This window comes from Manis javanica, chromosome 13 (assembly GCF_040802235.1).
Source record: "Manis javanica isolate MJ-LG chromosome 13, MJ_LKY, whole genome shotgun sequence".
Lineage (NCBI taxonomy): Eukaryota > Metazoa > Chordata > Mammalia > Pholidota > Manidae > Manis > Manis javanica.
This window is the reverse complement of record NC_133168.1, coordinates 83,833,767-83,905,644: the sequence shown is the minus strand read 5'-3', so window position 1 is coordinate 83,905,644 and position 71,878 is coordinate 83,833,767. Positions and strand designations below refer to the sequence as shown.

The 71,878-nt window shown below is 44.7% G+C and overlaps 1 protein-coding gene and 1 pseudogene across 1 annotated transcript; both read left to right on the top strand.

Annotated features, from left to right (window-relative positions):
• The first annotated feature begins 14,820 nt into the window (after positions 1–14,820).
• On the top strand, positions 14,821–70,128 carry LOC118971465 (uncharacterized). The gene is made up of 8 exons (XM_073219471.1): positions 14,821–15,001; positions 40,280–40,410; positions 61,995–62,124; positions 64,136–64,593; positions 67,083–67,265; positions 67,620–67,742; positions 68,195–68,365; positions 69,858–70,128. Exons 1-7 carry the CDS (start codon positions 14,821–14,823, stop codon positions 68,327–68,329), a joined length of 1,341 nt encoding a protein of 446 aa, XP_073075572.1. The 3' UTR covers positions 68,330–68,365; positions 69,858–70,128.
• LOC108389257 (girdin pseudogene) lies at positions 43,289–44,580 on the top strand (annotated as a pseudogene).
• Positions 70,129–71,878: the final 1,750 nt, after the last annotated feature.

The window sequence follows — 71,878 nt, the reverse complement described above, 5'->3', positions numbered from 1 at the left end:
ACCAACTGTTAAAGAGGATGTCATTTCCCCATTGTATGTCCATGGCTCCTTTATCATATATTAATTGACCATATATGCTTGGGTTTATATCAGGGCTCTTTCATTGGTCTATGGGTCTGATCTTGTGGCAGTACCAAATTGTGTTGATTACTGTGGCTTTGTAGTAGAGCTTGAAGTTGTGGAGTATAATACCCCCAGCTTTATTCTTCCTTCTCAGGATTGCTTTGGCTATTTGGGGTCTTTTGTGGTTCTATATGAATTTTAGAATGATTTGCTCTAGTTCATTGAGGAATGCTGTTGGTATTTTGATAGGAATTGCAATCTGTTGGTATTTGATAGGAATCTGTAGATTGCTTTAGGCAGGATGGCCATTTTGACAATATTAACTCTTCCTATCCATGAGCACGGGATGTGTTTCTATTTATTGGCATCTTGTTTAATTTTTCTCATGAGTGTCTTGTCGTTTTCAGAATATAGGTCTTTCACTTGCTTGGTTAGGTTTATTCCTAGTTATTTTATTCTTTTTGAATGCAACTGTTAATGAAATTGTTTTCCTGATTTTTCTGCTAGTTCATCATTAGTGTATAGGAATGCAACAGATTTCTGTGTATTAATTTTGTATCCTGCAACTTTGCTGAATTCAGATATTAGATCTAGTAGTTTTGGGGTGGATTCATTAGGGTTTTTTATGTACAATATCATGTCATCTGCAAACAGGGACAGTTTAATTTCTTCCTTGCCAATCTGGATGCCTTTTATTTCTTTGTGTTGTCTGATTGCTGTGGCTCGGACCTCCAGTACTATGTTGAATAGAAGTGGGGAGAGTGGGCATCCCTGTCTTGTTCCCTATCTTAAAGGAAAAGCTTTCAGCTTCTCACTGTTAACTATAATGTTGGCTGTGGGTTTGTAATATATGGCCTTTATTATATTGAGGTACTTGCCCTCTATACCCATTTTGTGGAGAGATTTTATCATGAATGGATGTTGAATTTTGTCGAATGCTTTTTCAGCATCTATGGAGATGATCATGTGGTTTTTGTCCTTTTTGTTGATGTGGTGGATGATGTGGATGGATTTTCAAATGTTGTACCATCCTTGCATCCCTGGAGTAAATCCTACTCGATCATGATGGATGATCTTTTTGATGTATTTCTGAATTGGGTTTGCTAATATTTTGTTGAGTATTTTTGCATCTATGTTCATTAGGGATATTGGTCTGTAGTTTTGTTTTTTTGTGGTGTCTTTGCCTGGTTTTGGTATTAGAGTGATGCCAAATATTAGAGTGATGCCTCATAGAATGAGTTTGGAAGTATTCCCTCTTCTTGTACTCTTTGGAAAACTTTAAAGAGGATGGGCATTAGGTCTTCACTAAATGTTTGATAAAATTCAGCGGTGAAGCCATCTGGTACAGGGATTTTGTTCTTAGGTATTTTGTTCTTAGGTATTTTTTTGATTCCCAATTCAACTTTGTTGCTGGTAACTAGTCTATTCAGGTTTTATGTTTCTTTCTGGGTCAGCCTTGGGAGGTTGTATTTTTATAGAAAGTTGTCCATTTCTTCTAGGTTATCCAGTTTGTTAGCATATAATTTTTCACAGTATTTTGTAATCATTCTTTGTATTTCTGTGATGTCCATAGTGATTTTTTTCCTTCCTCATTTCTGATTATGTTTATGTATGTAGACTCTCTTTTTTTCTTGATAAGTCTGGCTAGGGGTTTATCTATTTCATTTATTTTCTCAAAGAACCTGCTCCTGCCTTCATTGATTCTTTTTATTGCTTTATTCTTGTCAATTTTATTTACTTCTGCTCTAGTCTTTATTATATTCCTCCTACTGACTTTGGGCCTTAATCTTCTTTGTGTAGTTTCTTTAATTGTGAGTTTAGACTGTTCATGTGGGATTGTTCTTCTTTCCTGAGGTAGGTCTGTATTGCAATACACCTCCCTCTTAGCACGGCCTTCACTGCATCCCACAGATTATTGTTGTCATTTCTCTCCATATACTGCTTGGTCTCTGTTTTTATTTGGTTATTGATCCATTGGTTATTTAGAAGCATGTTGTGAAGCCTCCCTGTGATGGTTGGCTTTTTTATTTTCTTTAAATAATATATTTCTAATTTCATACCTTTGTGGTCTGAGAAGCTGGTTGGTACAATTTCAATCTTTTTGAATTTACTGAGGCTCCTTTTGTGGCCTAGTATATGATCTGTTCTTGAAAATGTTCCATGTGCACTTGAGAAGAATGTGCATCCTGCTGCTTTTGGGTGCAGAGTTCTGTAGATGTCTGTTAGGTCCATCTGTTCTAAAGTGTTGTTCAGTGCCTCTGTCTCCTTATATTCTGTCTGGTTGATCTGTCCTTCAGAGTGAGTGGAGTGTTGAAGTCTCCCAGAATGAATGCATTGCATTCTATTTGCCCTTTTAATTCTGTTAGTATTTTTTCACATATGTAGGTGCTCCTGTGTTGGATGCATAGATATTTATAATGGTTATGTCCTTTTGTTGGATTGACCCCTTTATCATTATGTAATGTCCTACTCTGTCTCGTGACTTTCTTTGTCTTGAAGTCTATTTTGTCAGATAGAAGTACTGCATCTCCTGCTTTTTTATCCCTAGTAGTTGCATGAAGTATCTTTTTCCATCCCTTTTTAGTCTGTGCTTGTATTTGGGTTTGAAGTGAGTCTTTTGTAGGCAACATATAAACGGGTCTTGTTTTTTTTAATCCATTCCGTGACTTTATGTCTTTTTATTGGTGAGTTCAGACCATTTATATTTAGAGTGATTATGGATAGGTATGTACTTATTGTTATTGGAGGCTTTAGGTTCATGGTTATCAGAGGTTCAAGGGTAACTACCTTGCTATCTAAGAGTCTAACATAACTTACTTAGCATGCTAATAAAAGAAACAATCTAAGGATTCTTTTTGTTTCCTCCTCTTTTTTCATCCTCCCCCATCCTTTATATATTAGGTATCATATTCTGTACTCTTTGTGTATCCCTTGACTGACTTTGGGGTTAGTTGATTTAATTTTGCATTTGCTTAGTAATTAACTGTTCTACTTTCTTTACTGTGGTTTTACTACCTCTGGTGACAGCTATTTAGCCTTAGGAACACTTCCATCTATAGCAGTCCCTCCAAAATAGACTGTAGAGATGGTTTGTGGGAGGTAAATTCTCTCAGCTTTTGCTTATCTGGCAATTGTTTAATCCCTCCTTCAAATTTAAATGATAGTTCGCTAGACAGAGTATTCTTGGTTCAAGGCCCTTCTGTTTCAGTGCAGTAAATACATCATGCCACTCACTTCTGGCCTGTAAGGTTTCTGCTTAGTCTGATGATATCCTGGTGGGTTTTCCTCTATATTTGATCTGTTTTCTCTCTCTGGCTGCTTTTAATAGTCTGTCCTTATCCTTGATCTTTGCCATTTTAATTATTATATGTCTTGTTGTGTAGTCCTCCTTGGATCCCTTCTGTTGGGAGATCTGTGCACCGCCATGGCCTGAGAGACTCTCCTTCCCCAGACTGGGGAAGTGTTCAGCAATAACTTTCTCAAAGACACTTTCTATCCCTTTCTCCCTATCTCCTTTTTCTTCTGGCACCCCTGTAATACGAATATTGTTCCGTTTGAATTGGTCACACAGTTCTCTCAGGATTCTTTCATTCCTAGAGATCATTTTTTCTCTCTGAGCCTCATCGTTGTATTCCTCTTCCCGATTTGCTATTTTCATTTATGGTCTCCTCCACTGAATCTAATCTGCTTTTAATACCCTCCATTGTGCTTGTCAATGATTACATCTCCATCCTAAATTCTTTCCTGAATTCTAGAATATTTTTCTGTACCTCCATGGGCATGTTTATGATTTTTAATTTGAAATCTCTTTCAGGAAGATATATTAATTCAGTCTCAGTCCTTTCTCTGGTGTTGAGATTTTGCTCTGAACCAGGTTCCTTTGATGTTTCATATTTGTATGTGGCTCCCTCTAGTGCCCAGAGCTCTCCTCTCTGCAGCTGCTTAGCCGCTGGAGCGATGTCTGGGGTTGCAGGGGAGTGGTGCTGGTGCCCTGTTTTGTGAGGTCTGCTGTTTTCTCCAGGTGTATGCAATCTGGTGCAGCCTCTCTCCTGGTGCTCTTTCAGGATTAGTTGTATTAATTATACTTTTGTATTATATGTGGTTTTACGAGGGGTTCTCTGTCTCACCTGTCATGCCACTGTCTTTAATCCAGTCTCAGTTGTTTTGATGCTCTGCCCAGAACTTGGAGTTCTGACTTGTCAACTGTGTATGGCTCTGTTGGGTGCAGTTAATTTACTGTCAGGAGAGGAGCTGCTGTGATATCTGGGATTTACCTTTCTGCTTCAGAATGAAGAAGTATTAAGATTCTTAACTTATTCTTTAGCAGACAGAGAACAACTCAGCCCACCTTGTGGGCTGGGCAGGTGGCCTTGTCTGATATGCTCACTGACCAAGACGCCGGTATCCCAGGGAGAAAACAGAGCAGTAAATTTCGTGTCTTAAGTTAATTTTAAATATTCAGGGACCACTTAACAAGTGCACACCATTAAGCCTTTATCCAGTTCGCAAAAATTCTTAACTGCCTATAAAACCCCTACACAATGCACAACTATGGTCTCTCTTGTCCCCTCCTGGCGTGATGAGCCAGGAGCTCTGGCCTCTTACTGTATCTCTCACTGAAAGCCTCTCTTACCTTGGGTGTTTGCTAACTTCATTCTTTTACTCCACAGACAAGAAGAACCCGAGGATCATTTTGTGGGGCTTGTCCAGGATAACTTTGGAGATGAGTTATCAGCATCCAAGCCTGCCTTTTCTTTCACAGTCCTTATAGGAGGAAGCTGTCTATGGCACAGAACATTGGGTGCTCGTCAGCCACTTAAATGGGACTAGCCTGGCTGCTGATCTCAAAGTCTCGAGTGACAGGTTCCCCTGTGTCTCCCTCAGTGGATCCCCCATCTACCTTGGGAGCCGGGAAAGTCACCTGAGTGGGGGCCAGGATTCCCCTTCAGAGGCATCTCCTTGGATGCGAGGGACTTAGGAAGACAGTGGGCACCTGCGAGAATCTAGGCCGAGAGTACACTTCAGCGGCTTCTCAAAGGCCCGCATGTCTGGAATCAGACCCCAACAGCCCGACTGGGTATCCATGAAGAGTGTCTCTCTTTCTGTCTCTCTTTCACTTCCAGCCTGCTTCTTCAGGCCGCTCTGGCCTCTGAGTGAGGCAGGGGGCATCTGTAACTCTTCTAACTTCATCAGCATTATGGAACCCGATGCTCACCACCGCAAGGTAGGAGATCTATGCTTCACTCTCATTCCTGATGAAATGCTGTACTTTTTGTCTCATAAAAATGTGTCTGGTTCGTTGAAGAATGCTGTTGGTATTTTGATGGGGATTGCATTGAATGTGTAGTTTGCTTTAGGCAGGATGGCCATTTTGACAATACTAATACTTCCTAGCCAAGAGCATGGGATGAGTTCCCATTTGTTAGTGTCCTCTTTAATTTCTCTTTAGAGTGTCTTGTAGTTTTCAGCATATAGTATTTCTTTCACTTCCTTGGTTAGTTTTATTCCTAGGTATTTTATTCTTGTTGATGTTGTTGTGAATGGAATTTTTTTCCTGATTTCTCTTTCTGCTAGTTCATCATTAGTGTCTAGGAAAGCAACATATTTCTGTGTATTAATTTTGTATCCTGCTGCATCTTTGCTGAATTCAGATACTAGTTGTAGCAGTTTTGGAGTGGAGTCTTTAGGGTTTTTTACATGTTGTCTGCATATAGTGACAGTTTGACTTGTTCTTTAGCAATCTGGATGCCTTGCATTTCTTTGTTTTGTCTGATTGCCGTGGCTAGGACCTCCAGTACTATGTTGAATAACAGTGGGGAGAGTGGGCATTCCTGTCTTTTTCCCGATCATAGAGGAAAACCTTTCAGCTTTTTGTTGTTAAGTATGATATTGGCTGTGGGCTTGTCATATATGGCCTTTAATATGTTGAGGTACTTGCCCTGTATACCCAATTTTTTGAGAGTTTTTATCATGAATGGATGTTGAATTATGTTGAATGTTTTTTCAGCATCTGTGGGCATGATCATGTGGTTTTTGTTCTCCTTTTTGTTGATGTGGTGGATATTGGTGGATTTTCTAATACTGTACCATCCTTGCTTCCCTGGAATAAGTCGTACCTGTTCATGATGGATGATCTTTTTGATGTATTTTTAGATTTGGTGTGCTAATATTTTGTTGAGTATTTTTTTCTCAGAACCACTTTCATTTTTTGTCTTTTCAATATACAAAGTGTTTTTCCCACTATACCTGCAGCACAGACACATATATATGCATAATGATAGAGTTTTCCTTTAGAGAACACATAAAATACAAAAAATTGCCATTGCAAATCTGAACTGTTAGCATCAGGAGCATATAAAATGTGTGTTTCCCTGCTTTTATTTTCACAAGGATCCTCTCAATGAAGTGGTCAATTGGAGTTTGTCTTCTCTTCTCTCTGGTCCATTGATTTCAGCCTGGACATACTGATTCTTGATTTTCTAGGTGGTTCACAATCAGCTCAGGTTAAATTAACTTGAGGACAGTGTTTGAAAATGCAGAATTACACTTTTTCGTGCCTGTTATTAAGCATTGTTTCCAGAAGATCAATCTTTTAATTACAGCGAGCTTCCCTATTGCTCTACGGTAGCTCTCAGTAACAAGAAGTGTATTGTGTGAGCTGACTGGAAAAATAAAGGGAAGGAAAAAAATTCTTTATAGCACATTGCCTTTGCAAAAGTAACATCTCCAGAGTATTGAATAGAGTCTGGTCTTCACCAGCCTATCTAAGGTTGGTCCTATAATCTCCATCAAAAATTTACCTTCATGAGTTCATGTTTGATAGGAAGATATTATAATAGATACATGCTAATACTTATTGTGTATTTGCTGTGCAATGGGAATTGTGCTAATCATGTTAAATTATATACTATGAGGCTGGCTCTGTTATCCTTCCGTATTTTAGAAGTGAAGAAACTAAGGCTATTCAACAGTTAATGTGTGGCCTTTTAACAATAAGTGGAGCACTATGTTAAATTTAGCTGTCTTACCACAAAGGTAATGGTATTAACTCTGATGCTCTTCTTTTATTTATTTATTTATTTATTTTTAATTTTTTAATATTTTATCATTGATCTACAATTACATGAAGAATATTATGTTTACTAGGCTCTCCCTTTCACCAAGTCCCCCCCACAAACCCCATTACAGTCACTGTCCATCAGCGTAGTAAAATGTTGTAGAATCACTACTTGTCTTCTCTGTGTTGCACAGCCCTTCCCATGCCACCCCCCCTTATTATACATGCTAATCGTAATGCCCCCTTTCATTTTCCCCCTTATCCCTCTCTTCCCACCCATCCTTCTCTGTCCATTTCCTTTGATAACCGTTAGTCCCTTCTTGGGTTCTGTGATTCTGCTGCTGTTCTTTTCCTTCAGTTTTTCATTGTTCTTATACTCCACATATGAGTGAAATCATTTGGTACTTGTCTTTCTCCACCTGGCTTATTTCACTGAGCATAATACCTCTAGCTCCATCCATGTTGTTGCAAATGGTAGGATTTGTTTTCTTCTTATGGCTGTATAATATTCCATTGTGTATATGTACCACATCTTCTTTATCCATTCATCTACTGATGGACACTTAGGTTGCTTCCATTTCTTGGCTATTGTAAATAGTGCTGAGATAAACATAGGGGTGCATCTGTCTTTCTCAAACTGGGCTGCTCTATTCTTAGGGTAAATTCCCAGAGGTGGATTGTTGTGCATTTTTGCATGTATGTTTGTCAGCGATATTGGTCTGTAATTTTCTTTTTTGTGGTGTCTGCCTGGTTTTGGTATTAAGGTGATGCTGGCCTCGTAGAATGAATTTGGAAGTATTCCTTCTTCTTCTACTTTTTGGAAAAGTTTAAGGAGGATGGTTATTAGGTCTTCAATACATGTTTTATTAAAGTCAGCGGTGAAGCCATCTGGTTCAGGTGTTTTGTTCTTTGGTAGTTTTTTGATTACCAGTTCAATTTTGTTTCTAGTAATTGGTCTGTTAAGATTTTCCTTTCTTTCTGGGTTAGCCTTGGAGGCTTGCATTTTTCTAGAAAGTTGTCCATTTCTTGTAGCTTATCCAGTTTGTTAGCATATAATTTTTCATAGTATTCTCTAATAATTCTTAGTATTTCTGTGGTTTCTGTAGTGATTTTTCCTTTCTAATTTCTGAATCTGTTTATGTGTGCAGGCTCTCTTTTTTTCTTGATTAGTCTGGCAATGGGTTTATCTATTTAGTTTATTTTCTCAAAGATTCAGCTTCTGCTTTCATTGATTCTTTGTATGGCTTTTTCTTCTCGATTTTCTTTATTTCTGCTCTAATCTTTATTATGTTCCTCCTTCTGCTGACTTTGGGCCTCATTTGTTCTTTTTTTTCTAGTTGTGATAATTGTGAGTTCAGCCTGTTCATATGGGATTGTTCTTTCTTGAGGTAGGCCTGTATTGCAATGTACTTCCCTCTTAGTACCGCTTTTTCTATGTCCCACAGGTTTTGCGTTGTTGAATTATTGGTGTCATTTGTCTCCATATATTGCTTGATCTCTGTTTTTATTTGGTCATTGATGAATTGGTTATTTCGGAGCATGTTGTTAAGCCTCCACATGATGGTAGGCTTTTTTGTTTTATTTGCATAATTTATTTCTAGTTTTATACCCTTGTGGTGTGAGAAGCTGCATCATTTTTGAGGGCTCGTCCAGGATAACTTTGGAGGTGTGTCATCAGCATCCAAGCCTGCCTTTTCTTTCACTGTCCTTATAGAAGGAACCTGTGTATGGCACAGAACATCGGGCGCTCTTCAGCCACTTAAATGGGACTAGCCCGGCTGCCGACCTCAAAGACTCGAGTGACAGGTTCCCCTGCGTCTCCCTCAGTGGATCCCCCATCTCCCTTGGGATCCAGGAAAGTCACCTGAGTGGAGGCCAGCATTCCCCTTCAAAGCATCTCCCTGGATGTGAGGTACTGAGGAAGGCCATGGGCAACTGCGAGAGTCTAGGATGAGGCTACACTTCATCAGCTCCTCAAAGGCCCGCATGTCTGGAATCAGACCCCGACAGATCGACTGTTTATCCATGAGGAATGTCTCTCTATCTCCCTTTTTACTTCCAGCCTGATTCTTTAGGCTTTCTGGCCTCTGAGTGAGGCAGAGGGCATCCCTAACTCTTCTAACTTCATCATCGTCATGGAACCCGATGTTCACCACCGCAAGGTAGGAGATCTACGCTTCGCTTTTATTTCTGACTAAATGCTCTTACGTTTATGTTATAAAAATGTGTGTGGGCAGCGATTAGCCACTTAAAATCAATTATCATCATCTACCAGTCTTAAGTCTTGTGTGAGAGACTTCCCAGTATCCACCGCTTCTTGATCCCCCACCTCCGGATGGACGGGAATGTTGGGGAGTGGCTGAGCAGATCTCCTACTTTCCTCTCCTGATCTGCGGACCACGAGGGCAGACCAGACTAGTAGACAGTGGTCCTTGGATCTTGGCTCCGGCTCATCAATCCAATGGCGCTGAGTGAACCTCAGCCAGGCTGCTGCCTATATGAGAGTTGCAGATGACCTCTGACCTCTTGTCTAGGAGGATGATTCCCAGGTAGTGGCAGAAACTGGTGTTTCAAGAGTATAGACCCCCTTACCCCCCATAAATGTCTGTGGCAGACTCTGAATTTTATCTCTGGCTTTGGAAAAAGTTCCCCTGCTCCTGATTCAAAGCAGTCCTCTTAGGCCTGCACCACTTTCTCCTGTATAATGTAAATGAAGTCTGTGCAGTAGTCAAGCTGGAACCTGAGTCCAACATGTAAATGGCTTTATTCTATTAACCTCCCCTCCTTAGAGGCAGCCACCCTGGGTCTGTGGCATTTCCTTACCTCCAGCCCCAGGGAAGTGAAACAGGCTTGTGACTCTGACCAAGGCTCTGGCAGTGAGAGGTCACACAGTCCGTCCACTTACCGGACAGACAGGAGGCTCTCAAGGAATGATCCTGAGTGTACTATGCTAAAGCTTGTGCAGAGAAAACTAGGATCTAGATTAGAACTCCCAAAAGGCATAAAGTAGGGGCACACTGGTAAGGTCCCACAAAAAATACAGAGCTCTAAGGTGACTCTTGCGTAGTGGGAAGGCAAGAGGGAAATCAAAGCAAGGTGCAGGCCATGGTGATAAGGAGTGGTGATGCCCATTAGGCCTGGCAGAGGAGGTGATTGACCACTGTCACCCAGGCTCCAAGGAGACAGGACGCCCTCACGGAGAGAGAGGCTGACCAGGTGCTGGATGTGAGGCCCCACACAGGGAGCACCCTGGCTGGCCTGCAGGAGCCGAGGTAGTTGCAGGCCCAGTAGGTCTTTGTGCCTGTGCAGTGATGTCACCCCCGTGGCCCTGCCTGGTGGCCCATATCCAGGGAACATGGGTAGTCACAGGTAAGGGAGCCACCTTTTGGGGACACCCAGGCCTGGTGTGGATTAGTGGCCCTTGGGCTTGCTGAGGTGGCAGGCCAGATAGCTTGCTGGGAAATTGCTCCCTTCTCTGCTGTCAAGGTGGAGGTAGCATTTCACTGCATTTAGGCATTTAGTTGTGAGTGAGTTCTATTTGAAATGGAATAGTAGCTTTTAGAGCTATGTTTATTTCTGTTCGTATGAAAAAGGTGCTGAGCCTAAAGAGTTGGGTGAAGGTGGCAGGAATTTTAAGAATATTTATGTCCTTGCATTTCTGTTTAGGGAAGTGATTGTGAAGTAATTTTTTACACATGTATGTAGGTTATGTGTAAAGTCACGTCATGTCAAGATGAAGTGATGTAGTAGAAATAAAGCCCCTACATCTTGGCCTGATACACAGGAGACACACCATTGACGCTCGTTGCTCTCCTGTCCTGGTTTATTACGTTAGCTACTTCATGGTTCAGAGTGGTCCCAACCACATTTCAAGCCAAATCTTTCTAAAACTGCATAGAAACACTTGGCAGGATATCACAGAGGCTAGTGGAAAAATTACTCTTTCTGGTCACTGTTTGTTTGCCATTTCTCTCTGTCCCACGTTCCTTTCCTATTTTTGCATTTCCTGTGATTGTAGACCGAGAGGGGCAGTGGTGTGTGCCTCTGCTAGACAAGCCTTTGGGGCTGTTCAGGGGCCATGCTTCTGTGGTGATGGCAGTCCTCTTACCTTAAACTTAGCTTGTCCTCTGATGTATTCATACGGGGTTACTTCTCTTATGCAGTCAAAAGTGTAGGAAAACCATTAGCTTTTTATGTTCTCAGTTGTATTTCAGATCTAACCCGGTTTCTTAGGCATGTTATATGTTCCTTTTGAATTGCAAGCATAAAGCAACAGATTACTTTTTATGTTCACCTACATCATTAACTATAAAGAATTACATCAGCATGTAAGTTGTATCAAATTGTGGAGCATACCAGTGTTCTAGCTTTGAATAATTCTGTGTGATCGCTTAAGAATCACTTTACGTCTTGCACACAGTGTATCAGCACCTACCATCATTTGCGGGAATGTCTACCAGTTCTAATTCTTTGATTTTTTTCACTGTTTGCTCACTTTCACCTAGGAACTGATGTTTGAATATGTTTTAGAAATTTTCTGATTAGAAAATATCGAGAGGAAACATTGAATCTCTTCATGGTCACACGTCTGTTCTCGTTATTGTAATCTGAGTATTTGAGTTACAGACAGTTGATTCTGTTTCATTACTACTGAAATATAGAGATGTTCTTGGAGTTTGTGAGCCAGTCACACTGGACCACTTTATTTTATGTTCTTTTAAGCAGTCTTTTGAATATGTTCAGCCATGAAGTGAAATACACACCCAGAGTATCTGAATCTCTGCATATATTTATGATGACATTTTTTCAGCCGGACCCCAGGACACAGCCATACCAGTGAAACTATGACTTAAAAAAGACCCTGTCAAATAAAATTATGTATAATAAGTAAATACACACATGCATTCTCCATTAAATGTGAAAACTGTACCATAGTTTGGAAATTATCTTCCTGTGTTAATTATTTCTCTGTGACATAAATAGTATCTTTAAAAAACAAAACAGAACTAGTTGACAATCAAAAATAATAGTAATTTCTAACAGATAGTTTAAAGGTAATAAGTGTTGAACTATGAAAAGCGTTTTAGTACATTTGTATTTTAAGATAGTTTCAGATTTACAGAAAATTTGCAAAGAAAGGGCCGGGTTTTGCAGTTTGCTCAGATCACCTCACCTCTTCCTACCATCATTACAGTTCTTTGTTACAGTCACAAACAGTGATGCTGCACTGTCACCAGCCACCATCCATTCTTTCCCTCAGATTTCCATAGTTGGACCCTTTCTCGAAGATCCAGTTCAGGACACCTCAGTACATCCAGTGACCTCGTCTCCTTCGGACACTCTTTGTTGTTGGCATTTCTGAGACATTCTTTGTTTTGGATGATCTTTTCCATTTCAAGATTCTTTGCCATGACTATTGTAGAATTTTTCCCCAATCGCAGTTAATATGACGTTTCTCTTGTGATTACTTGGAGTTGTGTTTTATGGGAAGAAGGTCACAGAGGGCAAGTCCAGTTCACAGCACCTCATGTCAAGGGCAAGTGCTCTGAAGGAGACTGATATTGTTACTGTTGTCCCAAATGACAGGGTTTTTTTTCTTTCTTAAAGCTGAGTAATATGCCACTGTGTGTGTGTGCGTGCATGTGTCTCACATGTTTACCCATTCGTGTATCTACGGACATTTAGGCTGCTTCCTTATCTTGTCTATTGTAAATAATGCTGCAGTGAACATTGAGATGCATATGTTTTTTCAAATTAGTATTTTCACTTTCTTGAGGTAAATACTAAAGCAGAATTGCTGGGATATATGGGAGTTTTATTTTTGAATTGTTTGAGGAGCCTTCATACTGTTCTTCGCATTGGATACAGCAATTCACATTCTGAACAATCAAGGGTTACTTTTTCTCCACATTCTTGTCTACTTACTTTTTATCTTAATTGTAACTTCCGTTCTAACAGATTTGAATTGAGATCTCATTGTGGTTTAGATTTGCATTTCCCTGATGGTTAGTGATACTGAGACTCTTCCCACCTGTCAGTTGGCCATCTACATTTCTTCCTTAGAAAGATGCCTGTCTAGGTCCTCTGCCCATGTTTTTTAATTGGATTGTCTTTTCAATAGTAGTTGTAGGAGTACTTTGTATGTTTTGTATGTTAACCTCAAATTGAATGTGTCATGTGCGAACATCTTCTACGATTCAGTACATTATTCTTCTGTATGGTTGATGGTGTCCTTCGCAGTACAGAGCGTTTTAGTTGGATGTGTGAGAAAAATGGCCAGCGGAGGAGGAAAATGGCCCTGGGACTCCTTTATACAGGAGCCCAATATTCTGTGATTCCCAAACCTGTTGGTGAAGTCTTAGCAGGGGCTAAGGTTAGATTGGGAGGATATGGAGATGCAGTGGCTGATGGTATTGAGGTGGAAGTTTGGATGAAAATTGGGTGTTTGAGCAGGTTTTTCTTGAGGTGGTTGCATCCCCTTTACCTGAAAGTATTATTGGGATGGATACTATGTCTGACTGGGGTTGGCTTCCCCTGCCTAATACAGTAACACAGAAGGCATGTAAGCCCGCCCTCAGGCCTGTTTAGTTGGACATGCTAAATTGGGAATGGCTGGAACTTGACAAACATATCACCATTCTTAGGAGTGACATGCTGGAAGCTGGAGTGCTGTTGTCCACAGATATGTTGTCCTATGTGGCCTGTGCAAAGGTGGATGGCACATAGAAACTATTCAAGCTTAGATAAAGTGGGTACCGCCCAAGGTCCCAGCAGTTCCAGGCATGGTCTCTGCCATACAGAAAGTACAGCAGGTTGGAGGAGGCTGGTACCCCTGGATGGACCTTGCAAATGCTTTCTTCTCCATCTCAGTTCCTGAAAAGAGCCAAGCCCAGTTTGTCTACAGGTGGGAAGGATCCCAGTTTGCCTGTGCTGTGCTAGGCGGGGATCTGAGCTCCCCGGCTGATTGTCACCATGTGATCAGGAGGGATTTGGACTTGTTACCATGCTCGAGTGTAATAATACACGACATTGGTGACATTATGGTAATACCAGAAACAGAGGAGCTGGCCGGGACTGATTTCAGTGCAACAAGGACATACGTGACCAACCAGGGCTGGTTAAAAAATCCAGTGAAGGTCCAAGGTCCTGCTCAGTGAAATTCATAGGAACAACGCAGGCAGGAGCCACCCAGGATATTCCACAAGTGTGACTATCAATGAACTGCTGTCACTCCCCCACCAGGTCCAAACAAGAAGCCCAGCACTTTTTCGGTTTATTTGGATTTTGGAGGACTCGTATTCCACACCGGGGACTATTTCTAGCTCCTGTGTGTAAGACTCCATGAAAGAAAGCTGCATCTGAGTGGGGTCCTGAACAGAAGCGGGCCACATCAGAAGTACACATGGCAGCTGTGCGCTTGACACCATCGGGGCCCTTGTGACCCCCACTCAGACATGATTTTGGAAGTGTCTGCCCCCCACACCCATGCAGACTGGAGCTTGTGGCAAACAAAGACAATGAGCACCTCCCAGCTATGACCCTTGGGATTTTGGACCAGAAAATTCCCACATGCTGCTGCCTGGTACACATCACTTGAGAGACAATTATTAACATGCTATTGGGAATTAATCAAGACTGCCTCAGTGACCGAAGTACATAAAATAATTTTGAAACCTGAGATGCCCATAACGTGTTGGGTGATGTCAGAGAAACACCCTAATGGGGAAGGCAGAGCCCAGAACAGTCCCATAATTAAGCGGATATGGTTCCTGCAGGAGCAGGCTTCCAGGGGGATTGCAGGGAGGCCCACAGGAATCCGTGAGCAGGCAGCCTCATCTCCTCTGGGACCGATGCTGGAGCCCCCAGGGAGCTGCATGGATGGTACCCTAGGAACAGCCCTGAACTGAATGACAGAACTGCTTAGTAACAGATGGCAGTTCCAGGAGGCATGGACAATATCGTGGTTGGAGAGCTGCTGAAGTAAGACCCGAGAATGGCAAGACTGGCTGGGAGGAAGGAGAACAAAATGATCTCAATGGGCTGAATTCCGTGCTCTTTTCTGGGCAGTGACGGGAGAATGGAGCAGTGAGGAAAGCCCCTCGTGCTGGGGTTCTTATGACCCGGGGCAGTGGCCACTGGCCTGGCTGTGTGGCCAGGTAGATGGGAAATGGGAAACTGGACTATGAAAGGAATGCCTGTGTGGGCGATGGCCATATGGATATTGCCCTGGGAATTTGAGCAGGCCATGTTGCTTTGCATCAGAAGAAGCCTTTCTAGGAGTGGGAGGTGATTGGAGCCACCAGGCAAGCCTGCTGGTGGTGCCCTTGGAGGCGGCCACCAGGGTCCATCCAAAGAGTGGCTGTGGGGAGCTGCAGCAGCGCACCCACAGGCTGAGTCTACACATATTCCTCTTGCACCCTGTGAGGCATGGAATGCCAGCAAGACCTGTTCTGACTGTCAGATAAAGAGAGAGAGACTGCATTTGGCTATGGGGAAAGTTCCCCTGTGGGTACGCCCTGTGCGTAGCTGGCCAGTGGGTTACAATGGACAACACTCGTACCTCTTGGAGGCTGTAAGTGGGTTGTTAGCAGAGTACACACTTCTTTTGGTGTTGGGAGCGGGTTGTGCCCTTCCCCCACTTGCCAATGTGGTGGGAATGGAGAACAAAGAACATTCTGTTTACACATTCCATGAGCAACTAACTGGAACCCTGGTGAGCCTACCTTTGCCTGGTAACCGCTGACATCAATACCATGCTTGATTGTCTATTGGATAATGCTCTGTCCTGGAGTCATGTAACCCCACTGCATTATATAAACCCTGGACCTTCAATAAAGTTTTGCTGGCGACGCATGGGAGCATCAGCCCTCCCAGTTCTTTCTGTCTTTCTTTCTTTTCTTTGCCCCCTTCTGCACGTCAGGACCTGCTCGACTCGGCACGGCTGGACCGCACCATTTTGGACTACACTTTCAATACCCAGTGATACATGCAAATGCTGAAGATACCATTTAAGGTTTGGAACTGAAGATTCTGTACCAGTTTGAACAGTCAAGTTACATCTGTGACCAGGGGACACTCTTAACCGACCATGGTGTTCCACGGAGGGCCAAGAAACATCCCATCAGATGGATGCACAGTGTTGCATGTCACTCTCAGAGCAATGGTTTATAGAAAATTGGAGCGGGCTGTGGGAACATTGGCTGTCTAAAATGGGAGATAAAGGCACGAGGGGCTGGCTTACATGCCTTCAAGAGTGGGTGCTCACACGCAATGGGAGGCGGGTAAGGGAGGGTAGATTCCTCTGCTTCTCCAGGGGATCTGGGGAAGGGGGTCTTTGGAGAGGTTGCTAGCACACTATTCTGTGCTTCCCCACATCAACACAACTTTGTTTTTTCCTAACCGATTCAATGGTTCCAGGAACAGAGCTGCTTCTGAGCGTGCCAGAAGCAGTGAACTTTACTAAGCAAGAAAATGTAACTACACCCCTAAATCTGTATGCCGTAATTCCTAAGCGCCTGCTGAGGTGAATGGTGCCTTGACCCCAGGTAGCTAGGTCAGACCTGATAGCACAGCGATCGCTTTGCTGTGAGGAATCCGCGTTTGAGACCAAGGAGCGCACTGCACGAAGATACCCTCCTGTTACTCTGCTCTCTTCCGCATGGACTGCCATCTGCCCTGAATTCTTGCTCCCCTGGGATCGTCCTCACCACTGCAGCAACAGCGCAGAAGGTGTTAAGCTCCGTCCTGCACCTGATCTGAGAGGCAGGCAAGGAGGCAGAGGGAGCTAGCACTGCTGTGGGGCTGGGTAGCTGAGGACTGGGCTTGGGAGGGGCTGGCTGGTCCTCTGGGGCCTGAAGGTGGGTCAGATACAAAAGGAACGGCAGGGGCAGGGCCAGAGCCTGGAGGAGTCCATGTGACTGCTGTGGAGGGGGCTTGGGCAGTGACCAGCTTCCCCTGCACCTGCGGCTGCCAGCACACCTCCGGGCCCCGTCATGTGGCCTCTCTGATGAGATGTTTTCAGAGGCTTTAAAAGAAATAAAGAAAATGCTATTGTAATTCTCTTCCTGATTTACTAAATAACCTGCATGTAAACCATAGAGTGTAACAAAGCAAACCCACTTCTCCTTCTTCCTGAATTGGGTGGGGACTTGGCCCACCCCCACTGCTGTGTAGTCACTGCTTGCTTTGAGGCTCCCCCATGCTCGGTGGGATAGATGAACTTCAGTCTAGGCTGTTCCCTCTCTCCTGCCTGGCTTCTGGGGGGGCCTGTGTGGCTGCCCTCCTGATCACAGCTGGGTTGGGCTGGGGCTCCTGCATACAGGGACAGGGATGTCTGTCCCCAGCCCTGGCCAGGACCCAGGCACGGCTCTCTTAACCTCACCTGCCAGGACTGTACAGCCCTGAGGTGACCCAGCTTCCAGTTCCACTGACCAGCTAGCAGGACAGCCTTTTAACGGGTTTATCCAGTTTTCCCAGCATAATTTGTCAAAGATTTCTATCCTTTCCCCATTCCTATTCACATTTGGTTCCTTAGTCGTTGGTTGTCTATGCTTATTTCTGGGCTCTCTCTCTTCTATTCTGCTGAGTTACACGTGCATCATTATGCCAGGACCACACTGATTTAATTACTGTAACTCGTACTATAGTTTGCAGTCAGGAAGTGTGATTCCCCCCATTTTGTTCTCTCTCAAGATTGGTTAGCGCATCTGGGTCTTTTGTGGTTCCATCTGAATGTTAGGGGTTTTTAAAAATATTTTCATAAAATAATCATTGTGATATTTAAGGGGACAACATTGAATCTGCTGATCACTTTAGGTGAGATACCCCAAAGCGCAAGTAACAAAGCAAAACAAACAAGAGGGGCTGGGGCTGCGTAAAACTAAAAAGCTCTGTACCACAAAAGAAATAATCAAATGGAAAGGCCACCTACAGATTGGGGAAAACACTTGAAAATCATCTAACTGATAAGGGGTTAATATCCAAAATATGTAAGTCATTTCTACAACCCAGGAGGGAAAATAATTGGAAAATGAGCCAAGAACTTGAATAGATACTTCTTGAAAGACAGAGAAATGGGAAAGATTCACATGAGGAGATGTTCAACATTTCTAATAATCAGAGAAATGTAAAGCAAAACCAAAATATAACACTCCTCATGTAGAATGGCTATTAAAAAAGAAGTGTTGGCAGGGATGTAGAAAAATCAGAATCCTTGTACATCCTTGGGCTGTGTCTGCATCTGTCTGTGTCTCAACAATTGATGTTGGAGATTCTTCCTCTGTCAGTAATTATTTGTAAATTCTGGTTGCTGTGTGGGGTTCTGTGGGGTGCAGAGAGCGCTGTGTATATCCATTCCCTGTTCATGAGCAGTTGGTCAGTTTCTAGAACAGTGGTTTTGGCTCTGGTAGTTGGGACCAGACAGGTGCACAATATTGGGGATATTTGTGTGCAGGGACCACTGCAGGCATGGATGCCAGCTGTTTTCCAAAGAGGTTCTACCAATTTAAATTCTCAGTAGCCCTACATGAATGATCTGATTGTTCGAGAACCTGGGAAGCATGTATTATTCCTGGTATTTTTTCATTCATCTAGCCTGATTTCTGTCTTAAAACAGGTCATTGCAGCTTTTATTAGCATTTCCCTGAGATTAAACATGGTAAAGCTTTTTAAAAACACTTCAGTTATTTGCTTATCCTTTTTATCTAATGTCTATTCTAGCTTTGGCCATATTTTTCTAGTGGGCTTTCAGTACTTTGTTTTATTGGATGAAATTATTTACCTAATGTGGCTTGATGTCCTTTACCAGATGCAGGTAATTTGAGTCTCTCCCACCCACGCTTTCCACTACTGTCTCTCACTGGTGAATTCTGATAGAAACCAGCCCATAATATGTCTTAATATGATCCAGATTGTCATTTTCTCCTTTCTGTGTTTCTCTGCATGAGAATGCAGAACCTGCATTTCTCCTCATTGTGAAATGAAAGAGCTCTGCTGTGTTCCAAATTAAGGCTATGTTTTGTGCTTATGTTAGAACTTAAATTAAGAAATTAAATTAAGAAGTGATTGATTCTAGCAAAGGCTGGATTCCTGAATGGCAAGACAGTTGAAGAACAAATATCTCAAGAAAAGTGCAGTGTGAACAAAATCGGAGGTGCCAGGACAGAGTGGAAGGAGAAGTGGGATGTGACTGAAAGAGGAGTGGAGGGAATGCGGGGTAAGGATTTGATACCACAGGTGAAAATACACAGCATGCTCCCCATTGATGAAGGACAGCAATCCACACATGCAGTTAACATTCCCTAAGCACAATATTTACACTGTATAAACCATAAGGGGTTACAGTATGATAGAAAAAACCAGAATTAACGTAACAGACTTCAGGGAAATCAGAGGCCAAATAAGCAAGAAGGCTGATAGGTGATGTCTAAGCATATATACATAAGGTAAATATCAAAAGACCACCATTTTTAAAATGCTAAGAGAAACTTTCATGTCAAACCAGAATTCTACACCCATCAGCAGCATTAACCACAAAGATGTTTTAAGGAAAAGTTAAAGTGAGACACTTCATAGTTGGCAGCCTGGAATTAGAAGAACTGCTAGAGTGAGTTCTTAAGTCCGATGGAAAGTAACCCCAAGTTGAAAACTGGCAATGCAGGGAGAAATGAAGAGGAAAGGACAAGGCAATTTATGAAGAGAGGTGAATGTTAGTCTGTGAGTTCTAGAGTGAGCTCTCCTGGAGATTAGACTATGTAGAATGAAAGTGCATGATAACAGTAATAAAAGTCAGGAAGGTTAGGAGAATTGAAAGTGTTCTAAGGTATTAATTAGCATTTGGGAAGTGGTAAAAGTAATTATTTTATTAGACTATACATTTTTTATTTCGGTATCATTAATGTACAGTTATTTGAACAACATTATGGTTACTAGACTCCCCCTATTATCAAGTTCCCACCACACACCTCATTACAGTCACTGTCCATCAGCGTACTAAAATGCCATAGAATCATTGCCTGTCCCATGTCCCTCCCCCTCCCACATTATACATGCTAATCATAATGCCCATTTCCCCCCTTATCCGTCCCTTCCCATACACATTCCCCAGTCCCTTTCCCGTTGGTAACTGTTAGTCCATTCTCGGGCTCTGTGAGTCTGCTACTGTTTTGTTCCTTCAGTTTTCCTTTGTTCTTCTACTCCATATATGAGTGAAATCATTTACTACTTGCCCTTCTGTGCCGGGCTTATGTCACTGAGCATAATACCCTCTAGCTCCATCCATGTTGTTGCGAATGGTAGGATCTGTTTTTTTCCTATAGCTGCATAATATTCCATTGTGCATATATACCACATCTTCTTTATCCATTTATCTACTAATGGGCATTTATGTTGATTCCATATCTTGGCTATTGTAAATAGTGCAGCGATAAACATAGGGGTGCATCTGTTTATTTCAAACTGGAGTGCTGCATTTTTAGGGTAAATTCCTAGAAGTGGAATTCTTGGGTCAAATAGTATTTCTATTTTTAGCATTCTGAGGAACCTCCATACTGCTTTCCACAATGGTTGAACTAGTTTACATTCCCACCAGCAGTGTAGGAGGGTTCCCCTTTCTCCACAACCTCACCAACATTTGTGGTTGTTTGTCTTTTTTTTTTTAAGAGGGCATCTCTCATATTTATTGATCAAATGGTTGTTAACAACAATAAAATTCTCTATAGGGGGGTCAATACTCAATGCACAATCATTGATCCATCTCAAGCCTAATTCTCGTCAGTCTCCAATCTTCTGAAGCATAATGAACAAGTTCTTACATGGTGAACGAATTCTTACATAGTGTATAAATTCTTACATAGTGAACAGTACAAGGGCATTCATCACAGAAACTTTTGGTTTTGATCACGCATTATGAACTATAAACAATCAGGTCAAATATGAATATTCGTTTGATTTTTATACTTGATTTATATGTGGATCCCACATTTCTCCCTTTATTATTATTATTATTTTACTTTTAATAAAATGCTGAATTGGTAGGTAGATGCAAGATAAAGGTAGAAAACATAGTTTAGTGCTGTAAGAGGGCAAATGTAGATGATCAGGTGTGTGCCTATGGACTAAGTATTAATCCAAGCTAGACAAGGGCAGGAAAACATCCATGGATGCAGAAGATTTCTCTCAAAACAAGGGGGGTGAGGTTCTGAGCCTCACCTCTGTTGATCCCCAATTTCTCACCTGATGGCCCCCCTGTGACTGTGCCTCTCTTAGGTTGTTCCTCCCTTGAGGAATCTTACCCATCTCTGGCTAACCAGTCATCTTCCAGGGCCATACAGGGAAATGTAAAGTTGGTAAGTGAGAGAGAAGCCATATTGTTTGAAAAGATTAGCTTTTTACTTCTTTGCAGATTTATGCCCTGTGGCTTCTATGCCCAGCACTTGTCTCGAGGTATCTTTACCACCTGGAGGAATTATGATACTCGGTAAATTCGATATGAGGCACAAATTCTATTTAAGGGTTGTAATTAGGAAGGAAGAAGAAAAGCTATAGAGGTAGCATATGGAAGAAAACATGGGAGGATTGATTATTTCTTTGACATATCTTCCTGTTGAGTACCTTAAGCATGTATAGGTTTTAAACTACTAATTAACTTGTGCTCACATATTAACATAATAGGAATACAGTGACATAAACAAAGCAAATCTATAATTACCATCCTTCTCCAGTGAAGCCAAGAAAACCATTTAGGCACCCTAGGCATTTGTGAAAATTTGTCTATGATATGATGGATATTGTCCAACTGTACTTGAACAGTTTGAGAGAAGTCAGACAGATTAAAGCAACCCACTTCTGGGATCTGTTCACATCCCATATGTTCTTTTAACCGTAGTCTATACTCATGAGATTTTGGAGTACTACAACTTGCATCCCTCCCAACTCCTGGTTGAGTTCCAACAGTACAGATCCGGTCAAATTCATTGTCTCACTGTATGCACATGCCAGCCTAGATAGACATCTCCCTCCTCATTCCAATGGCAAGTCCAGGAAACGGTGGGGTGGATGCAGCCACAACCGCAGCATCGTCTGGATCCCTGTGGAGGCTTTTTGATGATCATCCCCAGGCACAAGTCCTCCAGAGAGTGCTGATGCCGGAAGCTTCTCCTCATAACATATCTTAGTTCATTTTCTGGGTATCCAAGCTAGGCCTTGATCTTCTGCATGGAAACAAACAGACCGTTTGCCCACACTTTGACATGCCCTCTATACCACTGTGTAGAACTCATTGGAGGTCAGCACACAGGAGCTGCTTTTTTTTTCTTTTATCAAGAGAAAGGAATATTATCAGAAAAGAGTACCTCCATAGCTGATCATCTGACACCCTTTAAGTGATCAACATTAAGGATATTTAAAGCATGCGTTGATCTTTGATTTACCAATAGTTTTATCCTATCAAGGAGTAATCCCCCTTTTCTTTCTTTCTTTTTTTTTTAATCTTTAATCTACATTTACATGAAGAATACTATGTTTACTATGCTCTCCCTATATCAGGTCCCCCCTAAAAACCACATTACAGTCACTGTCCATCAGCTTAGCAAAATGTTATAGAATCACTACTTGTCCTCTCTGTGTTGTGCAGCCCACCCTCCCCTTTCTCCCTCCCCTCCCATGCATGCTAATCTTAATACCCCACTTCTTCTTCCCCCCCTTATCCCTCCCTGCCCACCCATCCTCCCCAGTTCCTTTCCCTTTGGTACCTGTTAGTCCATTTTTGGGTTCTGTAATTCCGCTGCTATTTTGTTCCTTCAGTTTTTCCTTTCTTCTTATACTCCTCTGATTGGTGAAATCATTTGGTATTTCTCTTTCTCCACCTGGCTTATTTCACTGAGCATAATACTCTCCAGCTCCATCCATGCTGCTGCAAATGGTTGGATTTTTCCACTTCTTATGGCTGAGTAGTATTCCATTGTGTATATGTACCACATTTTCTTTATCCATTCATCTACCAATGGACATTTTGGTTGCTTCCAATTCTTGGTTATTGTAAATAGTGCTGCGATAAACATAGGGGTGCATCTGTCTTTTTCAAACTGGAGTGCTGCATTTTTAGGGTAAATTCCTAGAAGTGGAATTCCTGGGTCAAATGGTATTTCTATTTTGAGCATTTTGAGGAACTTCCATACTGCTTTCCACAATGGTTGAACTAATTTACATTCCCACCAGCAGTGTAGGAGGGTTTCCTTTTCTCCACAACTTCGCCAACATTTGTTGTTGTTTGTCTTTGATGATAGCGATCCTTACCGGTGTGAGGTGATATCTCATTGTGGTTTTAATTTGCATTTCTCTGATGATTAGTGACGTGGAGCATCTTTTCATGTACCTGTTTGCCGTCGGGATTTCTTCTTTAGAGTACTATCTAATTAGATCCTCTGCCCATTTTTTAATTGGATTATTTGGTTTTTTTTGTTGAGGCATGTGAGCTCTTTATATATTTTGCATGTTAATCCTTTATCAGATCTGTCATTTATGAATATGTTCTCCATTACTGTAGGATGCCTTTTTGTTCTATTGATGGTGTCCTTTGCTGTACAGAAGCTTTTTAGCTTGATACAGTCTCGCTTGTTCATTTTGGCCTTTGTTTCCCTTGCCCGGGGAGATATACTCATGAAGAAATCAGTCATGTTTATGTCCATGAGATTTTTGCCTATGTTTTTTTCTAAGAGTTTTATGTTTTCATGACTTACATTCAGGTCTTTGATCCATTTGGAGTTTTCTTTTGTGTATGGGGTTAGACAGTGATCCAGTTTCATTCTCTTACATGTAGCTGTACAGTGTTGCCAAGACCATCTGTTGAAGAGACTGTCATTTATCCATTGAATGTCCATGGCTCCTTTATCATGTATTAATTGGCCATCTATGTTTGGGTTAATTTCTGGAGTCTCTATTCTGTTCCACCTGTCTGTGGCTCTGTTCTTATGCCAGTACCAAATTGTCTTGATTACTGTGGCTTTGTAGTAGAGCTTGAAGTTGGGGAGTGAGATCCCCCCCACTTTATTCTTCCTTCTCAGGATTGCTTTGGCTATTCAGGGTCTTTGACAGTTCCATATGAATTTTTTTTTTTTTTTGAGAGGGCATCTCTCATATTTATTGATCAAATGGTTGTTAACAACAATAAAATTCAGTATAGGAGGGTCAATGCTCAATGTACAATCATTAATCCATCTCAAGCCTAATTCTCGTCAGTCTCCAATCTTCTGAAGCATAACGAACAAGTTCTTACATGGTGAACGAATTCTTACAGAGTGAATAAATTCTTACATGGTGAACAGTACAAGGGCATTCATCACAGAAACTTTCGGTTTTGATCATGCATTATGACCTATAAACAATCAGGTCAAATATGAATATTCGTTTGATTTTTGTACTTGATTTATATGTTGATCCCACATTTCTCCTATTATTATTATTATTTTTATTTTTAATAAAATGCTGAAGTGGTAGGTAAATGCAAGATAAAGGTAGAAAACATAGTTTAGTGCTGTAAGAAGGCAAATGTAGATGATCAGATGATCAGGTGTGGGCCTATGGACTAAGTATTAATCCAGGCTAGACAAGGGCAGCAAGACATCCACGGATGCAGAAGATTTCTCTCAAAGCAGGGGGGGTGAGGTTCTGAGCCTCACCTCTGTTGATCCCCAAATTCTCACCTGATGGCCCCCCTGCGACTGTGCCTGTCTTAGGTTGTTCCTCCCTTGAGGAATCTTACCCGTCTCTGGCTAACCAGTCATCTTCCGGGTCCATATGAATTTTTAACTATTTGTTCCAGTTCATTGAAGAATGCTGTTGGTAATGTGATAGGGATTGCATCAAATCTGTATATTGCTTTGGGCAGGATGGCCATTTTGATGATATTAATTCTTCCTAGCCAGTAGCATGGGATGAGTTTCTATTTGTTAGTGACCTCTTTAATTTCTGTTAAGAGTGTCTTCTAGTTTTCAGGGTATATGTCTTTCACTTCATTGTTTAGGTTTATGCCTAGGTATTTTCTTTTTGATGCTATTATGAATGGAACTGTTTTCCTGATTTCTCCTTCTATTAGTTCATTGTTAGTGTATAGGAAAGCTCCAGATTTCTGTGTGTTAATTTTGTATCCTGCAATTTTGCTGAATTCCGTTATCAGTTCTAGTAGTTTTGGAGTGGAGTCTTTAGGGATTTTTATGTACAATATCATGTCGTCTGCAAATAGTGACAGTTTGACTTTTTCTTTACCAATCTGGATTCCTTGTATTTCTTTGTTTTGCCTGATTCTGTGGCTAGGACCTCCAATACCACGTTGAATAACAGTGGGGATAGTGGGCATCCCTGTCTGCTTCCTGATCTCAGAGGAAAAGGTTTCAGCCTCTCACTGTTCAGTATGGTATTAGCTGTGGGTTTATCATATATGGCCTTTACTATGTGGAGGTACTTGCCGTCTATGCCCATTTTGTTGAGAGTTTTTATCATGAATGGATGTTAAATTTTCGAATACTTTTTCAGCATCTATGGAGATGATCATGTGGTTTTTGTCTTTCTTTTTGTTGATGTGGTGGATGATGTTGATGGATTTTCTAATGCTATACCCTCCTTGCATCCCTGGGATGAAACCCACTTGGTCATGGTATATGATCCTTTTTATGTATTTTTGAATTCAGCCTGCTAATATTTTGTTGAGTATTTTTGCATCTATGTTCATCAGGGATATTGGTCTGTAATTTTCTTTTTTGGTGGGGTCTTTGCCTGGTTTTGGTATTAAGGTTATGTTGGCTCCATAGAATTCGTTTGGGAGTATTCCCTCCTCTTCTATTTTTTGGAAATCTTTAAGGAGAATGGGTGTATATCTTCTCTGTATGTCTGATAAATTTCCGAGGTAAATCCATCTGACCAGGGGTTTTGTTCTTGGGTAGTTTTTTAATTACCAATATTGCTGGTAATTGGTCTGCTTAGACTTTCTGTTTCTTTCTGCGTCAGTCTTGGCAGGTTGTTTTTTTCTAGGAAGTTGTCCATTTCTCCTACATTTTCCAGCTTGTTAGCATATAGGTTTTCATAGTATTCTCTAATAATTCTTTCTATTTCTGTGGGGTTCATCGTGATTTTTCCTTTCTCATTTCTGATTCTGTTGATGTGTGTTGACTCTTTTTTCCTCTTAATAAGTCTGGCTAGAGACTTATCTATTTTCTTTATTTTCTTGAAGAACCAGCTCTTGGTTTCATTGATTTTTTGTATTGTTTTATTCTTCTCAATTTTATTTATTTCCTCTCTGATCTTTATTATGTCCCTGTCTGCTGACCTTAGGCTTCATTTGTTCTTCTTTTTCCAATTCAATAATTGTGACATTAGACTATTCATTCGGGATTGTTTTTCCTTCTTTAAATATGCCTGAATTGCTATATACTTTCCTCTTAAGGCTGCTTTTGCTGTGTCCCACAGAAGTTGGGGCTTTGTGTTGTTGTCATTTGTTTCCATATATTGCTGGATCTCCATTTTAATTTGGTCATTGATCCATTGATTATTTAGGAGCATGTTGTTAAGCCTCCATGTGTTTGTGAGCCTTTTTGCTTTCTTATTTCTAGTTTTATACCTTTGTGGTCTGAAAAGTTGGCTGGTAGGATTTCAATCTTTTGGAATTTACTGAGGCTCTTTTTGTGGCCTAGTGTGTGGTCTATTCTGGAGAATGTTCCATGTGCACTTGAGAAGAATGTGTATCCTGTTGCTTTTGGATGTAGAGTTCTACAGATGTCTGCTAGGTCCATCTGTTCTAGCGTGTTGTTCAGTGCCTCTGTGTCCTTACTTATTTTCTGTCTGGTGGATCTGTCCTTTGGAGTGGGTGGTGTGTTAAAGTCTCCCAAAGTGAAGGCATTGCATTCTATTTCCTCCTTTAATTCTGTTAGTATTTGTTTCACATATGCTGGTGCTCCTGTATTGGGCGCATATATGTTTATAATGGTTATATCCTCTTGATGGACTGAGCCCTTTATCATTATGTAATGTCCTTCTTTATCTCTTGTTACTTTCTTTGTTTTGAAGTCTTATTTTGTCTGATGCTAATATTTCAACACTTGCTTTTTTCTCTCTGTTGTTTGCCTGAAATATCTTTCTCCATTCTTAGACTTTTAATCTGTACATGTGTTTGCTTTTGAGGTGAGTCTCTTGTAAGCAATGTATGGACTGGTCTTGCTTTTTTATCCATTCTATTACTCTGTGTCTTTTGATTGGTGCATTCAGTCCACTTACATTTAGTGTGACTATTGAAAGATAACATACTTATTGCTGAAAGGAAAGGAGCGACACACAGCAGCAATTCACTGGAGAATTCCGCTTTATTAGGGAAAGGTGCTGGGTTACATAGGAAGGGGCATGGGGTGATTGTGGTGTTACTTCTATGGGGCTGGTGGCTATTGGCTAGGTGCTGGGATTGGGAGGGGGGCGAGAGGTGATTGGGCTTCAGGTGGCACCGGCAGGAACTGAGGACCCTGAAGAGAAGCCGGAAGTTCGCCATCTTACTGGAGGGGGCCCTTCATTCCCCTCTTTCTCCTCTATGGGGTTGTGGACATTGCTTTCTCTCTGACTGCTTCCTGCTGAATGGGGGTGGAGAAGGGAGTAAGGGCTTGAGGATTGGGAGGAAAGGCTTGATAGGATTCCCCACAGTAAGGACGAGTAGATGTGGACTTCTTCAGGTTGGAAATCAATGAAGGTTCCCTGTAACCATAGAGGACTTGTTGATTCCAATGGTGCCAAGAGGATGTGGGTGTCAGGAGCCATGCGTCTGCGGCCATTCTTTCCAGGAACAGTTTCCAGCGGAGAGAGGGGTCCATCTCAGCGTGTGGTGAGGAGGTCACGTGAGGGTGAGGGATCTTCTGTGGCCAGAAGCTGATAGTTCCTGAGTAAAAGCTGGTTGAAAGTTTGATTAGAGATTTTTCCGACTTGGGATTTGATGAACTTTATTATACAGGGTAAGAAGAGACAGGCGAGAAGAATGATTATTATGGGGCCTGCAATGGGCCAGAGCCAGGTGAGGAGGGGGTTTGTTAGTATTGAAGAGAATGGGTTGGAATTGGAAGCAGAGTGGAGGCTGGAGGCAAGGTTGGTGAGTCTGGTCATGTCAGTTTCCACAATGCCGGATTCGTTGATGTAATAGCAGCACTCTTCTTGAAGGAAGATGCAGGTGCCGCCCTTCTCGGCTGTAAGCAGATCTAAGGCCCACCGGTTTTGAAGGGTGACCTTAGCTAGCGAAGTGACCTGTCTTTGGAGAGAAGCTAGGGAATCGGCAGTGGATGTCAGGGCTCCCTCAAGTTTGGCGTTCAGATCTTTAATTGCCCATAGAGAGTGACCCAAGGCTCCTACCAAAAACCCTGCCCCAATGGCTGAGGTGGTTAAAGACATACCGACCATGATGGGAAGGAAAGCAGCCATTTTTGTGCACGAGGGCAAGAGAGGTTGGAGCTCAAGAAATTCTGCCATGCTGTAAAGTGTAAGCTGTGGGATTAGGGTGATGAGAATGCAGGGTGTTTCGGAGTTGGGAGGCAGTGAGTTGAGAAGACTGCCATTACACCAAAAGAAGTGTCCCGGTTGCATAAAAGTCTTAGAGCCGGAGGTAGGGGTGTAGATAGAGAGGCAGTGAAGCACTGGAAGGGGGTGGAGTCGGGCCTACACAGTGGTGGATGGTGAGCTTATCTGCGTATTCTGGTTCCCATAGGGGTATGTCTGCCAGGGGACGGAGAGGTTGTCCTTCTGCATGGAAGGAGTAGTTGGAAATATCGAGGAGCACAGCGGACAGCAGTGGGCGCTGTAGTGATGCGCACAAGAAACAATTGGCGGTGTTGAGGGTGTGGTTGACAAAGATGATGGTGTCTTGAATGAGCCGTAACCAAGAGTAGGAGAAATTAGAAGAGGGGTGGGGATAGGAAGATGAAGAGGTGCCGTCAAATGTTTGAATAATGACTTTTTTGGAATGTCTGATATCTGATGCAACTTGAGAGATCTAGGAATGAGAAGGAACATACTCTTGAGAGATATGAAGGGTACTGTGGGGGGTAGAGGACCCCCTGTAGTAAACTGAGGCTGTGACTCTGGTGGCCCATCGAGAGTCCCAGGGATCTGGGATTGATAAGGAGAATGAGCCGTTGGAATATTTCATGAAGCGGTTGGAGGAGTAATACTGTGGGTACCAGGAGTCACCCATGTAGTGAATGTTGCAAGACCAGTAGGGACATCCCCCGTAAGTGTCTTGCCATTGCCTGCAATAGGCTTGTTTTTGCTCATAGAGGAAGCAGAGGTAAGGAGAATAAAGGTAGCTGCTAGTGAACACTTCGGTGGATGGAGGAAAGTGGAGGTACAAAGGCTCAGAGCAGCCTTTCAGAGGACAGTCTGATGTGGCAATGAGGGCAGTAACCTTTCTTTTATGCTGTGTTTAAGTTTGTCTGACTTTGAATTGCCATACAAAGGAGGCTGGGGTAGCGGGGAAGACAATAGGAATGAGGGAAAAAACGAGAGAGCAGTAAAGGAGGAAAAAATCATGATTCGGATATGGATGGCAAAGGGGGTGAACGGGAGATGCAGAGTTTCAAGGGATCAGAGGGATGAGGCGTGGCAGAGTAGACAGCATCTTGGGCTGTATCCATAGGACTCTGGATTGTGACTGATAGGTCTTGGGTATCCAGAGAAAGTGGGTCCTGGGTATTTGGTTTCAACCTGGAGATATGAATCCAAGGGGTGACAGAGTTATCAGGCAGTAAGAGCTTGGCGGACGAGGGGGTGCAGAGAATAACTGGGTGTGGACCCTCCCATTTTGGGGAGAGAGAGGGCCGATCCTCTGGCGGCTTATAAAACACTAGTTGGCCAGGCTGTAAGGCAGGAGGATTTTGGGAGGCGGATGGATCAGGGAGGAGCCAATCCTGATATTTCCACAATTCAGTGCGGAGGAGAGAGAGTAGCAGAAGGGCCATAGTGGGAGGAATTGGTCCTTTGTGGGAAGGGAGCCCCGGGGGTAGAATTGGGCGGCCGTACATGATCTCAAAGGGCAACAAGAAGGTAGGTTTCTTTGGGAGGGCCCGAATGTGGAGTAGAGCTAAGGGAAGTAAGCGAACCCAGTCAAGGTGTAGTTCTAGAGATAGTTTGGTCAGGATGTCCTTTAGAGTCCTATTGGCTCTTTCTACTTTTCCCGAAGCCTGTGTTCGATAAAGACAATGTAAATGCCAGGAGAGTGAGAGCAACTTGGAGAGGCTCTGGATAATTTGGGCAGTGAACTCAGGGCCGTTATCTGATTGGAGGGAAGTGGGCATCCCGAACGTAGGAAAGATTTGGGTGAGGAGGATAGAGGCAACTGTGGACGCTCGTTTGTTAGTGGTGGGGAAAGCTTCGACCCATCCTGAAAATGTATCTACTAACACTAGTAGGTATCTGGTACGCCATACAGGGGGCATGTTTGTGAAGTCTATTTGCCAATCTGCGGCGGGGACATTGCCCCTTGCTTGATGAGCCGGGAAGGGTCAGGCCTTGAGGGGGGTATTAGGGTTAGTGTGTTGCCAGATGGTGCACCTGCGGGTGATTTGGTTAAGCAGGGTTTTGTCTTCAGGAGAGAAAAAAAGGATTGTAAAAAAGAGGATCAAGGATTGGGGGCTGGGATGGAACAGATCATGTAAGAAGCGGAAGAGAGACTCTTTGTCCTGGGAACAGAGGGTGTCTTGCGATAAGGCTAAAACTGCAAGGGCAGACGGATTGTTGTCTGGTGCGTCTTCTGATAGGGCAGCTGACCGGGCTACTCTGTCGGCTTTGTTGTTACCTCTTGCAATGGGGGAGTCATCCTTTTCTGATGTGATTTGCAGTGGACTATGCCTAGTCGGTGTGGGAGTTGTGAAGCTTCTAGAAGTTTAGTAATTAAGGCTGAATTAGTGATGGAATTTCCTTTTGTGGTGAGGAGGCCTCATTCTTTCCATACTGCCACGTGAGACGAGAATGTGGAATACGTATTTGGAGTCAGTGTACAGTGTGAGAGACTTTTCTCAGGCTAGAGTGCAAGCTCTGGTGGCTGCAGAGTTCGGCCTGTTGATTGGTTGTACCGGGGGGTAGGGCTCGTGCCTCAATGACATCTTCGAGGGAGAATACTGCGTATCCTGCGTAGTGGGTGCCCTCATGTTTAAAGGAGGAGGACCCATCAGTAAACCAGATAAGGTCGGAGTGTGAGAGGGCTCCTTCGGAGATCGTGGAGTGGCACGGAAGGAAGTTGTGAAGGGCTTCCAGGCAATCATGCGAGGGAGTATGAGAAGAGTAGGGTAGAGGAAGAAGAGTGGCCGGATTTAAGGGTTGGCATGGGAGGAAAGAAATGTCTGAATTTTGGAGGAAGGAGGACAGTAAGGTCAGGAGTCTAGAGGGAGGGAGAGTCTGTAGACTTTTGTAGGTTAAGAGATCTTTTAGGTGATGTGGGGACAGAATGGTGAGGGGCGCCCGAAATGTTAGTTTATGAGCTTCTTTCTGCAAGAGCTGTCCAGCGACTAATGCCCGTAGGCAGGGGCCATCCCCGAACTGTGGGGTCTAATTGCTTGGAGAGATAAGCTACTGGGGCAAAGGAAGGGCCATAATATTGGCCTAGGACTCTTAGAGCTTGACTGGGCTTGTCATGAATGTATAATGAGAAGGGCTTTGACAAATCAGGAAGATGGAGAGCTGGTGCTTCTACAAGGGCTCGACGGAGCTTAATGAAGGAGTGTCGGGGTGAGGAGGATAATGGTTCTTCAGGGGGGCCTTTGCTGAGGTCGTATAGGGGTCTTGCTAACAGGGAGAGGTTAGGGATCTACACTCTAAAATACTCAGCCAGGCTTAGAAAGGAAAAGATTTGTCTTGGTTTTGGGAATGGGCAGGTCAGAGAGGAGGCGTTTTCTGTCTAAGGTAATGGACTTTCTTTGTTGAGATAGGAGGAATCTGAGGTAAGTGACAGAAGGGGAAGAGATTTGAGCTTTGATGGGGGATACCCAGTAACTTCTGGAAGCTAGAAGGTTAAGCAGGGAGGCAGTGTCAAGTTGAGACTGTTCTCACGAGGGACTGCAGAGTAGAAGATTGTCCACGTATTGTAATAAGGTGGACTCGGAGTGATTATGATTAAACTGTTTGAGGTCTTGAGCTAGGACCTGTCCAAAAATATGGGGACTATCTCGGAAGCCTTGTGGCAAAACTGTCTAAGTGAGTTGTTCAGAATATCTTGTGTATGGGTCCGTCCAGGTGAATGCGAAAAAATCTTGGGAGGAGGGGTCCAGAGGGATAGAAAAAAAAAATGCAGCCTTGTGATCTAGGACTGAGAAGTGGGAAACCGAGGCAGGGTTCTGTGATAAAAGGGTGTATGGATTTGGAACTAAGGGACGGATAGGGACAACGGCCATGTTGATGAGGCGAAGGTCTTGGATGAGGCGGAAAGATCCATTGGTTTTTTTAACAGTTAATATGGGGGTATTAAACGGGGAGTGAGTGGGTCTGAGGTAATTTTTAAGAGATATTGAATGATGGATTGGAGGCTTATGAGGGCTGAAGTGGTTAGGGGGTATTGGGCCTGACAGATAGATATACTGAGAGGGGTCACATAATTTGATAGAGGCAGGAGGACATAGAGTCACGGAGGGGCTTGTAATGTCCCAAACTTTGGGATTTACAGGGTGTATAAGGGCGGAACCAGAGCTTTCATTGGGTAGAGGGGGGTCGTTGGCTATGAGGGCCATCAGAAAGGGAGTACTGGAGGCTGTGGGAGTGGATATAGTTATGGAAACATGGAGGAGGGAAAGGATGTCCCGTCCTAGTAAAGGGATGGGACATTGGGGCATAACTAGGAAGGAGTGGGAAAAAGGTATGGGATTGTCTTGGATTGTGCATAAAATCGGGGGGGGGTGTTTAATGGGAAAATCTGTTTACCTCCTACCCCGTCTATAGGAGTAATGGCAGGCGTGGTAGGGCCCCGGTATTCTTGCAAGACTGAGAAGGTGGCTCCTGTATCTAGGAGGAAGGAGATGGGGTGACGGTCTACTATTAAAGTAACCCTGGGCTCCTGTTTGGTGATGGAAATGGTCAGGCGAGAAGCCCCTGGGCCCCGTCAATCTTCCTCTGCCAGCCCCACTATGGCAGGCTTAGGATGGGGGTTGTTCGTCCAGCCTCCCCTTCGGGTGGTTGGGCAATCAGATCCCCAGTGGCCCTTTTTGTCGCATCTGGGGCATGGGGTGGTAGGAGATCTGGGGGAGGGGCACACCCTTGACCAATGTCCCTCTTTTCCACACTTGAAACAAGCTCTTGGGGGGGGCCTGTTTGTAGAAAGACGCCCAGGTTGTGGTTTTATCAGCTGGGCCAACATTTGGAAATTGGCCTGATCATCCTTTTGTTTATGGCGTTCTTTCTCCTCCTCCCGGTTATAGAAGACCTTAAAGGCCACTGTTAGGATCTCAGTCTGTGGGTTAGCAGGGCCCTGTTCTAACTTTTTGAGTTTAGCTTTAATGTCGGGGTAGCTTTGAGCTAGGAAGTATGTCATAAGGACATGTCTTCCATCAGGCGTTTCTGGGTCTAGGCTGGTATAATGTAATAGGGCTTGCGTGAGTCTAAGAACTCAGAGGGAGTTTCATCCTTCTTTTCTATTTTGTCTTGAAGCTTTTGAAAGTTGACTACTTTACGAGCTGCCTTTTTCAGACCTGCTACTAAGCAGGAGACAAAAATATCTCGAGAGCGGAGACCCATGGCGGTGTTATAATCCCAGAGTGGGTCTTGTTCGGGGACAGCGGTGGGTCCAGGGGGGTAGGTGGAGTCAGTCCTGGTTTCGGTAGCGTGAGTTTGGGTGAAGTCCCAAACTCGTCTACGCTCTTCAGGGAGTAGAGTATTGGCCAGGAGGATGAAAATGTCATGATGTGTGAGGCTGTAAGACTGGAGGGTCCATTGAAACTCCCTGATGTATGTCGTGGGATCAATGGAAAAGGAACCTAGGTGTTTCTCAAGTTGGGCTAAATCTCCTAAGGAGAAAGGGACGTGAACGCACACGATGCCTTCAGATCCTGCTACTTCCCGGAGGGGGGCAATAATTTTGGGAGGCCCTTGGGACCGAGTCTGAGGGGCACTGAAAGGTTCTGGCTCAGTCTGTGGGGGGGAAACAGGTGATGGGGGCAAAGATACGATAATTTTGGGAGGCACTCGGGACCAAGTCTGAGGGGGCAAAGGCGGAGGAGGCTCTTGGGAGTTAGAAGGGGGCTGAAAGGCTCAGGCTCGAACTGCCGGAGGGGGGGTGAGAGGGATGGAGGCGGGGGGTGAGGGGGGGGGGAGATGGTGGGGGAGGGAGGAGAGGAGGGGGAAGGGAGAGGACAGGAGGCTTCGGGGGTGGAGGCAGCAGCAGCGGCGGTGGTAGAGGAAGGGGGAGGGGCTGTTGTAGGAGAGGAGGGGGAAGGGAGAGGACGGGAGGCTTCTGTGGGGGTGGAGGCAGCAGCAGCCGTGGAGCGCAGAGAGGTTGTAGGAGGGGGAGGGGCCAAAGGGGGAAGCCTGTATGGCGGAGGCTCGTCAGCTGGGTCAAAGGTAATTGAAGAGGGACTGGGAGTGTGGGGAGGGGAGGGAGACGGCTTGCAGGCTAGGAGAACTTGGGATGGGGAGCAGGTGGTGCAGAGGCTGGGATTTTGAGGTAGGAGGCAAAAAGCTTCGATATAGGGAATCTCCTTCCATTTTTTCAGGCGCTGGCAGTAGTTAAAGAGATTGCGAGTGATGTTAGGATCAAGAGTTCCCCCTGCAGGCCATTGGTTGTTATCATCTAGGGGGTATGTCGGCCAATCTTGGGAGCAGTATTTATGGAGAAGTTTTGGTTTTATATCAGGTGTCAGGGAGAGGGTAGCCAGATGCTTAAGCAGCATTCAAGAGGTGAACTTTCAGGGAGGGATGAGGAGGCTCCCATGGTTAAAGGACAGAGAAGGAGACAAACGGGGGAAGACAAACAGAAATCCTCAGACCGGAGGCAGACGGCAAGAAGACAAAGGGCGTCCCTGATGATCCTTGGTGGTCTGCGGAAACTCGTATACGAGTCCGAGTTTCTTAGGAAGTGTGGGTCGTCACCCAGACTTCCCTAAGAAGGCAGAGTGCTGGAGTCACAAGGTACCTAGCGCTAGGAGTTTTCAACAGACGGAACGGATTTCGGTAGACAACGGAATGGGAAGGACAAAGGGGGAAAAGGGAGCGTTCTCATCCACAAAGAGTCACCTCGTGTATGGCTGTTAGAGGAGGGGCCTGAGGGTCTGCAGCAGCTGTGAAGGCCGGAGGCGGCGATTTATGACTGTTGGAGGGGGGCCTGAGGGTCTGCTGCAGCTGTGAAGGCTGGAGGCGGGGAGAGTTCCCTCCTCATCCCCGAGCGTCAGAGCCTTGCCAGACGATCACGGCCAATGGTACTGCGATAGCTAGGGGAAGAATGGGCCACTCCGGGGGAAAACTTACCTAAAGACCAGAGAGGAGTGGTGAGTGTGATGAGCCAGCACTGGAAAAAGAGGATGAGGGCAAGCTGCTGCTGGTGTCGGGGGGAAGACAGGGCCCAGTTGGGGTATCCCGTCTCCCGGGTTTCGGTACCAATGAAAGGAAAGGAGCGACACAGCAGCAATTCACCGGAGAATTCCGCTTTATTAGGGAAAGGTGCTGGGTTATATAGGAAGGGGCATGGGGTGATTGTGGTGTTACTTCTACGGCGCTGGTGGCTATTGGCTAGGTGCTGGGATTGGGAGGGGGGCGAGAGGTGATTTGGGCTTCAGGTGGCGCCGCCAGTAACTGAGGACCCCGAAGAGAAGCCGGAAGTTCGCCATCTTACTGGTGGGGGCCCTTCAATTGCCATTGCAGGCTTTATATTTGTGGTTACCAAAGGTTCAAGGTTAGCTTGTTTACTATCTTATTGTCTGACCTCACTTGCTTATTGAGCTCTTGTAAACACAGTCTGATGATTATTTATTTCCCTTCTTTTCCTCCTCCTCCATTCTTCATATGTTGAGTGTTTTGTTCTGTGGTCTTTTAGGAGTGTTCCCATCTAGAGAAGACCCTCTAAGATACCCTGTAGAGGTGGTTTGTGGGAGGCAAATTCCCTCAACTTTTGCTTGTCTGGGAATTGTTTAATTCCTCCTTCATATTTAAATAATTGTGCTGGATACAGTATCCTTGGTTCAAGGCCCTTCTGTTTCATTGCCTGAAATATATCATGCCATTCTCTTCTGGCCTGTAAGGTTTCTGTTGTGAAGTCTTTTGATAGCCTGATGTGTTTTCCTTTGTAGGTGACCTTTTTTCTCTCTCTGGCTGCCTTTAGTACTCTGTCCTTGTCCTTGATCATTGTCATTTTAATTATTATGTGTCTTGGTTTTGCCCTCTTTGGATCCCGTCTCTCGGGAGTTCTGTATGCTTCCATAGTCTGGGCAACTATTTCCTCCCCCAGTTTGGGGAAGTTCTCAGCAATTATTTCTTCAAAGACACTTTCTATTCCTTTTTCTCTCTCTTCTTCCTCTGGTACCCCTATAATGCAGATATTGTTCCTTTTGGATTGGTCACACAGTTCTCTTAATATTGTTTCATTCCTAGAGATCCCTGTATCTCTCTCTGCGTCAGCTTCTATGCGTTTCTGTTCTCTGGTTTCTATTCCATCAACGGCCTCTTGCATCTTATCCATTCTGCTTATAAATCCTTCCAGAGTTTGTTTCACTTCTGTAATCTCCCTCTGGACATCTGTAATCTCCCTCCTGACTTCATCCCTTAGCTCTTGCATATTTCTCTGCAGCTCTGCATGTTTTTTATTTTTATTTTGAATTCTTTTTCAGGGAGACTGGTTAGGTCTGCCTCTGCAGATCCTTTCTCAGGTGTAACTATCTTGGACTAGACCAGATTTTTTTGCCTTTTCATGGTGATAGCAGTGGCTGTAGGCAGGTTGTGGATGTGTCAGCTGGGAGAAGAAAGTCCTTTCCTTCTTTCTGGATGCCTTGCCCTTCTCCGCTGCCTGTGATGGTTTACCCATACTCCTGTGGCAGCCATTGGGTTAGTCCCCTAACCTGTTGTGGGTGGGGCATCTGTCAGAGCAGCGTGGAGCCCTGCGGAGAGTGGCAGGCATGCCAGGTGCGTTCCTCCATTCTAGCGGCGACCCTGCCAGGCAGCTGTGTGGCAGCAGCAGACTTTGGGTCGGGCCTGGGTGGCTGTGCGTTTGGCTGGGATTCCGGTTGGCTCCTAGGAGCATGCCTGCTCCCTCTGGCTCTGCTGCAGGTGCGCACAGGGCTCTTCCATGCAGGCTTCTACCAGGCTCTGCCTTCACTGCTGCTGGTGCACGCGAGCTGCACTCAGACTGTTTGGTCATGCCACTCCTGGCTAGCACAAGACTCTCCTGTGGCACACAGATCTGCTCTCGGTTCCTTCTGGTGCTGCTGTCCCCAGTGCACGCTGCCACTCTCCTACTGGGCCCGTGTGTCAGGTTCCATGCCAGTTGGAGGAATGACTGGCAGGCTGCCTAGTGCCATGAGGGGCTTCATAGCTGCACTGCCTCCCTGGGGTTTAGGGAGCCAGTTTCCCCGGTATTCCCAGCTGCCAGGACAACTTCGTCCAGCTGTGGGGTCCCTATCTCTTTAAGACTTGCAGAAAGCACTTGCTTTTCTTTTGTCTCAGGGTCGCTGGTTGCAGGGACCTGCCCACAGGTTTTGCTTTTCTGTTTCACTAATATCCAGCACCCTGTGCACCTTGTGTCTGCATTCCAGGTGTGGATTTCTAGAGCTGGTTGCTTAGTAGTCCTGGGCTTTCACTCCCTCCCCGCTCCAACTCCTTTCTTCCCGCTGGGTTTTGGGGTGGGGGAGCATTCATGTCACGCCTGGCTGCGGCTTGTATCTTACCCCTTTCGTGTGATGTTGAGTTCTCACAGATGTAGATGTATCCTGGCTGTTGTACTGTGTCCACTGGTCTCTTTTAAGAATAGTTGTGTTTTATTTTCATAAATATATGTTTTGGGGAGATTTCCTCTGAACTACTCACACCGCCATCTTCCTGTGATCCCCCAAGAATCTAATTTCTTCTTTACCACTCTGGATGCCTTTTATTTCTTTGTGTTGTCTGGTTGCAGTGGCGAGGAACTCCAGATCTATATTGAATAAAAGTGGAGAGAGTGGGCATCCCTGTCTTGTTCCTGATCTTAAAGGAAAGGCTTTCACCTTCTCACTGTTAAGTATTATGTTGGCTGTGGGTTTTTCATATATGGCCTTTATTATGTTGAGGTACTTGCCCTCTATAACCATTTTGTTGAGAGTTTTTGTCATGAACGCATGTTGAAATTTGTCAAATGCTTTTTCAGCATCTATGGGGATGATCATGTGTTTTTTGTCCTTTTTGATGTGGTGGATAATGATGATGGATTTTCTAATACTGTATGTAACATCCTAGCATCCCTGGAATAAATCCTACTTGATCATGATGGATGATGTTTTTGCTGTATTTTCGAATTCGGTTAGCTATTATTTCCTTGAGTATTTTTGCATCTGTTTTCATCAGGGACGTTGGTCTGTAATCTTTTTTTTGTGGTGTCTTTGCCTGGTTTTTGGTATTAGGGTGATGCCAGCCTCATAGAATGAGTTTGGAAGTATTCCTTCCTCATCTACTTTTTGGAAAAGTTTCAGGAGGATGGGTTTTAGGTCTTCACTAAATGTTTTATAAAATTCACCAGTGAAGCCATCTGGTCCACATATTTTGTTCTTAGGTAGTTTTTTGATTACCAATTCAATTTCATTGCAGGTAATGGTCTATTCAGATCTGTTTCTTTCTGGGTCAGCCTTGGAAGATTGTATTTTTCTTGAAAGTTGTCCATTCCTTCTAGGTTATCCAGTTTGTTACCATATCATTTTTATTTATTTATTTCTGCTCAAATCTTGATTATGCCCCTCCTTCTACTGGCTTTGGGCCTCATTCTTCTTTTTCTGGTTTCATTAATTGTGAGTTTAGACTGTTCATATTATTCTTTCCTGAGGTAGGCCTGTATTGCAATGAGATAGTACCGTTCATCCATCAGAATGGCAGCAATTAGAAGTGTGAATATTACCAAGTATTGGAGAGCATGGAGGAAACAAACATGCTAATACAGTGTTGTGAGGAATGTAAACCCATGAAGCCATTCTGAACAACAGTGGCCTTTAGCTGCATGTGCTGCCCTGTGCCTGAGCACGCCCACCACCAGGGGGAGATACCGCAGAGGCTAACCTGTAGGGAGATCCATGTCTAAGGTGACATGTACTATGCATGTCATAGTGTCATTTGTGACAGGAGGGAGCTGGAGACAGCCTAGGTGCTTATCATATGGGAAATGACAAAGGAAAATTTGAGAAATATACAACACTGAAACTTTGTAATAGTTCAAAAAAGCAATGAACTCTAGATATACATACTGTAACATGGTGAGACCTTAAAACCATATTACTGGCTGAAAAGAGTAAGAAACAGAGTAAGATCTAGGGCACACTGCCACTTTTCTAAATTATAAATACATACATAAAACCAGACTCCATCTCTTATAAGAATATACATTTAAGGTGGTGGCTGAAAGTGGGCTGCCTGTGGGTGGGAAGGGGCAGAGAGAACAAAAGGAAAACCAAGGGCAGGGCCTTGACCCGTGTTCATCACCATGCTGTCAACTAAGAGTATAACTCAGTTCTTTGCTGCTGAGGCGTAAAAATATAACAAATGAATGAATTAATGAATAAATAATGAAAATAAACTCACACAATGGTTGATGCACTTATCATATGTCTTGGAAAGTAAACATCAGATTCCTTTTAGAAAAAAATGACACACATACACAAATTACACACCTGTGTCTCACACCTCTGTGCTCCGTCTGAAAGCAGGGGTGCAGTTTTATTTGCAGAATGACCTGTCCCTCCGTGGGATAAGCATGCAAGACTGAAAGTCACCCCAAAGTCAAAGCAATTATTTTTCAGTAATGTCTGCCTCACATTTTGGTAGTGACCAGGGTGAGGAGGGTGGCTGGAATGAAGGGAAGATAGGACACATTGTGCCTCAGAGTTCTGAAGACTGTCGATGGGCTAGCAAACAGTACGCTTAGGGGGCGGGAGGCATCTTGTTGCGTAGGTGGCCTGCCCTCCTGTTTGACTGTCACTCGTGTACCTCTGTGTACCCTAGAGCCTCTGGTGCTGTTCAGCAGCTTCTTCCCCACCTATGAGGAGGCTCAGTCATACACCACATATCTGCCCTTGGAGGATCGGTTTTATCTCATGGGATCTGTCTCCGTCCTTAGGACTGAGACCCTGAGGGTGAGTATGCTGTGGGTGTGCCTCTGCTCCTGTGATGATGCAGGTGTCCTTTGAAGGGCCAGGTCCCCTTTGGTCCCTCAGCCACTGGACAGTATTGCTAAAGCCCCCAGTGTGTGCACAGGGCTGTGGTCAGACCCTCAAGTGAGGGAAGATCAGCCCCTGTGTTGCAGAAGGTGAGCTTCTGGGTGGGACTCTGGCCACATGGGAAAGAGATGCCCAGTCATTTACTAGTGGTTTTGATGTAACAAAAGAGAGGCCTATAGAAGACGGGGGCTTGGCCAAATTCAAAGAAGTGACCGTGTTAGCAGGTGGGTCAAGAAGGCTTGTGTTGTGAGCTGAGTTCTGAGGCAGCTTCCCCAGCCCTCATGGCTCACCTATGATTCCTCCTGATATGGCATCCACAGATTCTGTCTCTAAAAAGAAAATCAATCTTCAGAATTTATTGGCCAGATTCAGGCTCAATGAATTTATCCACTAAGTAACAGATTTAGTAAGCATCTCCTATGTGCCAAGCATTGTCCCAGGTGCTGGGGAAACATTAGGGGAATATACAATGTACAAGTAATAGTGACAAGTATTATGGAGATGGTAAAACAGAATTGTGTGCCAGTGACTGGTGGGGGTAGTGAGTTCAGAGCCTTCAGGGAAGGTTTATCTCTCATGACCTGTCTTTTGAACAGAGACCCCCCCAATGATGATGAAGTGACAACCCAGCAGAGAAGGAAAGCAGTGCAGATAGAGGCTCAGCAGCTATAGAAATCTGAGGTTGTAAATAGCTTGGGGAGTCCCAGGGAACAAAGTGTGGCTAGAATAAGGTGCTAGATGGAAGGAGGAGTAGAAACTCAGGTACAAGGGTCAGGCAGGGGCCAGATCACATAGAACCCCGACAGGCGTGCTGCTGAGCTTGGGTGTCGCTCGAAGTACAGCAAAAAGCAAGAGGATGATGAAATCAAAGCTCAAGCTGGCCACTGCGGGGATGGAGTAGAGAACCAAGGAGAGAGGAGATGGAGCAAGAGGAGTGATGCAGACAGACACTCTCCAAAGAAGACATTCCAGTGGCCAACAGGCACATGAAAAGATGCTCCACATCGCTAGTCATCAGAGAAATGCAAATTAAAACCACAATGAGATACCACCTCACACCAGTAAGGGTGGCCACCATAGAAAAGACTAGGAACAACAAATGCTGGCAAGGATGCAGAGAAAGGGGAACCCTCCTACAATGCTGGTGGGAATGTAAATTCATGCAACCATTGTGGAAAGCAGTATGGAGGTTCCTCAAAAACTCAAAATATAAATACCATTTGACCCACGAATCCCACTCCTAGGAATTTACCCTAAGAATGCAGCATCCCAGTTTGAAAAAGACAGATGCACCCCTATGTTTATCTCAGCACTATTTACAATAGCCAAGAAATGGAAGCAACCTAAGTGTCCATCAGTAGATGAATGGCTAAAGAAGATGTGGTACATCTACACAATGGAATATTATTCAGCCATAAGAAGAAAACAAATCCTATCATTTGCAACAACATGGATGGAGCTAGAGGGTATTATGCTCAGTGAAATAAGCCAGGCAGAGAAACACAAGTACCAAGTGATTTCACTCATATGTGGAGCATAAGTACAAAGAAAAAACTGAAGGAACAGAACAGCAGCAGACTCACAGAACTCAAGAATGGACTGACAGTTACCAAAGGGAAAGGGACTGGGAAGGATGGGTGGGAAGGGAGGGATAAGGGGAAAAAGGGGGTATTTACTATCAGTATGTATAATGTGGGGGCGGGGGAAGGTAGTGTGACACAGAGAAGACAAGTAGTGACTCTATAGCATCTTACTATGCTGATGGACAGTGACTGAAATGGGGTATGTGGGGGGGCGGAACTTGGTAATGGGGAAATCTGATAACCACAATGTTGCTCATATGGTTGTATATTAATGATACAAAATAAAAATTAAAAAAAAGAGGAGGATTGTGGTAGATGATAGGACTTAGGTTTCCATGGAAAGAATGGAGATAGATATACAGAGCTTTGTTATATTTTGGAGACAGAGTCCAAAGTCCTTGCTGATGCATTACAAGTAGGTGAGAGAAAAGAGAGAAATGAGTTACAGATAACTCAGCTTTTAAGCCTGGGAAGCTCAGTGAATGGAAGTGCCACTAACTGACTTTAGCAGGACTGGGACTGTGTGGATTGGGCATGTGGCAGGGTTCAGGAGCCATGCTGATACTGTGATGACATTGTGACATACATATAATACATTCAACCACCTTAAGAGAGATACCTCTGGAGCCAGATCATCTGGGTTCCAGCCTTTCATTAATAGCTTCAGGACCTCATCCAAGTTACTGAGATCTTTTAGATGCAGTTCCTTTTTCTACAAAGGGTGATAATAGTATCTCCTCGTAGGGTTGTTGTGAAGCATCAAGACAGCACCTCATATATAGTAAGCCCTCAGTCAGTGTGAGTTCTTATATCCATCATGATCATTGTTTACTGTTATCATTAGGATCCAGAAGGGGCAACGGACGTGCTTTGCTTTTCTCTCTGGTTTAAAATGTGGGCTTTAACCACCTTTCAGAAACTGTGAAGGAATCCTGTGCATTCAGCTTTAGAGGAGTGACAGATAACATTTCTACAAATTGAAGATGGTGAGAAAAGCCGTTGAGAGAAGAGCAATTGAAGGAAGTTGCTTGGCCTGTTTACCACATTCATTATCCTTTGCTGGCAGCATTCTGGGGTATGAGCTCTTATGTCTGCCATGAGATGCAGCCATCCCATCTTGGAGAGCACCCCCAAAATCTACCTCCTCCTCTGAGAAAGAGAAAAAAATCTCATCAGCTTTTTTTTTGAAGAAAAACTCTTGCAGAGGAGCAATGGAGAGGCTGCCGCCCCCACTGCAGGTTAAAACGTTTAGACCTCTGGCTGAAGGAAATGGGACCCACCTGGATGAATATGTGGCTTTGGTGGATGGGGTATTCTTGAACCAGGTCATGTTCCAAATTAATCCTAAATTGGAGAGTCAGAGAGTAAATAAAAAAGTCAACAATGATGCCTCACTTAGAATTCACAATCTATCCATTTTGGTGAAACAGATAAAATTTTATTACCAGGAGAAGTTGCAGCAGTTGATCGTGATGTCATTGCCAAATGTCTTAGTCATTGGCAAAAATCCCTTTTCTGAACAAGGCACAGAAGAAGTTAAAAAGGTGCTTTTACTTTTACTGGGTTGTGCAGTTCAGTGTCAGAAAAAAGAATTTATTGGAATAATGCAAGGCTTAAATTTTGACACAAAAGCAGCAGTTGCTGCACACATTCAAGAGGTTATCAATAATCAGGAGAATGTGTTTGATCTGCAGTGGATGGAAGAGACTGATATGTCTCAGGAGGAAAAGGAACCACTCTTGAATAATATGGCATTCCATCTAAAAAGACTTATAGATGAAAGAGACGAACATTCAGAGACTATCATAGCACTCTCTGAAGAGCAAGATGGTCTTCACTTTCTACCCCATGCCTCCTTATCTGTACAGTCACCCTGTGGTTCTCCAGGCATGAAGCAAACAGAAAGTCGACAACATCTGCCAGTGGAACTGGCAAATGCTAAAGCCAAGATAAGAAGGCTTAGAAAGGAATTGGACGAAAATACTGAAGAGTTATTGGACTGCAAAGAAGAACTTGAGCAAATGTAAATAGAATTAAAAAGGCTGCAACAAGAGAACATGAACTTGCTTTCGGATGCTCGTTCTGCAAGAATGTACCGAGATGAATTAGGTGCACTTCAGGAGAAGGCAATCAGAGTTGATAAGCTGGAAAGTGAAGTCAGCAGATATAAAGAAAGGTTACATGATATTGAATTTTATAAGGCAAGAGTTGAGGAATTAAAAGAAGACAATCAAGTTTTATTAGAAACAAAAACCATGTTGGAAGACCAATTAGAAGGCACTCGAGCTCATTCTGATAAATTGCATAAATTAGAAAAAGAGAATTTACAACTAAAAGCTAAACTGCAATGAAGGGCCCCCACCCATAAGATGGCAAACTTCCTGCTTCTCTTCCGGGTCCTCGGTTCCCACCGGTGACACCTGAAGCCCAAACACTTCTCTCCCCCCTCCCAATCCCAGCACCTAGCCAATAGGCACCAGCCCTGTAGAAGTAACACCACAATCACCCCATGCCCCTTCCTATATAACCCAGCACCTTTCCCTAATAAAGCGGAATTCTCCGGTGAATTGCTGCTGTGTGTCGCTCCTTCCTTTCATTGGTGCCAAAACCCGGGAGACAGGACACCCCAACGGGGCCCCATCTTCCCCCCCCACCCCCACCAACACCAGCAGCAGCTTGCCCTTGTCCTCTTTTTCCAGCACTGGCTCCACACACTCAGCACTCCTCTTTGGTCTTTGGATAAGTTTTCCCCCAGAGTGCGCCGCTCTTCCCCGAGCTATCGCAGCACCATTGACCATGATCGTCTGGCAAAGCCCTGAGGCTTGGGGACGAGGAGGGAACTCTCCCCGCCTCAGGCCTTCACGGCTGCAGTGGACCCTCAGGCCCCTCCTCCAACAGCCATAAACGAGGTGACTCCTTTGCAGATAAGAATGCTCCCTCCCCCCCCTTCCATTCCTTCTGCCAAAAATTCCTAGTACTAGGTTCCTCGTGACTCTGGCACTCTGCCTTCTTAGAGAAGTCTGGGTGATGACCCACACTTCCTAAGAAATTCCAACTCATATACGAGTTTCCGCAGACCACCAAGGATCATCAGGGACGCCCTTTGTCTTCTTGCAGTCTGCTCCCAGTCCAAGGATCTCCTTTTGTCTTCCCCTGTTTGTCTCCTCCTCTGTCCTTTAGCCATGGGAGCCTCCTCATCCCTCCCTGAAAGTTCACCTCTTGAATGCCTGCTCAAGTATCTAGCTAACCTCTCCCTGACACCTGATATAAAACCAAAACTTCTCTGTAAATACTGCTCCCAAGATTGGCCAACATACTCCCTAGACAATAACAACCAATGGCCTGCAGGGGGAACTCTTGATCCTAACATCACTCGCGATCTTTTTAACTACTGCCAGCGCCTGAAATAATGGAAGGAGATTCGCTATATTGAAGCTTTTTGCCTCCTAGCTCAAAATCCCAGCCTCTGCACCACCTGTTCCCTGCCCCAAATTCTCCTAGCCTGCAAACCGTCTCCCTCCCCTCCACACACTCCCAGTCCCTCTTCGATTACCTTTGACCCAGCCGACGAGCCTCCGCCATACAGGCTTCCCCCTTCAGCCCCTCCCCCTCCTACAACCCCTCCACCCTCTTCTGCCATCACCACCGCCTCCACCTCCTCCCATGCAGAAGCCTCCCGTCCTCTCCCTTCCCCCTCCTCTCCTTCCTCCACCACCATTTTCTCCCCCACCTCACCCCCTCTGCGTTCGTCCCCTTCGCCACCCCCCCACAGATCAAGCCTGAGCCTTTCAGCCCCCCTAAGTCCCAGGAGCCTCCTCCGTCTTTGACCCCTCAGACTCGGCCCTGAGGGCCTCCCAAAATTATCGCGTCTTTGCCCCCATCACCTGTTTTCCCCCAACAGACTGAGCCAGAACCCTTCAGTCTCCCTCCGACTCAGTCCCAAGGGCCTCCCAAAATTATCACCCCCCTCCGGGAGGTATCAAGATCCAAATGCATTGTGCGCGTTCACGTCCCTTTCTCCTTAGGAGATTTAGCTCAACTTGAGAAATGCGTAGGTTACTTTTCCACTGATCCCACGACATACATCAGGGAGTTTCAATGGACCCTGGACCCTCCAGTCTTACAGCCTCACACATCATGACATTTTCATGCTCCTGGCCAATACCCTCCTCCCTGAAGAGCACAGGCGAGTTTGGGACTTTGCCCAAACGCACGCTACCGAAACCCACAGGACTGACCCCACCTGTCCCCCTGGCCCCACTGCTGTCCCCAAACAAGACCTACACTGGGATTATAACACTGCCGTGGGTCTCCGCTCTCGAGATATTTTCGCCTCCTGCTTAATAGCAGGTATGAAAAAGGCGGCTTGTAAAGTAGTCAATTTTCAAAAGCTCCAAGACATAATTCAAAGGAGGGAGGAAACCCCCTCTGAGTTCTTAGACAGACTCACTCAAGCCCTATTACAGTATACCAGCCTAGACCCAGAAACGCCTGACGGAAGACATGTCCTTATGACATACTTCCTAGCTCAAAGCTACCCCGACATTAAAGCTAAACTCAAAAAGTTAGAACAGGGCCCTGCTACCCCACAGACTGAGATGCTAACAGTGGCCTTCAAAGTCTTCCATAACCAGAAGGAGGAGAAAGAACGCGGTAAACAAAAGGTTGATCAGGCCAATTTCCAAATGTTGGCCCAGCTGATAAAACCACAACCTGGGCGCCCCTCTACAAACAAGCCCCCCAAGGAGCTTGTTTCCAGTACGGAAAAGAAGGACATTGGTCAAGGGCGTGCCCCTCCCCCACATCTCCTACCACCCCATGCCCCAGATGCCACAAAAAGGGCCACTGGGGGTCTGATAGCCCAACCACCCGAAGGGGAGGCTGGACGAACAACCCCCATCCAAAGCCTGCTGTAGTGGGGCTGGCAGAAGAAGACTGACGGGGCCTGGGAGCTTCTTGCCCAACCATTTCTATCACCAAACAGGAGCCCAGGGTTACTTTAATAGTAGACGGTCACCCCATCTACTTCCTCCTAGATACAGGAGCCACCTTCTCAGTCTTGCGAGAATACCAGGGCCCTACCACGCCTGCCATTACTCCTATAGTCAGGGTAGGAGGTAAATAGATTTTCCCATTAACCCCGCCCCTTTTATGCACAATTCAAGACAATCCCATACCTTTGTCCCACTCCTTCCTGGTTATGCCCCAGTGTCCTATCCCTTTACTAGGATGGGACATCCTTTCTCTCCTCCATGTTTCCATAACTGTATCCACTCCCACAGCCCCCAGTACTCCCTTTCTGATGGCCCTTATAGCCAACGACCCCTCTCTACCCACTGAAAGCTCCGGTTCCACCCTTATACACCCTGTAAATCCCAAAGTTTGGGACATTACAAGCCCCTCCGTGACTCTATGTCCTCCTACCTCTATCAAATTACGTGACCCCTCTCAGTATATCTATCAGGCCCAATACCCCCTAACCACTTCAGCCCTCATAGGCCTCCAACCCATCATTCAAGATCTCTTAAACAAAAATTATCTCAGACCCACTCACTCCCTGTTTAATACCCCCATATTAGCTGTTAAAAAAACCAACGGAACTTTCCGCCTTGTTCAAGACCTTTGCCTCATCAACATGGCCGTTGTCCCTATCCATCCCTTAGTTCCAAATCCATACACCCTTTTATCGCAGATCCCTGCCTTGGCATCCCACTTCTCAGTCCTAGATCTCAAGGACGCATTTTTTTCTATCCCTCTGGACCCCTTCTCCCAAGATTTTTTCACCTTCACCTGGACGGAGCCATACACAAGACATTCTGAACAACTCACTTGGACAGTTTTGCCACAAGGCTTCCGAGATAGTCCCCATATTTTTGGACAGGTCCTAGCTCAAGACCTCAAACAGTTTCATCATGATCACTCCGAGTCCACCTTATTACAATATGTAGATGATCTTCTACTCTGCAGTCCCTCGTGGGAACAGTCTCAACTTGACACAGCCTCCCTACTTAACCTTCTAGCTTCCAGAGGTTACCGGGTATCCCCCGTCAAAGCTCAAATCTCTTCCCCTTCTGTCACATACCTCGGATTCCTTCTGTCTCAACAAAGAAAATCCATTACCTTAGACAGAAAACGACTCCTTTCTGACCTGCCCGTTCCCAAAACCAAAACAGAAATCCTTTCCTTTCTAAGCCTGGCTGGGTATTTTAGAGCATGGATCCCTAACTTCTCTCTGTTGGCAAGACCCCTATATGACCTCAGCAAGGGCCCCCCTGAAGAACCATTATCCTCCTCACCCCGACACTCTTTCATTAAGCTCCATCAAGCCCTTGTGGAAGCCCGAGCTCTCCATCTTCCTGATTTGTCGAAGCCCTTCTCATTATACATCCATGAAATGTCCAGTCAAGTACTAGGAGTCCTAGGCCAATATTATGGCCCATCCTTTGCCCCAGTAGCTTATCTCTCCAAGAAATTGGACCCCACAGTTCGGGGATGGGCCCCCTGCCTATGGGCATTAGCCACTGGGCAGCTCTTGCAGAAAGGAGCTCATAAACTAACATTCGGGGCACCCCCTACCATTCTGTCCACACATCACCTAAAAGATCTCTTAACCCAGAAAAGTTTACAGACTCTCCCTCCCTCCAGACTCCTGACCTTACTGTCCGCTTTCCTCCAAAATCCAGACATTTATTTCCTCCCCTGCCAGCGCCTGAATCTGGCCACTCTTCTTCCTCTACCCTACTCTCCTCATACTCCCTCGCATGATTGCCTGGAAGGCCTTCACAACTTCCTTCCGTGCCACTCCACGATCTCCGAAGGAGCCCTCTCACACTCCGACCTCATCTGGTTTACTGATGGGTCCTCCTTTAAACATGAGGGCACCCACTACGCAGGATATGCAGTAGTCTCCCTCGAAGATGTCATCGAGGCACGAGCCCTACCCCCCAGTACAACCAATCAACAGGCCGAACACATTGCAGCCACCAGAGCTTGCACTCTGGCCCGGGACATGTCTCTCACACTGTATACTGACTCCAAATACGTATTCCACATTCTCTTGTCTCATGCAGCAGTATGGAAAGAACAAGGCCTCCTCACCACCAAAGGAAATTCCATCACTAATTCAGCCTTAATTACTAAACTTCTAGAGGCTTCACAACTCCCACACCGACTAGGCATAGTCCACTGCAAATCACATCAAAAGGATGACTCCCCCATTGCAAGAGGTAACAACAAAGCCGACAGAGTAGCCCGGTCAGTTGCCCTATCAGAAGACACACCAGACAACAATCCATCTGCCCTTGCGGTTTTAGCCTTATCACAAGACACCCTCTGTTCCCAGGACGAAGAGTCTCTCTTCTGCTTCCTACACGATCTGTTCCATCCCAGCCCCCAATCCTTGATCCATTTTTTACAATCCTTTTTTTCTCTCCTGAAGACAAAACCCTGCTTAACCAAATCACCCACAGGTGCACCATCTGCCAACACACTAACGCTAATACCCCCCTCAAGGCCCGACCCTTCCTGGCTCATCAAGCAAGGGGCAATGTCCCCGCGGCAGACTGGCAAATAGACTTCACTAACATGCTCCCTGTATGGCGTACCAGATACCTACTCGTGTTAGTAGATACATTTTCAGGATGGGTCGAAGCTTTCCCCACCACTAACAAACTAGCGTCCACAGTTGCCTCTATCCTCCTCACCCAAATCTTTCCTACGTTCGGGATGCCCACTTCCCTCCAATCAGATAACGGCCCTGAGTTCACTGCCCAAATTACCCAGAACCTCTCCAAGTTGCTCTCGCTCCCCTGGCATTTACATTGTCCTTATCAACCACAGGCTTCAGGAAAAGTAGAAAGAACCAATAGGACTCTAAAGGACATCCTGACCAAACTATCTCTAGAACTACACCTTGACTGGGTTCGCTTACTTCCCTTAGCTCTACTCCACATTCGGGCCCTCCCAAAGAAACCTTCCTTCTTGTCGCCCTTTGAGATCATGTACGGCCACCCGATTCTACCCCCGGGGCTCCCTTCCCACAAAGGACCAATTCCTCCCAATATGGCCCTTCCGCTACTCTCTCCTCCGCACTGAATTGTGGAAATATCAGGATTGGCTCCTTCCTGACCCATCCGCCTCCCAAAATCCTCCTGTCTTAAAGCCCAGCCAACTAGTGTTTTATAAGCCACCAGAGGATCGGCCCTCTCTCACCCTGAAATGGGAAGGTCCACACCCAGTTATTCTCTGCACCCCCTCAGCCGCCAAGCTCTCACTGACTGATAACTCTGTCACCCCTTGGATTCATATCTCCAGGTTGAAACCAAATACCCAGGACCCACCTTCTCTGGACACCCAAGACCCATCAGTCACAATCCAGAGTCCTTCGGATACAGCCCAAGACGCTGTCTACTCTACCACGCCTCATCCCTCTGATCCCTTGAAACTCCGCATCTCCCGTTCACCCCCTTTGTCATCCATACCCGAATCATGATTTTTTCCTCCTTTACCGCTCTCTCACTTTTTTTCCTCATTCCTATTGTCTTCCCAGCCACCCCAGGCTCCTTTGTATGGCGGTTCAAAGTCAGACAGACTTACACACAGCATAAAACAAAGGTTGCTGCCCTCATTGCCACATCAGACTGCCCTCTGAAAGGCGGCTCCGGGCCTTTATACCTCCACTTTCCTCCCTCCACCGAAGTGTTCACTAGCAGCTACCTTTATTCTCCCTACCTCTGCTTCCTCTATAACCAATGACAAGCCTATTGCAGGCGATGGCAAGACACCTACGGGGGATGTCCCTACTGGTCTTGCACCTTTCACTACATGGGTAACTCCCGGTACCCACAGTATTACTCCTCCAACCGTTTCATGAAATATCCCAATGGCTCATTCTCCTTATCAATCCCAGATCCCTGGGACTCTCGATGGGCCACTGGAGTCACAGCCTCAGTTTACTATGGGGGGTCCTCGAACCCCCACAGTACCCTTCATATCTCTCGAGAGTATGTTCCCTCTCATTCCCAGATCTCTCAAGTTGCATCTGATATCAAACATTCTGAAAAAGTCATTATCCAAACTCTTGACGGCGCCTCTTCATCTCACCCCCACCCCTCTTCCAATTCCTACTACTCTTGGTTACAGCTTATTCAGAACACCACCATCTTTCTCAGCTACACCCTTAACACCACCAATTGTTTCTTGTGCGCATCACTACAGCGCCCACTTCTAGCCGCCATGCCGCTTATTTCCAATTACTTCTTTCATGCAGAAGGACAACCCCTCCGCCCCCTGGCAGACATACCTCTATGGGAACCAGAATACGCAGATAATCTCACCATCCACCACTGTGTAGGCCCAACCCCTCCCCGCTCCAGCGCACTTCAGTGTCTCTCTATCCACACTCCTACCGCCGGCTCTAAGACTTTTACGCAGCCAGGACACTTCTTTTGGTGTAATGGCAGTCTTTTTAACTCACTGCCTCCCAACTCCAGCACACCCTGCATTCTCGTCACCCTAATCCCGCAGCTTACACTTTACAGCAGGGCGGAATTCCTTGAGCTTCAACCTCCTTTGCCCTTGCACACAAGAAGGGCTGCTTTCCTTCCCATTATGGTCGGTATTTCCCTAGCCACCTCAGCCACTGGGGCAGGATTTTTGGGGGAGCCTTGGGTCACTCTCTATGGGCAATTAGAGATCTCAACGCCAAACTTGAGGGGGCCCTGACATCCACTGCCAATTCCCTGGCCTCTCTCCAAAGACAGGTCACTTCGCTAGCTAAGGTCACCCTTCAAAACCGGCGGGCCCTAGATCTGCTTACAGCCAAGAAGGGCGGCACCTGCGTCTTCCTCCGGGAAGAGTGCTATTACATCAGTGAATCTGGCATTGTAGAAACTGACATTACCAAACTCACCGACCTTGCCTCCAGCCTCCACTCTGCTTCCAATTCCAACCCATTCTCTTCAATACTAACAAAGCCCCTCCTTACCTGGCTCTGGCCCATTGCAGGCCCCATAATAATCATTCTTCTCGCCTGTCTCTTCTTACCCTGTATAATAAAGTTCATCAAATCCCAAGTCGGAAAAATCTCTCATCAAACTTTCAACCAGCTTTTACTCAGGAACTATCAGCTCCTGGCCACAGAATATCCCTCACCCTCACATAACCTCCTCACCACACACTGAGAAGGACCCCTCTCTCGGTGGAAACTGTTCCTGGAAACAACTGCCGCAGATTCCTGGCTTCTGGCACCCGTATCCTCTTAGCACTATTGGAATCAACAAGTCCTCGACCTATGGTTACAGGGAACCTTCATTGATGTCCAACCTGAAGAAGTCCACACCTACTCGTCCTTACTGTGGGGAGTCCTATCAACCCTTTCCTCCCAGTAGCCCTCACTCCCTTCTCCACCCCCATTCAGCAGGAAGCAGAGAGAAAGCAATGTCCACAACCCCATAGAGGAGAAAGGGCGGAATGAAGGGCCCCCACCAGTAAGGTGGCGAACTTCCGGCTTCTCTTCCGGGTCCTCGGTTCCCGACGGCGCCACCTGAAGACCGATCACCTCTCTCCCCACTCCCACTCCCAGCACCTAGCCAATAGCCACCAGCCCCGTAGAAGTGACACCTCAATCAGCTCATGCCCCTTCCTATATAACTCTGCACCTTTCCCTAATAAAGCGGAATTCTCCGGTGAATTGCTGCTATGTGTCGCTCCTTCCTTTCATGCATGATATGGAAATGGAACGTGATATGGATAGAAAAAAGATAGAAGAATTAATGGAAGAAAATATGACTTTGGAAATTGCACAAAAAGAGAGTATGGATGAATCATTACATCTTGGCTGGGAGCTGAAACAAATATCCAGAACTAGTGAACTTGCTGAAGCACCACAAAAATCTATGGGCCATGAGGTGAATGAATTGACATCAAGTAGGTTATTGAAATTAGAAATGGAAACCAGAGTTTGACAAAAACTGTAGAAGAACTTCGGAGTAGTATGGATTCTGCAGAAGGTAACACTTCCAAAATCCTGAAAGTTGAGGAAAAAAAATCAAAGAGTAAATAAAAAGTTTGAAATTCTTGAAAATGAGATTATTCAAGAAAAGCAAAGTCTTCAGAAGTGTCAGAATTTAAGCAAGAATCTAAAGAAGGAGAAAGCTTAACTTGAGAAAACAATTGAAACAGAGAAAATTCAGAGAGAGAGATAAAAATATTAGAACAGGAAAATGAACATCTGAATGAAACTGTGTCTTCCTTAAGGCAGCGCTCCCAGATAAGTGCTGAAACAAGGGTGAAAGACATTGAAAAAGAAAATAAAATTCTCCATGAATCTATCAAAGAAACAGGTAGCAAGCTAAGCAAGATTGAATTTGAAAAAAGACAAATTAGAAAAGAATTGCAATATTATAAAGAAAAAGGAGAATGAGCAGAGGAACTTGAAAATGAGTTGCATCATCTTGAAAAAGAAAATGAATTGTTACAGAAAAAGATAACCAATTTAAAAATTATTTGTGAAAAAATTGAGGCCTTGGAACAAGAAAATTCAGAGCTAGAAAGAGAAAATAGGAAATTTAAAAAAACACTGGATTTCAAAACCTTACTTTACAGTTAGAATCCCTAGAAAAAGAGAATTCCCAACTAGACAAGGAAAACTTAGAACTGCGAAGGAATGTGGAATCTTTGAAGTGTGGAAGCATGAAAATGGCTCAGCTACAATTAGAAAACAAAGAACTGGAAGGTGGAAAAGAACTTAAGAAGGGTTTAGAGCTCATGAAAGCAACTTTCAAGAAAACAGAATGCTTAGAAGTTAGCTACCAGGTTTTAGATACCGAAAATCAAAGGCTACAGAAAGCTCTAGAAAACAGCAATAAGAAAATTTAGCAATTAGAGAATGAATTTCAAGACTTAGAGATGGAAAATCAAATACTGCAGAAAAACCCAGAAGAGTTAAAAGTATCTAGCAAAAGACTGGAACAATTAGAAAAAGAAAATAAGTCATTAGAGCAAGAGACTTCTCAACTAGAAAAGGATAAGAAACAATTGGAGAAGGAAAATAAGAGACTGACAACAAGCAGAAATAAAAGATACTACATTAGAAGAAAATAATGTGAAAATTTGAAATTTGGAAAAAGGAAACAAAACCCTCTTTAAAGAGATCGGTGTTTATAAAGAATCCTGCATTCGTCTGAAAGAATTAGAGAAAGAGAATAAGGAGCTCATGAAAAGAGCATCTATTGAAATAAAAACTTTGGTTACATTACGAGAGGATTTGATGAATGAAAAATTGAAGACTCAACAAATCAATAATGATCTTGAAAAATTAACTCATGAGCTTGAGTAAATAGGGTTGAATAAAGAGAGACTTACATGATGAGCAAAGTACTGATGACAGGTACAAACTTCTGGAATCAAAACTAGAATCCACTCTGAAGAAGTCCCTTGAAATGAAAGAAGAAAAAATTGCTGCTTTAGAAGCTAGATTAGAAGAATCCACAAATTATAACCAGCAGTTGCGCCAAGAACTTAAAACAGTGAAAAAGAATTATGAAGCTCTCAAACAGAGACAAGATGAGGCAAGGATGGTGCAGACCTCTCCTCCAACCTCTGGCGAAGATAACAAATGGGAGCAAGAAGATCAAGAAACAACTAGAGAGCTGCTCAAAGTCCAAAGTCGAGTAATTGAAGTAGAAAGAAATGTTGAAAATGCCACCCTTAATTCCCGAACAACCACACTTATGAACCAGAATGCACAACTCCTAATCCAACAATCTTCCTTAGAAAATGGAAGTGAATCTGTACTTAAAGAGCGAGAAGACCTGAAATCTCTCTACAATTATCTGATCAAAGATCAGGAATAGCTGGAACTTCTTCATGCACGGCAGGCTTCAGAGTCTGAGCCTCTCCTCACTAAACATGGAACTCTAAAGTGTGCCCACAAAAATCTTGAAGTAGAACATAAAGAACTTGAAGTCCATTACAATCAGTTGCTAAAACAGAAAGGACAGTTGGAAGATTTGGAAAAAACACTGAAAGTAGAACAGGAAAAAATGCTGCTTGAAAACAAAACCCATGAGACTGTAGCCACAGAATACAAGAAACTTTGTGGTGAAAATGATAGGTTGACCCTTACATAGAATCAGCTTTTCAAAGAGACGGAAGCTTTACAAACTGACCATAAAAATTTAGAAAGTCTTCTAAGTAATTCCAAACTGGAACAAACAAGATTAGAAGCTGAATTTTCCCAATTAAAGGAGCAGTACCAACAGTTGGACATCACATCCACCAAGCTAAATAACCAGTGTGAGTTGCTAAGCCAACTTAAAGGAAATTTAGAAGAAGAAAATTGACATCTGCTAGATCAAATTCAGACGTTAATGCTACAGAACAGAAAACTATTGGAACAAAATATGGAAAGCAAGGATCTTTTTCATGTTGAACAAAGACAGTACATTGATAAATTAAATGAATTAAGACAAATGGAGAAATTAGAAAAAAAATAATGGATCAATACAAATTTTATGACCCATCTCCTCCTAGAAGGATAGGCAACTGGATTACTCTGAAAATGAGGAAATTGATAAAGTCTAAGAAAGATATTAATCGGGAATGTCAGAAATCTCTAACATTTAACACCTACCCGCTCAGACTCCAGTGAAGGATTTCTTCAACTCTCCCATCAAGATAGTCAAGACAGTTCTTCAGTAGGTTCAAACTCTTTAGAAGATGGCCAAACTTTGGGGACCAAGAAAGCAGCATGGTTGCACTAAGAAGACCGCCCTTTTTGAGGAACAGACCGAAGGATAAAGACAAAATGAAGACCTGCTACCGTTGTTCCATGTGTAAGACTTTATGACAATTCAGCTTCTTTCAAATGACTACACTGGGTCCCATTACTAATTTTTCACTAACCTTTCTCTGGACTGTGCCAATTTTCTTATTTTGCAAAGTGCAGTCTTCCTCTAATAAAAGGAGCTGGAAGAATTTTTTTTTTAACTGGCACTGAATTTGCATTATATGCATGCTCAGATACATATACATGAATATATTTAGTCATACACGTAATATAAATTTCCAGTGCTAAGAGTTGGCAGGGAAAAAAAACCTTTAATTAAATGCCATAAAGATTTTTTCCCAAATAAATTTGCTTAAAACAAAAGCTTTAGCATTAGGAATTTATTTCCTTAATGAACAAAATTAAAATATAATAAATAAATAAAATGGCTTGTAACCCTAAAAAAAAAAAATCTCATTAGCACAACACCCTCCCCCACCCTAATCCTCCCCGTGGCACGAAGATCTCTATTTGTGATCTACTCCAGTTTTTCTCTGGGTTTCTAGGATATTTGTTCCATATTAGTGGTCATTATGTAGAATAAATCTTGTAAGAACAGAGGGCTTTGGGGAAGATCTCTCCCAGTGGCTGGGTACACGGCGACAAGGGCAGTGAGCTCGGAGTTCGGCTTTGGAAAGGGTCTTCCTTGGTACTGGATCTACCAGCTTTCTTGGACCAAATTGTTGTATCTCTGTAATCCTCAGTTTTCATGTCTATACAACTGAGTGTCTTTCATACATTTATATGCACAGTAGTTGTGACATTGGATATGAGATTGCTTCCAAATTTATTACGTGCTATGCAAATGTGTACTTTTTAAGTATCTAAAATGCCAGTTTTTCTTCAGGAACTTTTCACTGTAAAAGAAGCCAGTGAAGATGTTCTGCCGATAAAAGAGTCAGAGGAGGAACATCTATCTATGGACAGCAGGTGAGAGGGTAACAGTGATGTAGGTATGTATGGTTATTAAACAGAGTTGCAACACGAGAAATAACCTACGCAAACTTTTCTCCTTCAAAATGAAAAACAATTGAATTTAGAACAGCAATTTACCGGTTTCAATTCCCTTTCCCAGGAACACTACTAATATACTAGTAAAATACTAGTATAATTTGAATTTTTTCAACTGAAAATAAGTAGAAGTGATTGGTTTTTTGTTTTAAAAATGCAATAAATAGAGCAAACAACTGACATGCACATTTAATGACTTTCAAATTAAGACAGTATATTTAAAAATAGTCCTTGATTACTTCATTGTCTTGAAACACTTTTCAATAGTGGAAGAACAAGTGTGCACTGTGGTAACTGTGTGCTACAGGTGTCCCTCTTTTTGTGAATCTAGTCTGTTCTCCAAAATTTGTTATATGTTTGGAGAATGGAAGCTAGTGTTCCATTATTTTGAGTGGGAAAAGTAAAAATGCATTCCTAACCCACAGGAAAATGCTAATTTGCCAAATACCACTAAAACCCCTTTATACTGCTATTTAACAATGCACCAAGGTTTTCTGCAAAACAGAAATTATTTGAAGTACTATCTAGTTCTCTAATACTTGGTGAACTCTTTACTGGAGATAAAGAGTTTGTATGTAGGAAGTCATAATACTAGACCTTGCACAGTGTAGAGTACTGAGAATGGACTACATTTTCCTTTTGAATCACAGTGTACATGTACACGTCAATCAAAAGCAAAAGAATGCATTAAAGATGTGCACTGCATGCAAATAATGCTTAGCAAAATCACATAAACACAGGAAGGTTTTGAGAGGTTCCTTACGGTTGAAGGCATGCCTGTGTGAGGTCTGGTGGTGAGAGGAGGGAGCTGGAGGCTGTGGGCGCTGTTAGGATTTGGTAGTGGAGGTAAGGAAGGAAGAAGTGGTAAAGAAGTGAGTTAAACAGGCAATGGCTGAGGTTCATCTGAGTCCGGATCTAAGGAACGGGGGAGAACCATCCCTTCCTGGCAGGACAGTTCAGAAGTATTTGGCTGGGAACCGTTGGCTGAAGCCGCACACAGAGCAGTGGGATGAAAAGCAGAACTCCCAGTGGCAGTCTCTTTGCATTTCCTTTGCTTGGTGTCCCACAGCTCTTGCTAACATGAGACACTATTTGTGATTGTGGGGTGAATGTCACCGGTCTTCTCATTCCACAGTACCATGGTCACACTCGCAACAGCATGATATTGTTGTTGTTGTTGATTTTCAGAATCTTAAACTTCTTGCAAGTGTTCAGCATTGTATTTGTACGGGGCTTATAGGACTTGGGGACACGTGCATGGCCAAGCTGAAGACTAACAGCCATTCAATTCTCTGAATGTGCTTTGGCATCGCTTCCAACTGATTTTGTCATGTGTGTGCCTATTTAGGCCTCCTAGGCGTGCCCATTTCCTTTATTACTTTCTTACTTTATCAGAAGATCTTTTACTAAATAATGCAGGGAAGAGGATGGCTATAAAACAATGTGTTTAAGCAGCATGACCTCAAGACACTATTTTATCAGGGGGATGTCTGAGATACAACAGCAGCAAACCACACCCTTTTCCTAGAAGCACACAACTTAAGCATGTTCTTGCATGCAATACAGAACAGACTGACTTGCCAGGATGCGTAATGATTGTGTGAGTAAGCAGATCATTACAGCAAATATTCAGATAGAGTTCAGACAGTGAGGAGACTTGCATTTTATTTTTAAGCAGAGTTTAACTGGATGAAAAATACTCTCGATGCAAAAATGAACCACCTAGTACATCTATGCCACTGATCTTCATAGAATTTAGGCTTAAAGTAATAACCTTTCTAACACTGTAAGAAATTACCACTCCAATGCAGATGAAGGGCCTGGTCCTTGAAGAGGGAAGGCATTAAAAAGAGAAGCTAGAAGAAGAGATAGCAGTCTCAGGATTCTGAGTTTTATATTGCATTATGTTTATATGACCTCTAGTCGACCCATATTCCACCTTCAGCTACATGGCAAATTATTTTGATGATCTAAAGGTATAAAGTTATTTGATTGTTTTAGTAGGTTTACAATTGATAAAAGCAATTTCATTGTTAATATTTTATGAAAAGCTCTGAATAAGGGTTTGTACTAAAAAAAAGGTTTAGACACTAATGAAAAGAAGTCTAATACCAGAGTTTACAAAAATCTGGGCTGAAGTATCTGGGCATTAGCCTAGTCTATGGAAAGTAGTTCTGGGTAACTATGCCAGCAGCTCCTTGTTCTAATCAGACAGTTAGCAATGTAATGTTTTCATTTGTCAGCCTGCAACGAGGACATCAGGCTGTGTGTTAGGATCCCAAGAAATGGGACAGGCTCCATCTCACTTTGGCCTTAATGCTTTTGGATTTCCTCTGTATCCCGGTATATTCTTTTGCTTTAGCTTCATTCATCTGTTTTTTAACTTTTTATCTTTTGATTTGGATATTGGCAGAAACTACCATCTAGATGAGCCTTTGTCCGTGCTCACAGCTGTTAACATCTTGCCCCGTTTGCTGCAGCATGATTCTCTCTCTCTCCCCCTCTCCTCTCTTCCTTTTCCCCTCCCTCCCATCTTGTCTCCTCTCTGCCTAATATGTTCATTCATTATTTACTTATTCATTTGGTTATTCACTGGGTTATCATATGCTCAGATTGTCACATGTCTTATTCAATTAACCTGCTTTTGGATTCCCAGCAAGTATAGAATTAGCCGTATGTCCACCTTGCCTCTAATGGGGCCGATTTGCAGAACGAAAAAGAAAACCAGGGCCAAGTTTACAGTCGATCTCCTATCTACACAGTCAACACTAGGCCATTGGTGCTTTAATACTCAGGAAAGACACAGGACTAAGTTTCTTCTTTTAACATAGGCTGGATCTTGGCTGATCTCTGTTGCTTTATTCTCCCAACTACTCTCCACTGTCAAGGCATTGAGGCCTGCAGCAAACTTCATTTTAATGATGGGCCGGATGATTTACATTGTCATAGATATCCTGCAGAGCAACTTTCTCTGCAGGAAAAGCGACACCTCAAAGATAATGGTGCTCTGTATTAAGAAAAATAAAACAAATATTTCTCTTATTTGAACCTTTTTACTGTATTATACGGAATTTAGATTCAAATGCCAAGTGAGATATGCTTACCATCTCTCTTTTCACCTATTTATAGATGCAATCAAGGCCCAAGAAGTTCCGGAATGGAATCCCTGTATTTTGAACCTATTCCTGCAGCATCAGATGTATGTACATAGAGAGCCAGAGACTAAAATCATGGCCCTTTACCCCACTAATGTTGATTATTTAGTTAGTGTGTGCTGCCAACACACAAAGGTCCTGATTTCAGTAAGTATCCATATGGACAGAGCATGTGGGTGGTGTCCCACATTTGCCATTTTTTAGCCATTTCTCTTGGGCGTCAGTAACTGCCATGCTTGGGATGGTCCCAGTAGCACCTTCAAAAGGAATTAAGAGAAACTCTATGCCATCATTCAAGGTCTTTTTGACTTGTGAGTACATTTCAGAATGAAAGTTTACTGACCTGCCTGCTGCAATAGGCTGTGTGAGTACACGCATGAGACGGCAGCATCTCATCGTGGGCAGAATTCAGTCCCTAACTAGCCTACATTGTCCCCATCCTTTTTCTAAGCCATTGAATGTATCATGCGTTTATCCACTCAGCAGACGTTACTAGAGAGACTCCTGTAAGGATACACATTCACAGAAGTAGGAGACCTGGGTTTTACCCCAATGACTGGAAACTCTAGTTGGGAGATAAGATTGAGCTGCAAGAAAACAGGTGGAAAAGAACAGAAAGAGCATCCTAGAAGCCTGGCCAGTGGCGGTCTTTCACACTACTTGCCACTCGTGCATGCATGTAACACAGCTGCTAGGCTGGGTCACTGCAGTGGTGGCAGTGCGGAAGAGAGGAAAGATGGCATAGATCAGGTTTGATTCCTGATTCTGCCACGTACCAATTACGTGATCTGGGAGAAGTTGTTTACCATGGGGACCCTCAGTTTTCTCATCTGTAAAATGGGACTGTTGATAACCTCTCTGAGGCTACCTCATACGGATGTAATAATGCTCAAAGGAACCTACTTTATCAGTATATTGCCTGAATTCCTGCAGTGGAATGATACTACTATGAGAGTAGGATACAGGGATGTACAGAAAACAAATTTGAAGTAATAATTGCCAGAAATTTTCCACATTTGCTATAAACCCCAAGACCCAAGGATCTCAGCCAACAGTAAGCAAGGGAAACATGAAGAAAGCCGCACAAAGCCCACACTGGCCTGTTTGGAGTTGTCAGTTGTTCCTCTAGACAACCCTATATTGAAAGATGCAAAAGCATCCAGCATCCAGCTGGTAAGGAAATGGAGGTGGGTCACTGAATAGGAATGTAATACAAATGGTTTGAAGCAGCAAATGGTTTGACTTTGCTGGGGAAAAGGGCGCTGGGTTTGAAGCCACTGGATTTCTCTCTCTCTCTGTTCCTAACTTGCTCTATGATGCTATCAAATGGGGAGGGTGCCCTAGAAGCTCTCCAGCGCCATTCCCAGCTCTCTGCTACTACAGTGTGTTTGCTAATACTTTGAATTTTCATCTGCATTCGAAACCTGGAGTGGTCATCAAGCAGGCCCCAGCTGGCCCTTCCTTGCCCTAAGCCTCAGCTGCAGGTGCTGGACTCTGGACAAATGGCCCAGCCACTGAGGGTGCCAGGATGCCTGTCTCCCACAGCCTTCCCATCTCGCTGACCAGCAGGTTGACTTCATACCAACACCTCTGAAAGCACACTTCCTTTTGCCATGGCCTTTGATGAGCACACATTTTTCTCCTGCTTTTGCTTTTAGCACATCTACACTGTGTCTCTCTTTTTGGTTTCATGCATGTATAGCATGTGATACCCAGGTGCTTGTTATCATCTTCCAGCAATATTTTTCAAGGACATGTTTCACGATGGCTTTGTGTTAAACATTCCAGTTGATTTGAAGCTATGTTAGAAATTGTAATGTAAAATGTGTCAAAGTTTGTGTTCTGCCTGTATTTCCTGTTGTTTAATATATCTCTTTGTCTCTAAATTGATGTGTCATCTTCTCCTCTTTTGGAAATTCCCAGGATCAAACTGATACTATAATGTCCGAGCCATATGGATCCCCAGAATCTGCTCGGTCTCTAACTGGGACAGAGTCTGATTCCTCTTACGAGTCCAGCACGTGGGCCTTGGAAAGCGCATGTGCATCACCAGGTTGGTACATTTGGGCATTGGGATAGGGACTCTCAGAAGAGAACTAGTGACTTACTCGGGAGTCACAGTCTCTGAAATGAAGATCATGTTCTCTTTATAATGGTGTGAGGTCACTAGAGCGAGTTCTACATTTCTTCACCTTTGATCTAGTTTTGAATGTGATTTGAGAGCAATGAAAACTTAACCACAGTGGTAGACTCCTAGTGGATAGCATGTCTTTGAATTAGCTGATGTTCTCACTGAAACTTTGTGTTGCAGAATCTCCATATACAGAGGTGGTGCCCCTATTATTTATTTATGTCATTTTTCAAACAACTGACATATATTTGAGGTACAGTGTTATGTTGGCTTCTGGTGAGCAATGTCATGATTTGACAGCTATCTATATTATGAAGTGCTCACCACAATCAGTGTAGTTACCAGCTGTCACCCCACCCAAAGTTATTACAGTATTATTGGCTATATTTCCTATGCTGCACTCTTATCCCCATGACTTACTTATTTTGTGATTGGATATTTGTGCCTCTTGATCCCCTTCCCCTAATTCACCTTTCCCCCAATTCACCCTTCCCCCATGGCAATCTCCAGTCTGTTCTCTGTGTCTAAGAGTGTACTTCTGTTTTGTACCTCTGTCTTTGTTTTTAGATCCCACATATAAGTGAAATCAGACAAATACCTCTATTTTTCAAACCTGTATGTAACAACCTTTTCATTACTGCTGTCAATCTCAAAGCTTTGCTTAAAAACATCCTTTCAAAACAACTGATTTTGGTGGGAGGGGGACAAAGTCCATGAACTCATGATTGTGATTTCTGAAATGCATAAAAGCAATTTAGTTTTAAATGTGCACCCAGTAAAATTCACTCTTGGGGGGTGCACAGTTCTGTGGATTTGGCAAAAGCAGAGTCCTGTATTCACCACCCCAGTAGCAGACAGAACACTTCTTTCATCCCCCAAATCCCTTTGTGCTGCTTCTCTGGACTCAAGCTCTGTCCCCATCCTCTGGCAGCCATTGATCTGCAGTCCACCTCTGGTTTCCTTTTTCCAGAATGTCATGTACATGGAACCATACAGTATCTAGCCTTTTTGGTCTAGGCTGTTTCTCAAGCCTAGATAAATAAAATGCATGTGAGATATATATCCATATTACATCGATAAGTGGTTCCTTTCTTCTTCCTGAGTAGTACTGCATACATAAATGTGCCACAGTTGTGGTCCACTCATCTACAGAAGGACATCTAGGTTGTTTCCAAGTATTTTGTGATTACAAAAAAAGCTATTATAAACATTTGCACAGGGTTTTTTCTTGGCGTTAATATAAATTTTTTATGCACTTGGATACATTCTTGGGAGTTGGGACTACAGGGTCCTTTGGGAAGTATGTGTGAAAAAGCTGCCAACCTCTTCCAAAATGACTCAGCCATTTGCATTATTCAACTCATGCTCCCCACTTTGCTTTTTTGGGCTGCTGAATGAGAGTCAAGACACAACACCTCCAAGGGCACTTCAAGACTCCTGAGATCCCCACATTCTGAGGAACCTGGCTTTTTAGAAGTGATTCATGACTAGGTTTACTTTGATTTTATCAGTTGGTAGGAACCAAACTTCCAGAAGCAGAGCCAAAAGAATTTTAAAATGAAAAGACACTTAATATGAATGGATTGGTGTACCCTCTTGTGCTTGAGTGGATGGAGGTAAAGTCAAGCACTCCCTCTTTTTTCTTCAAATATGAACAGATTTCTAAGTAATGTTCTGAATTATTCCTGGTTCCTGGCACATTAAGCCTTAACATGGAATTAAACTGGACTCTCTTGTTTTATGACTTATAAAAGAAATTAAAAAGAAATTTGTGCAATCTCTTCAACAATGTTGGTATTTTTACTTTTTGGTCATGAATTCCATGTTGCTTTCTTCCTCAGATGTATCACCTTTGTACAGCCTTGAATTTGAAGATGAGCTGGGGCAGGTGGAAGACCTGGACCAGATGGATGAGATGGAGGAGGTGCCGCAGGTGGACGAGGAGATGGAGGAGGAGGAGGAGGACCAGGCAGAGGAGGAGGACCAGGTGGAGCAGGAGGACCAGGTGCAGGAGGAGGAGGACCAGGCGGAGCAGGAGGACCAGGTGGAGCAGGAGGACCAGGCGGAGCAGGAGGAGGCGGAGGAGGAGGACCAGGCAGAGCAGGAGGACCAGGCGGAGCAGGAGGACCAGGTGGAGCAGGAGGACCAGGCGGAGGAGGACCAGGTGGAGCAGGAGGACCAGGTGGAGCAGGAGGATCAGGTGCAGGAGGAGAGGATCAGGTGGAGCAGGAGGACCAGGTGCAGGAGGAGGGGGACCAGGTGGAGGAGGGGGACCAGGCGGAGCAGGAGGACCAGGTGGAGCAGGAGGAGGAGGACCAGGCGGAGGAGGAGGACCAGGCGGAGCAGGAGGCCTTTTCACCCTCCAGCATGGCTGTTAGCAGCAGTGTTGAGGTACTTCTAGGAGTCTTGCCCCACAATTTGAATGGACCACTAACCCTGCAAATCCCTGTGGGGGCCTGGCCTACAGCCGAGGCTGAGCCCCACTCTAGCTGGATGACGCCTGCTTCCTGCTCACCACCCTTTCCCCTCTTCCCTGTTGGGGATTGGCCCAGCAGACTTCCGTACCCGTGCACAGCTCGTGCTGCCCGCTTAGAGTGGTGCGTGACATCTATCCGCTTAAAGGTCACGCATGATACTGTCCCGGATTGGTTGGGTGACTGAATATAAGGGAGCCCGCCAGGAGGGAAAAAAGCTGCCCGACAACTGCTGTACCGCCGTGAGAGATTAGACAATAAAGCCTAGAGAAGAATCAAGACCTTGGGCGTGTTGCTTCGGTCCTTGAAGGGTCGCGACAATCCCCGAGTCTCCACTCTTTTGCCCAATTTCACTTTGCAGAAAGTGCTCTTTTCATCTCTTTTGACCTGTATCACCATTTCTGTTGTACTGGGTTTTCAGATGCCACTGATGATCCAGTGGGTCCTCGCAAACAGGGAGGTTGGAGTTTCTCTGGGAAAGACCAGATCCCTGTTCCACTTAATGTGAAATACGCAGGCACTTTGTGCTTGAGAGACGGTTTGAGCCAGATAGGAAGCTTAACTACTAAGATGGTATTTTTAAGGGCCATGCTCCCATCACTTCTGAGGGAATGCTGACTGTCTCAAGGGACGATGGCTTTCCTGACTACCCATATCTACACCTGTCCACCACAAGCTAGGTTTTCCCAGTGGAACTCTTATTAGGTTAGAACCATGCCTTTCAGAATATTAGATACACACAATCTTCAAATGTCAGCACCAGTATTCGGTCCGAGACCAAATCAAAACAGTTAGATTAACTACTCTGCTGCTCCTCTACCCTTGACATTTGTGTACATAATCACAGATCTGGACAATCATCTTTTTTAGTAGAGGGGATTATTACTATGTGGATTGGCAGCCAAGATAATGAGTTGATGTTGGTCTGTTCTGTGGAATTGTATGCATTAACTACCAAGTGTAAGACTAGTTACTCCATTCCTAATGGCAAGGGCATCCGTTCCTGATGAGCAGACAGACCCGCAGGCCAGGAGGCCATGTTTGAGTCCAGCCCCAGCAGGGTGGCCTTGAGGCCACCCTGAGTCTCAGTGTCTCCATCTTGAAATGGTCTGCCTACCTTGCTGGCATGTTTGCACTGCTAGCAATACATTTACAAGAAGCAGCTTGGATGTTTTCTCTCTCTTTTCACAACTCTTCTATGTGCTTCCATTAACCGTAAAGGGGTTGAAGGCTCATAGTGTGGTAGGATAGAGAGTGTTGGTTTTGTTCTCTAATCATTGCTCGTATGTGCACCTTTGTCTCGTCAGGTTAATGTTGGGCTCTCTCCTCTTGTTTATGTACACAGTGTATGGCACAGATCAAGGCAAACAAGAGTTGTTTCTTGTTTGACAGACACTTATTTTCCAAGAAACCTACCTCTTTCCCATCCCCCTCAGCCAATCAGTTGAGAAGTCCTACCCACTGTCTTAATTCCTCTCCAATACATCCCTTCCTTCCCATGCCTCCTGTCTATGGTCTGTTGCAGGTCCCTGTTTTCTCTACCTTGAGTCACCTCCACAGCCTCCTGACCAGCTTCTGTCTGGCTCCAGGCCCACTCTCTCCCATTAGTTCATCTTCCATACCGCTATCAGCAGGCATGTTGTCTGCCATGGCTGTGAGCATGTCACTTCCCCGATCAGGCCTGTGTTTTAGACTACTCCTCGCCACAGCAGCACAAGGTGGCTGATGAAGAGAAACCTGAATGTGGATGGTCTGCACACAGGTCTTTCCCACTTCTCTCCCACGTGTGGTCTGTCTCATCGCCTCTGCTCCAGCCTACCTGAAGCATCACTTTGTCTCCCAACACTCCTTCCTTCTACAGACTTATACATTTGTTTGTTTCCAGACCTGAGGCTGTTACTCAGGTTAAAACGAGATTTCCAGGGCCCAGAGGAGAGCATGCCTCCAAGCACTGTGACCGTGTGGGCAGCGTCTACTTTAGAAGGCAGCGTTACGGTCAGGTCTGTGACTGCCTGTGAAGTGCTCTGGGATGATAGAGAGAATGCCTGTGCCTTCTTCTGCGCTCTGCATTGCTAACGGGCAGCCAGGGGGAGGTGTTCCACAAGCTTCAGTGATGACCTGACCTGCTGTCCTCTGACTCTTCCAGTAAGGACTTTGGGCAGGTTGCTTCACATCTCTGGGACAATGCTGCAGCTTTATGTTTAGGGGAAAATCAGACTAAATGATCCCCATGAGCCACTTCTGATGTAGAATTTTTGGATTCTCTAACCATTTCTTAAACTTTCTAGTAATTCATGAAATCAGCAGTGGAGGGCCATTGTTTGCTTTCTCTGTGTGAAACAATATGGTAGGATTTGGTGAGCCCAGTGTCCCTATATATGAACCATAAGCGATTTCTCCCCACAGATATTACAACCACCACCATCAATTACATCGTACATCAGAAGACGGGAACTGAAACTGATGAGGAAGTTCAGGAAACAGCTAGATGAAAAGACTAGGATGCTGCAGGCTGACATAAAAAAACATCAGGATGCACTGGAAATGATAAACAGGCAGCTTCAGGCAATGCAGGAATCCAAGTTTCAGGTAAGGGGCAACCAGTTCCTTGTAAGTGGCAGGAGGGAGAGGAGAAAGGGACCTTGATAAATCTTTGAGGAATTGGTCTGTAGGACCTGTTAGAAGTGACAGCTGATGTCCCAGGGGAGCGTGGGACATCCGCAGTGATGTTCAGCATGGACTAAGGGCTCTCCTCCTTTTTCTCTTGGCTGCTGGAGCTGAGGGGGGCCCAGCCAGGCTCCGGCCGTGTCAGATGTGGCTCCGTGTAGCCAAGGCTTCCTTTGGGCTTGCCTGGAGACTGTCTTGCTCCATGCCCAGCATGTCTTGTGGTCTAAGGAAACATTCGGCCCCTGGATAAGACCTCTCTTGTCTTGTATCCTACAGATGCAGCCAGCCCCCACCTATCACGGTGACAGGCCTGAGCCTCAGTCTTTGGAGCCAGCGCCCAAGAAACGACGCACTGAGGAGATGAAGAGGATGTCCCCAGACCTCAAGGAGCCTGAGTGTGTGAGTCGTTCACATTCATTCTACTCTTTCACATTCCCTATGGAGCCCGAGGAGCCTTGTGATGACTCCATCGGGGTATGGAGGCCTGTTTTCACTTTGTAGCTGAAAGGGGACTTCATTTTCATAAACATCTGGGCTCCCCTGGTTCTCCTGAGGCAGTATTGGCTGGTCAGTTGGCTGAAATTCATTTGCCTGAGATAAAAAAATCCCAACTAGACCTGGACACACACAGACATGTCCCTGCTCACACATGGGATAACAGTGTCTCACAGCCAGGGTGTGGCTGGGACCAGTGCCCAGCCAAACAGGTGGACACTCATCCAGACCACTAGGCCCAGAGAGGCAGGCTGACTGTGGTGTTGGCTTTGGGAGAAGGGGGTGGGAGCGTTTACTGAGTTTCTGGGAAGCTCTCACAGACACTGAAAGCCCTTTTGTCTCTCTTCCTCTGGCAGAAGCAGGAACAATACTCGCTGCAGCAGCTGCAACAGATGCAGAAGCAGCAGATTCAGCAGCCGCAGCAGTGGCAGCACCTGCCCCTCTATGATGACTGCACTAGTTATGCAGATGCAGCCCGTGTCAGCAGCTGAGCGGCAGTGCTCTGGCCAGGAAGATGAGAGACAGAGGTAGGAAGTGCATGGAATGCTGATACAGGCCGAGGTCACTGCCCTTACAACTGACACCGTGCCTGAGACTGTGGCTAATATGCCCACAAGGCACCAGAACCCCCCTCATCCAAAGCAGCATGCTTCCATTCATCTGGCTCTGTGGCCGCTGGCCCCCTGCCTCTGCATGCACAGTGCTTGGCCAGGAATGCACTGGTGGCACAGGGATGTCTACATGAAAATAGAAGGCTGCCCAAGGAAGCCTCCCAGCTAGGGGCTTAGCATGCAGATTGGGAAATCCCTCAGCGTCATCCACCCAAGCCCAGTCTTTTGGCCCAGGGTGCTTATGGGGAAGTCCTGAGTCTCAGCTTCCTTCTCCCACTCCACTGGGATCTGGTCAGCACATTAGACCAAGTGAAGGGTAAGGCCAAAAGAAGGAGTTTTTACACTTTAAGTGGCTAAAGGTGTGATTATTTTTACACATACACCTTGACCTGCTGGCCACAAGTCCCCCAGAGAGGTGATCCATGAGAGGGACTGCCCATATGAAGAGGTCAGGCGGTCAGTGGGCCGTGTGGCTCAGACACAGACAGCCTGTGGCAAGACCCTTCCCCCGGTCTTCTCCCAAGTTGCTTGCCCTGGCCTGGGCCCTGGGAGGCAAAGCCAAGACAGAGCTGGGCAGGGGTCCCGGGGCAGAGGGAAGGGGACTGGGCCCAGGAGTGAGTCAAGAGAATGTAGCACACAGCTGAGGGCAGTCCTCTGTGGGTGACCTTCCCCGTCCACAGGACTGCAGAGGCTCCCCACACCCTGCCCTGGCGCACCCTCATCAGCCCTGGGTCCTCCTGGCCCAGGTCCCTAGACGCCTCCAGCTTTCTGTCTGTAGCCCAGCCCTATCCCTTCTGCACACTCTGCCTTCTCGCCCTTGAGTCCCACTTGTTGAAATCATACAAAACTCAACCCAAGGGATCCCTCCTTCCCAAACAGAAAAGTCCCCCGCAGTCTGTTCTTTGTCACACCATCTTTGTGTGTGTCCCTCTTCCCCCTGCACATCCCGGACTGGGTCGACACCTCTCCTGTCACTTGTTCAGGCAGGCCAGCTAGTTGCCAGTCAGGCCCACGTGGAGTTTACCTGACCAGAGCAGAGTGAAGGCAGCACGGTCCAAGGGCAGGTGGGGAAGAGACCTGCAGAGGCCTTGGCTGGCCACAGCTGGCAGAGAAGCTGGGCTGGGGAGGGCCAGATGTGGGACCCAGTAGACTCAGGCGTTAAGACCACCTTGGGTGAGCTAAGGCTGCTTCTGTTGCTCTTTAAGTCAAGATGCTATTGGGAGGCAGCAGCAGGAAGGAAGCCCGTTGTCCCCAGTTCTACCTTCTACCAACTCCTCACAGACTTGTGTTCCAAACAGGTGCTTCTCCACAGCTTGCTGACTTGAACTGAAGGGGTCCTCCCACCACCCCAAAACAAGCCCAGGAACTCTAGCAGAAAACTCCACGCTGTCCCCCTTTTTCCCAACAGGTGCCAGGTCCTGAGGCAGGAGCCCAGGAACCTCTAGACCTATAGGCTCCCCAGGACCCTGCTGACTTTCCACCAGGCTCCATCAACTGTTTGGCATGTGCAGGCCAGTCTGATGTGGAGCAGCCTTAGCACAGACCCTGAGAGAAGAGGGGGAGACAGTACTGCACAGCCTGCCTGGCCAGGGGACCTTCAAGGCTCGGGGAGTCCCCAGGAGTAGGGGCTAGCAGGGTGAGAGTGGATACTCTTCACTGCTTAATAAAATTTGTCTTTCATGTAACTGTCTGTGAACTTTCAGCTTTTGAAACCTAGAAACGGTACCAACTCAGCTGACTGGTGCTTGGGTCCTGAGTAAAGGTCCATTTGCTGGAGTCAGGCCCCTGGATCACCCCTCAGCTTGCAGAAGCCAGGGGCTCCTGCCACACTTGCAGAGGCTGGGGGCTCCTGCCTTCCCATGTAGCTGTGTGCCTAGGCCCGCTTTGATAACAAAGGCAGCCACAGGCCTAGCGGCTCCCCACTCCAGGTAGCTTGTGTTTGCACCTCATGCATTGCCTCAGGGATGGGCCTGGATTCTAAAGGGCAAAGTGATCTGTTTTGAGTGCAGATTCCTTGTGGGATTGATGGGGTTAATACAATTCAAGTAAGGTAGAAATCAAATGTATAAGCACACATGACTTGATTGTTTTTCCCACACACTCTCGTGTAATCAAGGACTGAGTGATGAGAACCAAAGCAGTTCTCACGGCTCGGAGCCATCTTCACACAGTTTGGTATCCTTGAGAAGCGTCGTGTCCTTGGGCCAGACTCAAGGCCGGATAAGGATGTTTGAGTTCAGTGTAAGTTCATTTATTCAATAAATACGAGAAATGCCTTCTCAGCATGGCTCCTGAGCTGTTACGCCTTGAGCCCCCTGGCTGGTCCTTTCAGGTCTTCCACAACTTATCGCACCTCCTCCCTTATCTGCGGCTTAGAGGCAGGGAGAGGACCGACAAGTGGTGCCCGAACAGGGACTGCTGAAACTCACGGCAGGGACCATTGAAACTCAGAACGGCAACATTTGAAATCCAGAGCGGGGAAGCTCCGCTCGGGAGACCAGTGAAAAGCAGAACGGGCAGGCTGTGAAGATCGCTGATCTGGTAAGACTCCCGGGAAATCGCGTGTAGGGACAGGATGGAGACGTCAGGGACACTATAATGGGCCAAACTGAAACCAAAGCAACTAACCGGAGGATTATTTAAAATTCCTCCGTGCCCTCCTAAAAACATCAGGAGTGAAAACTTCTAAAAGACATTTTGCTCAGCTTTATAAATATATTAAGAAATATTGTTACTGGTTGGCTCCACAGGGAACCCTCAGACAAGCTGATAGGAGTAATGTATTAAAAGATTTCAAAAAGGCTCAAAGACAGGGAAACATTATCCCTGTGCCTGTTTGGGTGGATCAATAGCACCCTAATAAAGAAAAACTGGCAGTCTTACACACGTTAGTTTAAGAACAGCTTCAGCTAGAGAGATTAGAATTTTCCATGAGCCCATGGAATTCCCCTGTATTTGTTATAAAAAAGAAGTCAGGAAATTGGAGACTCTTACATGACTTAAGGCAAATTAATGCAGTTCTTAAACCTATGGGACCTTTACAACAAGGCCTCCCTTTTCCGGCTATGATTCCAAAAGATTGGAATATGGCTGTCACTGACCTTAAAGATTGCTTTTTTACAATTCCTTTGGCCATAACAGATAGGGGAAATTTGTTTTTACTGTCCCTTCTTTAAACTTACAGGCCCCTTCAGAAAGATTTCAGTGGAAAGTGCTTCCTCAAGAAATGCTAGAGAACCCCACAATTTGCCAACATTATGTGCATAGGACTCTTCAGACTATACGTGGGAAATGGCCCTCAGCTTATATCATTCATAATATGGATGATATTCTCATAGCTCTACATAAACATCTATCTCTTACCACTGTTCTCAATGAGACGGAAGCTGAATTAAAACAATGGGGCTTATAAATAGCTCCTAATAAAAT

What these genes read in the sequence shown, in the direction of transcription:
- LOC118971465 (XM_073219471.1), top strand. Translation starts at nt 14,821, where the DNA reads ATGTCAGAGAAACACCCTAATGGGGAAGGCAGAGCCCAGAACAGTCCC. An exon ending in TTAGGACTGAGACCCTGAGG is followed by an intron (nt 40,411 to 61,994) that starts GTGAGTATGCTG and finishes GGAAATTCCCAG; the next exon opens with GATCAAACTGATACTATAAT. An exon ending in CTGTTAGCAGCAGTGTTGAG is followed by an intron (nt 64,594 to 67,082) that starts GTACTTCTAGGA and finishes TTCTCCCCACAG; the next exon opens with ATATTACAACCACCACCATC.